This window comes from Miscanthus floridulus, chromosome 5 (assembly GCF_019320115.1).
Source record: "Miscanthus floridulus cultivar M001 chromosome 5, ASM1932011v1, whole genome shotgun sequence".
Taxonomy (NCBI): Eukaryota; Viridiplantae; Streptophyta; class Magnoliopsida; order Poales; family Poaceae; genus Miscanthus; species Miscanthus floridulus.
In genome coordinates this window covers 142234094-142301770 of record NC_089584.1, presented here as the reverse complement: position 1 = coordinate 142301770, position 67677 = coordinate 142234094, and the positions used below count along the sequence as shown (strand labels likewise).

The 67677-nt window shown below is 46.0% G+C and overlaps 5 protein-coding genes and 1 pseudogene across 16 annotated transcripts; 3 read left to right on the top strand and 3 right to left on the bottom strand.

The window, feature by feature from the left end:
* Window positions 1–15472: 15472 nt before the first annotated feature.
* On the top strand, window positions 15473–22118 carry LOC136451020 (CBS domain-containing protein CBSX6-like). The gene is made up of 2 exons (XM_066451748.1): window positions 15473–16212; window positions 20909–22118. Exons 1-2 carry the CDS (start codon window positions 15890–15892, stop codon window positions 21813–21815), a joined length of 1230 nt encoding a protein of 409 aa, XP_066307845.1. The 5' UTR covers window positions 15473–15889; the 3' UTR covers window positions 21816–22118.
* A 5440-nt stretch (window positions 22119–27558) lies between these two features.
* LOC136451019 (stearoyl-[acyl-carrier-protein] 9-desaturase 2, chloroplastic) lies at window positions 27559–33036 on the top strand. The gene is made up of 3 exons (XM_066451747.1): window positions 27559–27835; window positions 31319–31817; window positions 32112–33036. Exons 1-3 carry the CDS (start codon window positions 27708–27710, stop codon window positions 32670–32672), a joined length of 1188 nt encoding a protein of 395 aa, XP_066307844.1. The 5' UTR covers window positions 27559–27707; the 3' UTR covers window positions 32673–33036.
* A 6500-nt stretch (window positions 33037–39536) lies between these two features.
* LOC136451018 (probable auxin efflux carrier component 5a) lies at window positions 39537–44872 on the top strand. 2 transcript variants are annotated; one of them, XM_066451745.1, is made up of 5 exons: window positions 39537–40531; window positions 41149–41234; window positions 42231–42388; window positions 44421–44497; window positions 44591–44872. In XM_066451745.1, exons 1-5 carry the CDS (start codon window positions 39807–39809, stop codon window positions 44661–44663), a joined length of 1119 nt encoding a protein of 372 aa, XP_066307842.1. In that variant the 5' UTR covers window positions 39537–39806; the 3' UTR covers window positions 44664–44872. The 2 variants fall into 2 exon arrangements, with proteins under 2 accessions (XP_066307842.1, XP_066307843.1); XM_066451746.1 differs by lacking the exon at window positions 41149–41234 and having other exon boundaries at window positions 39538–40531.
* On the bottom strand, window positions 41092–48355 carry LOC136451016 (uncharacterized). Of its 9 annotated transcripts, none has more exons than XM_066451742.1 (15): window positions 48141–48355; window positions 47975–48032; window positions 47815–47870; window positions 47462–47562; window positions 47242–47311; window positions 46934–47003; window positions 46311–46367; window positions 46156–46223; window positions 46002–46082; window positions 45807–45884; window positions 45561–45716; window positions 45334–45486; window positions 45066–45130; window positions 43464–43557; window positions 41092–41258 (listed from the first exon to the last, which is right to left on the bottom strand). In XM_066451742.1, the coding sequence occupies exons 1-15, from the start codon at window positions 48264–48266 to the stop codon at window positions 41226–41228; spliced, it is 1266 nt and encodes a 421-aa protein (XP_066307839.1). In that variant the 5' UTR covers window positions 48267–48355; the 3' UTR covers window positions 41092–41225. The 9 variants fall into 9 exon arrangements, 6 of the variants coding, with proteins under 6 accessions (XP_066307839.1, XP_066307840.1, XP_066307838.1 ...); XR_010758507.1 differs by having other exon boundaries at window positions 41232–41250; window positions 43464–43523; window positions 48141–48353; XM_066451743.1 differs by lacking the exon at window positions 41092–41258 and adding an exon at window positions 41266–41301.
* A 779-nt stretch (window positions 48356–49134) lies between these two features.
* LOC136455516 (polyubiquitin-like) lies at window positions 49135–56514 on the bottom strand (annotated as a pseudogene).
* A 6358-nt stretch (window positions 56515–62872) lies between these two features.
* On the bottom strand, window positions 62873–66765 carry LOC136451015 (uncharacterized). 3 transcript variants are annotated; one of them, XM_066451737.1, is made up of 6 exons: window positions 66683–66765; window positions 66522–66603; window positions 64583–64705; window positions 64342–64479; window positions 64041–64232; window positions 62873–63882 (listed from the first exon to the last, which is right to left on the bottom strand). In XM_066451737.1, exons 2-6 carry the CDS (start codon window positions 66522–66524, stop codon window positions 63118–63120), a joined length of 1221 nt encoding a protein of 406 aa, XP_066307834.1. In that variant the 5' UTR covers window positions 66525–66603; window positions 66683–66765; the 3' UTR covers window positions 62873–63117. The 3 variants fall into 3 exon arrangements, with proteins under 3 accessions (XP_066307834.1, XP_066307835.1, XP_066307833.1); XM_066451738.1 differs by having other exon boundaries at window positions 64583–64678; XM_066451736.1 differs by lacking the exons at window positions 66522–66603; window positions 66683–66765 and having other exon boundaries at window positions 64583–64967.
* Window positions 66766–67677: the final 912 nt, after the last annotated feature.

Here is a 67677-nt window from a genome sequence, read left to right as displayed (position 1 = left end):
CCTAGAGCTGGAGGTGCGTACATCGCATGTATTTACGTACACCACTCATTTCGTTTATAGATTAAATTAAATATAAATATTTAATTATTTTAATTTAGTCCACAGGCTATATATATCCCATAGATAGATAAAGCTTCATATATCGCTCTCATGCGTGTCGTGCCCTCATGGGGGGTGCTGACTGCTGATTTGCTGAAGGATACAAGGGCGGGATTGTGACCACGTTGAAACAGTCATTGCAATTTATAGCTAGCGATTTGAATTTTTTTTAATTTTAACACTTTTTTGTAAAAAAAATAAATCTAACGTTGTTTTTTTTAACTAACACTCTTGGCCGCGTTTATTTTCACGGCGTGGTAAAATACCTGTGCCGCGCGCATGCATGGTGGCGCGGCAGGAGGGTAACGTGGCGAAGATCAGGGCCGCTGACCGGTGACGGGGCAGGGTCTGTCGCGTCATCGATCTTGGTCCGGCAGTGCCGCGCCATAGCGCATGTGAAAGCTCTAGTTTGGTTTTGGTGAATTGATGAAACCCTAAGTGTTAACCTAGTTTATCAAGTGATCATGACATAGGTAGCACATTCCAAGTGGTGAAGCAAATGAAGATCATGACATTATGATGGTGATCATCAAGTGCTTGGACTTGAAAAGAAGAAAGAGAAAAACAAAAGGCTCAAGGCAAAGGTATAAATGGTAGAAGCTATTTTGTTTTGGTGATCAAGACACTTAGAGAGTGTAGTCATATTTAGGTTTGATAGCCGTACTATTAAAAGGGATGAAACTCGTATCGAAATACGGTTATCAAAGTGTCCACTAGATGCTCTAACTCATTGCATATGCATTTAGCATCTAGTAGAGTGCTAACATTTTTGAAAATGTTTGTGAAAATATGCTAACACATGTGCATAAGATGATACACTTGGTGGTTGGCATATTTGAGCAAAGGTTAGGAACTTCACCGATGGAGTGTCTGCCTGTAGAGTGTGGACAGTCCGACGGTGCCACCGACGCCCTAGACAGAAAAGACAGAGGTCACTGTAAATGACCGAACACTGGTCTCAGTTGAACCGACGTGTCTGGTCAGTGGCAGTAGAGGGCGTGCGTTTCGATCTCATGACCGGACACTGGGTCGCTCAGCGACCGGACGCTGGAAGGCTATGTCCGGTCATGCTGACGTGGCAGTACAAAGGAAAACACCATGTGACCAGGACGCGTCCGGTCAGGAAAAATCGTTTCTAGAAGCTTACTAGAAACGACCGGACGTTGGGGGTTCAGCGTCCGGTCACTGTTAGCTGCTACGTTCGGTCGTCTTCTGACCGTTGAGATCAGGCGCACAGCATTTGAAGAGAGGGACACGTGGCACGCATCACGTGACCGGATGTTGAGGTCTAGCATCCGATCAATATGACCGGAGCGTCCGGTCACCCCATATTGTGCCCAATGAAGGGGTACAACGGCTTTATTTCGTGGGGGCTTCTATTTAAGCCCCATGGCTGGCTCAAGCTCACCCTCTTGGCCATTTACATTGACATAGCAACCTTGTGAGCTTAGCTAAAACCCTCCCACTCATCTCCATCATTGATTCATCATCTTTGTGAGATTGGAAGAGAATCCAAGTGCATTGCTTGAGTGTTTGCATCTAGAGGCATTTGGTGTTCGTGTTTCGCTGTGGGATTCGCTTGTTACTCTTGATGGTTGTCGCCACCTAGATGGCTTGGAGCAGTGAGGATCGTCGAGCGGAGGGTGGTGATTGTCTCTGGCTCTGATCATGGTGATTGTGAGGGGTTCTTGACCTTTCCCCGGCAGAGAGCCAAAAGGTACTCTAGTAGATTGCTCGTGGCTTGTGTGATCCTCATCTTGTGTTGGTTGTGCGGCGCCCTATCGAGGGTTTGATGTGTGATGTCAATTAGCGCATGAACCTCCAAGTGAGTGAATCGCCACAACAAGGAGTAGCTTGTCGGCAAACAAGTGAACCTCGATAAAAAAATCATTGTGTTCATCATTTGATTTCGAGGTGATTGGTCTTCATTGTTATTCATTTGTGTGATTGATTGGCTTCCTTTCTCGACACGGCGGTATAACCTTCTTGCTCGCTCTCTTTATATTACCTGTAAACTAGTTGTCAAGCTCTTTAGTGTAGCTAGTTGTGAGTGTTTCTTAGTTTGGTTAGCGTGGCTCTTTAGTTAGCCTTTGAGAGCACATTAACTTAGTGTAGTGATATAGCTATTGTGTGGATAGAAACTATATCAACTAGAATTGTGGTAGGTGGCTTACATTTTTAGTAGGCTAACGCAACACTTGCTTCGTCTCATAATTGTCTAACCGGTTTGCTAAGTGTTGTTGTAGAAATTTTTATTAGGCTATTCACCCCATCTAGCCATTAGGACCTTTCAGCATGGCGCGACAGGATCAGATAAATATTGCCTGCTAGCCGCCCCTACCCCGAGCCGCCCGCCCTGCCTCTGCTTGCTGCCCTGCCCGAAGTGCTACCGCCGTGCCTGCACGCCGACCACCAGTGCCTACCATGCCCCATCGGCCGCCCGCACGCCGCGCACAGCCCCGCCGCCCTCCCGCCCGCGCCGCACACGTTCAGCCACGCCCGCCCACTCCGGCCTGCGCCACGAACGCCGGCCGCCCACCCGTCCACTCATATCAAGGTAGGCTCTCTTGATTTTATGTTATTATGATTGTTATTTTAGTTATGGTTGGTAATTTAGGATAGTTAGGTTAGTGAATTTGTTAGGATTTGTTAGTGATTTAGGATAGTGATTTAGAATTTGTTAGTGATTTAGGATAGTTAAGGTTTGGTTAGGTAGTTAGGGTTTAGGGATTGATTTTGGGTTTAGGTTAGGTAGTTTTGGTTAGGTAGTTAGGGTTTAGGTTACTGTTAGTTAGGATTTTGGGTTTAGGGATTGATTATCGGTACTTAGTAGTGCGTGATACGGCGATTTAGATGACTTGATGAAGTTTCGTCAAATGCTTATTTTTCTAGTGAAGTTGTTTAATATGTCTGTTAATATTACTTTGAATATATACATGTGCTTCCATATTGTGTTCGTATTGCATAACAAGCAGTTCAAATTTTGCAATGCTACATAATGTTAATTTGAATACTCTAACCCTTTGTTTATCAATTTGTAACAGGATGGCCCCTCCCACACAACACCTGTTGTATTCCCATTCTTGAGATGGAGTACGACGATCAGCACAGAGCACACATCTTGAGTGACACCGACTGCACAGGTGGCCTTGCCTACATTGAGGCCCTGCATGCACACCAGGGTATCAATAGCTCTGCGTTGCCTGCCATCGCACCTCAGGGTATATGAACCTTGGGGATTGCTCCTACCTACTTCAGGTTTGGTGTTGGGAACGATGGCCCATTGGGAGACTCCTTAATACTGGTTTACCGATAAGTACTATGGTTCACTATATTCTTTAAGGCAGTTACATATAATTAAATTATTAATGGCTATTTTATTATCGTGTCCAATGCAGTAATGGAACGGGCATGATACACTCCCTATAACTCTGTATATCTGGACAGAAGCAGAGTTAAGTTAGAGGGAATACGAGGCGCAAGTATAGGGAATACACGGATGGTCTCAACGTCTTGACACAGCACCAGGTTACGCTCTCTTTACTATCATACGTGTGTCTTGTTCGATGTACACTATATCACAACCTAACTCAATTACGAAATGTTCAGGTGCATTGGTATCCTTAGGATACTCCAGAGCTCGAGTACTATCTGAGTACTGTCATTAGGGACGAGTCAGACGAGTATCGTTGTAATGTCCCTCTTATTTTTTTCCACGTGGTCGAGATTCACTTGCCCATCAGGGTCTGTAGACAGTTTAAAAGAATGACAGGCTGCCCACCACCGCTTTACTTCACCAACCAAGGATTACACGGGTGCGTTATCGATTAATAACAAAGCTACAATTCAGAGGTGTACGTGGTACAACTAACATCGTTTTGTTGCAAGTATGACCACAGGATGAGGTACAAGACCAAGGATTGGCACATGACACACAATGCGCACATCCTTTTGTGGGAGACCAAGGAACGACATCCGGTCCACGTGGGTCCTACACATGACCAGCACACCTTTGATAAGTACCTGTGGTGGCTTCACAAGTCTACGAGGACACATATCAAGCCCCCGTACACTGAGGAGGCGATTGACGAGGACTCAGATGAAGATGTGATCGAAGATGTGTACGATGTTGCCACTAGGGAGGATACACAGCTATAGAGAGCTCCGCTTCAAAGATACGTGGTAAGATACTTGAATGGTACAATTTGTTATTTGTTTGGTATTAAGTATGTGTACTAAAACTATCCAACCGCGTCTCTGTACCCAGACGATACAACTGTCAAGGATGTCCAACGAAGCAGCGTTTCAGCTTCACGAGTCTAGAGGGTAGGGGCGAGGCATTCTCAAGGCTTTTGTGGAGGTAAACATAAACTTGTCCATTTCCAAAAATGTTTCTTTATTGTATATGCGTTTGGGAAATGCACTAACTTTAACGTCTATTTATGTAGAAGGTGAAGAAGAGTTGCAGAAAGCTAGCACAGAAGCTGAGCTGCATGGACACTCCTTATGTGGAACCGTCACTCCCGGCGCGGTCAGGTGGCACATCTTCAGCCTCTTTGAGGACACCAGATGGCTCTTCTCAGCCAGTGACAGGTGCCACTTCCATAGTGCATACACCACCACATCATAGCGTTGGGAAGGACCCTGCAACTAAGGACGACGACGATGACGACGACGACCCCCCGGGCTTCCGCAGACAGCACGACTGAAGGATCGAGATGGCGACTAGAGGGAGGGTGAATAGTCTTTTCTAAAACTTAATCGCGTCGGCTAACCGATACAAATGCGGAATTTAAATTAACGGTCTAGCCAAGACTACACCCCACTATATATATTCACTAGCACCTTGCAAAGTTAACAATTATGCAACAAAGGTGCCGGGCTAGCTAGAGCTCTCCTAAATAATTCTAGGAGCAAGGTCACACAAACCTATGCCACTAGTACTTTAAACAACAAGGGAGCTCCTACACATGCTAGTAAACAAAAGCACAAAGCTAACTAAGCTCACTAGCAATGCTCAATAATAAGGCAACCAATGCCTAATTAGAGAGCGCAAATACTTAGTTACACAAACTAAGCAATGTGACTAACAAGGTTACTAAAACCAAATTAACCACGCAAGGGAGCTACTTCTATGCTTCACAAGCAAGAAGGTAATTAGCAAGCTACACAAGCTATCTAATTACAAGAGCAACTACACAAGCTTAATATGTATAAAAGTAATTGCAAGCTTGTGTAACGGGGATGCAAACCAACGGGAAGAATAAGGTTGACACGATGATTTTTCTCCTGAGGTTCATGTGTTTGCCAACACGCTAGTCCCCGTTGTGTCGACCGCTCACTTGGTGGTTCGGTGGCTAATTAGCATCACCCGCTAAGCCCGCACGTCGGGCGCCGCAAGAACCTACCCCTTGAGTGAGGGTAGCTCAATAACACGCTTTACTAGAGTTGCTCTTCGCGGCTCCCGCGGGGCGAGCACAATGCCCCTCATAAGCACTTCTCCGGAGCGCCGCATAAGCTTCTTGCGCGCTTCGACGGAGACCACCACCAAGCCGTCTAGGAGGTGGCAACCTCCAAGAGTAACAAGCACCACCGGCTTGCAACTCGATCACCTAGTGCCACTCGATGCAACCTCACGATGCAATCGCACTAGAATCGCTCACTCACACAATCGAATGATCACTATCAAGTATGTGTGTGATGGAGGGCTCCCAAGCACTCACAAGCATGGACACTAAGTCCCTTGAGGTGCTCCTCGCCAGCCATGGCCGAGGGCCACTTCTATTTATAGCCCCAAGGGCTAAACTAGCCGTTACCCCTTCACTGGGCAACGGTCGGGCCGACCGGACGCTCCGGTCGTGTTGACCGGACGCTGGACCTCAGCGTCCGGTCGCCCACAGATGACCACGTGTCCCGGTTCCAACGGTCACTTGACCTGACCGGATGCAGCAGCACTCAACTGACCGGACGCTGGACCCTCAGCGTCCGGTCGTTTCCAGTAAGCTCCCGAGCATGACCGGACGCGTCCGGTCGAACGCGATCGGACGCAGCCAGCGTCCGGTCACTCTCCAGCTACTGCGTCACCGTACGTCAGCCTGACCGGACGCAACCTTCCAGCGTCCGGTGCATTCAGATCCAGCGTCCGGTCAGTTGACCGACGCCGGCATCTTCGCGATCAACTCGTTTTCACTTCTAACTTCTTCACCCTTGCTCCAATGTGCTAACCACCAAGAACTTGCATCCGGCGCAATAGAAAATAGGCATTCCATTTTCCCGAAAGCGCCGAATCCCGCCTCGCAAGCTCGGCGGGAGGGAGAGAGGGACCCAAAACCCATCTCACCCCTGCAAACACCACCTCCTTTGTAAATGTGCCAACACCACCAAGTGTACACCACAATGTGTATGTGTGTTAGCATTTTCACAATCATTTCCCAAAGGATGTTAGCCACTCAACTTGCCACGCCACTCGATCCTAACGACAATGCAAAGTTAGATCACTCGAGTGGCACTAGATGACCGATATGCAAACAAGTTTGCCCCTCTTGATAGTACGGCCATCTATCCTAAACCCGGTCATAAACTTCTCTACACACCTATGACCGGTGAAATGAAATGCCCTAGGTTATACCTTTGCCTTGCGCATTCCATTCCATCTCCTCCAATGTTGATGCAACACATGCACCAACACGATCAACAATGATATGATCCACTTCATATCATCACATGATCATATTGGTTTATCGATCTTGACTCTACTTGCTCTTCACCGTTGCCATCGTCCATCGGCGCCAAGTCTTGTTCAAGCTTCACCGCCACGCGGTCCATCACTCCAAAACCTTCGACTTGCCCTTCACGCTTGCAACCGGTCCATCAAGCCAAGTCTTATCTTGATCTTCTCCACTTTGATCACATGACTCAATGTCATGTCTCATGTGCATTTAAGCTCCTTCATCATCACATGTGTGAGCTTTGCAACATCTCTAAGCCATTTTCACCTTCATGACATATGTTGCTCACACACATGTACATGTGGACTAATCACCTGTGTATCTCACATAAACACAATTAGTCCACCTAAGTTGTCACTCAATTACCAAAACCAAACAAGGACCTTTCAACGACCAGTGGGACGATTGGCCGTAGGACGAGATTGGCATGTCTCAGCTAGGTGGTGCCCCGCTTGGTATCCAAGGAGCTTCACAGGTACTAACAAAGGTAGTTTCTTTAAATACGTAGGCTCTATGAACTAACGATCATAAAGATTATAAGTTGTCGTGCATATCATATACTTGCAGGGTATGAGCCGTACGCAACGGCGACGTGACCACACCGATGTTGGCTACACTCCCAATGTGTTGCCAATAAATTCGAAGAGATAGAGACGTCCGAGGGATCCTTACACCCCTGAGTCTTAGTTTGTTAGGTCGAACGAATATTGGCGTCCAAAACTTGCAGTCTTAGTTGGTTATGTTATGTCGAACTTATGTCAAATCAATGAAAATTTTATGTGGCAGCTTGTCAACTTGCGCACGGACTGCATTTATTTTCTTCATATTCGTTTCAATGCGTTGCGGCAGCACTACCGACGAGATTAAGTAGCAACTAGTTCGGGAACCGGCAGTCCCGGCGTATCTCGCCACCGGTGGCCAGCGTCTTGACCCCGATCCTCCCGAGCTTGGTCATCGCCGCCACGAAATTGCCGAAGAAGGCACCCTGGTTAGACGCGCAGTAGTCGACCGTGCTGCGTGACCCCATGTCGGACTAGAGCACCTGGTCGGAGCCCACCAGGAAGGGGGCAAGGAAGCCGGGGTCCACAGTCCATGATCTCGTCGCTGCGGATCCTCAACCAAAAGCAGTCGATCTTCTGTCTGCGTCCAGGTGCTGCCGCGCTAAGATTGGTGGCGCGGCAGACCCTGCCACGTCACCGGTCAGCGCCCCCGGTCTTTGCCACGTCACCCTCCTGCCGCGCCACCATGCACACAGGTATTTCGCCGTGCCATGAAAATAGGCGCGGCCAAAAGTGTTAGTTAAAAAAACAGTGTTAGATTTAAATTTATTTTACAAAAAGTGTTAAAATTAAAAAAAAATCAGCGATTTATAGAAGACGTTCTGAAAGTCAACTTTTTTACTTTGACCAATTATATATAAAAGAATATAAATATTTATAATACATAATAATAATTATTAGATAAATCGTTGAATATACTTTTATAATAAACTTATTTGGAGATATAAATATTGCACGTATTTTTTACGAATCTAATCAAAGTTGAGAAAGTTTGACCTACACATATCCCATAACATCTTCCTTTCTAGGACAAAAAGGAGTAGTAGTACATAAAAGGCCAGCGGTTCAGAGTTGCCAAGGAGTAAAAAACATTGAACTTTCTGTGGGATTTCTAGAGGTTTAAGGCCAGTCTTAGTGAGAGTTTTATATGAACTTTATTTGCATTTAATAGGCGGCCACCGCTACCACAAAAGTGGTGATCCATGGTGAACTTGAGATGACGTTATGTGGAATTGTTATAGAGAGTAGAAATCTACGACGGTGCTGTGACCATCTATGACAATTTGTATACGAGATGATGTTATAAGAAACCATCATATAAAACCCTAATATATGACGATGCATAGGTGTTTTTATGACATGGCCATGTTTTAAGAAGTGATGAAACTCTTTTGACATGATTACCAACTTTATATGAATCATGAAATTAAATGTCTATGAAACTATAGAATGAAACTATACATTGAGAATAGATGCTTTATTCAAGTTTTATTTCATTTTACATGGTGTGACAGTTTTGTAAACCATGCCATAAAACTCTGTAAGTTTATTTCATTTTACATGACCTAGCAACATGCATGGTGGATGGAAGAAAGAAAAATCAATAATGTCAACTCACCGTCCTACAACGGTGCAGAGTTAAGGTTACCGATAAAGTACGCCCTGCGCGGCATGTAAATGATGGGAGGCCAATCTAAAATTCGGGGACATTGATGCAACGTCTGTGTACAAAAAGTTAGAAAAAACGAAATTTTCCTGGGTGCGTGTGGAGTGGTGTGGAGCTAACAAAAACAGTGTTTAGCACCGAAAAATGCCTCAATCTCAATCATAGAGCGAGCTGTCGATACGTCGAACAGTATTAGCGCCAATAAAATTCAGAAGAGTAGTCAACAATATCCTCTTATGTGTAACCTTGTAAAGTGTTTAGAGGCCCGACACTCGCTATTGGCCGGTGACACGACACTGGCTGCTGATGAGCACCTTTTGTCTCCATCTCCCACACTTGGAATGTGAAGGACAACGCAAAATAATGGAACCAACGTGGAGGAGGAAATTCAAGGGTGACACGGAAAAGGGTCCTCCAGCTGCAATTATTTTTTTCTTTGACATATGCGAATTCCTCCCTGTTTAAGTGTTTAGGGAAAAAAACGGAAAGGAATAATAGAAACTCGTTCCGGACGGATGCTAACAAACACTAGACGACGTGCCATTTCTCTCTCTCTCTCTATATATATAAAGAACAGTAACTGAATCAAAAGGACCGGGAATTATTAGTCATGACACGTACAGTCTCCATTATTACTGAAGCCAGCAAATATTACTGGAATTAATTCTAATGTTATACATGATGAATCGCATGCATGTAATTGTGTCTTCACGCAGCTAGCTCAACATGAAGATGATAGCCAACCGTGTTTTTTCCACACAGAAACAATTATAGAGGGCAGAGGACAGAGCTGAAGCAGGCATTCAGATGGATCAACAGGTCGGCAGCGAGAAAGACATTGACGTGCTGACGGCGTAAACATATCAATCAGAGATGGCAATGAATTGGCGATGCATGCATGCTGCGACATTAGCCCCATTCGCGTGTCCTTAAACCTAACTTGGATTCATTTCTTTTTTCATCCGGAATATTATTTTTCTCTCATAATTCCTCCAAATTCATTTAGATTCTTCCAAAATTTCTACGAGCGAACAGACCATTATCTGCGTCGTCCACGGCGAACAAAGCAACAAGGGTTGGCATATAGCCATACCGTATGCCTGCCAGCCACTTGCATGGTCTGGTTTAGGCCGGATATGATGCGACGGGGCAGGTGGGTTAATTAGAACCATGGAAAAGGACCTCTTTCGTTTCGTTCGTCCATATCTTCTGCTGTATATTCTGCGTCAGGCATGGATGCACCATGCACACACATGCGTAGCCCTGCATCTGCATGAGTGATGGTGAATAACAACCTCCGCGTCAGGGAAGCTAGAGAACGAGCTGCCGAGGGACCCCTTCAGCCAAGAAAAATCTCCGACTCCTACGCTCACGTCCCCAGGAGTTGACGGCATGCAGTGACCAGCTGAGTTTTTCTTTAATAAGAGCAAAATGTACAAGTTGCTACCTGAGTTTAGAGCCTGGAGGGGAGAACAGAGAAGCAAGAAGCTAAGCGGGGACGCACATGTATAGGCAGCTGTAGCAAGAGCTCTAATTAACATGCGCTTTGTTATGTTCGAGGATAATATAACGAAGAGTACCAATATTTATACCACCAAATTAGTATCAGCACTGGATATATCATAAAATGTAAATTATTAGAATGTTATTACTATTCTTTATAAAATCAGTCAAACTTAACATAGTTTAGCTTAGAGTGACCCACTGACACTAGTAGTTGATTTGTTTGGAGAAGGAGAGAGTATAAGCCTTATGTTATTCTAGGCTAATTTAAGAACATAGTTGATTATTTTTTGCCCATGCATGCAAGAGAAAGTAGGCAGGGTAGACAAATACAGGTGTGCGAAAATAGAGAGAAAGGGAAGAGGATATAAATAATCTTCTACAACTAAAAAGAACAAAGTGTGGACACCGTTTTGGTGCGACAATTGCCTTGGTTCGTCCGTCTGCCACCCCATACGATCGATCCCACCTCCCACGCTGTCCAACGGGCGAGCGAGAAAAGAAAAGGCGCGATAGAAAAAGAAACTGCCATCCCTGCGATCTCCGTCTGCTTTAAAGGAAATAAATTGATTACCTGAGGACACATGCATGGAAGGAAATAATAATCATGCATAGAAGAAAACAATAATCATGCATGGAAGGAAACAATAATCATGCATGGAAGAAAACAATAATCATGCATGGAAGGAAGCATCAGTGGTGCCAAATAAAAGATGTGCATGTTATACATGGTAAGACTGGTGAACCTTCTGCAATTTCCTAAACGAATATTTTCACCATTAGTATATAGGTCCATTCCTCTGCGTTTCTTCGTGCTCCCATTAGCATATAATATGAAAGTATTGTTGTGTTCATCACCACTTCCAGTTGACTACTCCCATTAGCATATACTTTCTCTACCCCAAAATATAAGTCGTTATGGGATGCGTGCAGGTCAAACTTTCTCAACTTTGACTAGGTTTATAAAAAATACGTGCAACATTTATATCTCCAAATAAGTTTATTATAAAAATATATCCAATGTTCTATGTAATGATACTAATTATGTATTATAAATATTAATATTCTTTTATATATAATTGGTCGAAGTTAAAAAAAAAGTTAACTTCGCGGGAAGCGAGAATGAATTCTATTTTGAGACAGAGGGAGTATATGAAAGCAGTGTTGAAAATATTTTAACAATCAAGTTCGTCTCTGTTTAATTGGTAAGTTTAGACATCATAATGGCATCAAAAAATTCGACTCTCATGGATCAGTGCAAAGCATCCCAATCCTACAACATACACAAATAGCAACCTTAAAGTTATGATATTTTCAAATGGTGGATAATAAAGACCATCTTAGACGTTCTGGCATTAGAGTATATACGTGCAGACACATAGACATGGTGGTGCAAGTGAGCAGCCAGCAGGAGTCGAGAGTCAGGGGTGTTTGGATCCTAGGACTAAACTTTAGTCCCTGTCACATTAAATTTTTAGATATCAATTAGGATGACTAAACATGAGCTAATTATAAAACTAATTATATAAGTTGTGCCTAATTCGCTTGCCAGCGCCGTGTATAGGATGGTATGGAGATATGGTGGAACTTATTCATGGATTTGTTGGCGCACGAAGGAAATGGATATCGGAAATCTCTTTCTGCCGGTATAAAAAATGATCTTAGCCGCATCACGAAAAGATCTACACAGTAGAGTTTGTGAGCCGCGACGCCACGCTCTCTGTGACTGTGTAAATTTCACGAACTTAGCTTTTTGGATTAAATGCCACTTTAGCGTCGGTCATATACTTTTACAGTATTGTTATCTTATCATGCGATACGTGTGTTTTTAGTACAAAAGTTTAGCTATCCCATAGCAACGTACGAGCACGAACCTATTTGCATATATACTCGACCCTATGTGTACATGATTATATGGAGATGCATCGGAACTTATTTATGGATTTATTGGCGTACGAAAGAAATGGATATCGTAGAATTCTTTTTGCCGATATAAAATATTATCTTAGCCGTATCACGAAAAAGTTTATACAGTAGAGTTTGTGAGCCTGCGACGTTGCGCTCTCCGTAACTGTGTTAATTTTACGAACTTTGCTTTTTGAATTAAATATCACTTTGACGTTAGTATTTAATTTAACAGTATTGTTATCTTATCGTGCGATCCGTGTATTTTTAGTATAAAAAATTTAATTGTCCTGTAGCAACGTACGGACGCACTACCTAGTATAATAAGAAAGAAAGAAAGAAAAAGAAAGATGAAGGGATGGTTAGTTTGGATTCCTGATCATAGAAGAGCTTTACTAGTTGACTGTTATAATTGGCCGCGTAACTGCAGCCTGCAGAGCAGCGGGGTGTATATCCGGTCCATAAGCGGAGCCCAGCCCAATGAAGCGTCTGTGTGAGGTCCTCATGGGCTTTCGGTTTCGCGTTACGGTCATATTGACTGCACGAGGCCCACAGAGCTCCGTGGTTAGAGCATGGGCCCTCGAACCACAAGCCCGTTCCCCGTCAACCACGGAGGAACGGAACGGCGGGGCCATTCTAGCGCTGCCGCGGCCCGCCGGGCGGCAGGCACACACGACACACCCGTGCCGGCTCGGCGCTGCTGGTGCTGGAGCTGGACTGGTGCCGGCAGCGGCTCGTCTGCGTGCCCGCTGCGCCGCGGTTCGCGCGCCGTTGCCCCGCCACGTACGCTTTTGGTTGTGTGCTGGCCGTCGCCGCTCGCGTCCCGGAAGAATCCGATTGACCGCGAATCCCAAGCGCCATGCTGCGACCGTCCGTCCACAGCCACTACCTCTACCTGCCAATTTTTAGAGCACGTTCGTTTGATCGTATTTGGCTTATAAGTCATGACTTATCAGCCAACGAATAATATTTTTCTCTCATATCAAATCAACAGTACTTTTATAAGCCAACCAGCTCAAAGAGCCCGATCTCTGGATGCTCCGGGCACAGCGACCTGGATTCGATTGACGGCGATCATCCGTCCCAGGTACACCACCACGGAAGCACATATATACAGGTCACACGACTCGCACTCCATTCCGCGTCCATCGCTGCTCCCTGCCTGCTCTTGTGCCTGCCGTCTCAGACCCATTCGTGGCCTCCATCTATCCAGATCACAGACCCATGCATTCAGATTCAGGTGAGGTGAGGTTAGACAGGTAGCACGTACAGTACAATACACCATAAGAAAACAAACGCCATGGCCTTCCTGTTCCTGTCTGGCGAACAAGGCCATAAGCCCATAATGCCACGATGGTTGCCGGAGTTCCGGTTGGTCCCCTATATCCTCCGGATGTCCATGACAATTGACAAGTCAGCACCGCCGGCCGAAAAGGGCCCTTTCGGTGCGCCGCGAGGCAGCTCCCGCACGAAACCCGCCCCCCGGCCCCGGCTCGTGCATGATTGCGCGAATCCATCCATGGCCCCCTCAATCCGGTCCGTTTATTTTTTTGGACGAAACCAAAGCAGACCGAGGCGTTTGTTCTCACCTGTGACCGTGATCGGCCAAAGGGTAAGGTTTGGAGTTTGGACCGTGCGGCCGGGTTGCGATCGTATGGGAAGGCGACCGGAATATTCAGTATGTTCGTGCTGTGGCTTATCGTAAATGATCGTAAATTTTTAGTTAAAATAGTATTTTTCTTTTACACAAACCAACCAACAGTACTTTTTCATAAACCAGCAACGATACGAACCAACCAACCAAACAAACTGATTATTAGCTGCGATTTTCCCTGGATCATAATTACGTTTTGTTTTATTTTCTGGCCGCGGAGAGAAGACGACGAGAATGTATGAAACGCATGTTCCCTTTGCAGGCCGTCGTTGTGCAAACTAGAGGTCGTTTTCCCCGGATCAGTTGGATCTTCTGGTTGGGGAATTGTATTCGTTCCTGACGAGTCGGATATATAGGATATACGGAATTATGTGTACGGCCTAGTCGGCTTTCACACATAGGGAGCTCTAAACTGGAGGTTCTGAATCATTTGCCGGCGACTAGTTCGCAGCTCTGGCGTGCCCTTTTCGCTTGTCTTGAGCAGAACATTTTCAGTGAAGAACCGTATTTTCCTCTCATAATATATATGGTTTGGCAAGTAAATTCATCCACCTGAAGTGAAAATGTACTCCCTTCTTGGTGAAATGGAGGTAGGTTTTAGAATAGTGTTATCTCAAACGGATTAAAAACATTTGCCATGTATATTTTTTTCTTATAAATTTAAGATAGTTTAACTTTAATCAAAACATGAATTGTATCTCTTGGCGGTGGTCGAGGTACATGAGTGGCCAGATCAGATGTTAGGCGCAGGCCGGTAAGCGGTAAGGACATACGGAGAGAGTCGGAGAGCTGTGTATCGTGCATTTTGCCGCACACAAACCAGATCCGATCAATCACTTCGATTCCCCTTACGAATTATACGATTCTTTTTTTTTAAAAAAAAGTGACCGTCATTTTCGATATCCGAAGCATTATTCGACGTCATTAAAAAAAGAGTTAGATAAAGAAGCCTAGACGACAGCAGTCACAAAGAGCGAGTATCAGATCAACGTAACGACGAAACTGAAATGTTGTAATTATCGGCCTGTTCGCTTGTTGCAGCCGGAGCTTATTAGTCAATCAACAGTATTTTTCTCTCGCAATAAATCAGCACCAATCAAACTTATCAGCCCAGAAACAAAAACGAACATGCTGAATGATCGGAGTTTAGTGAAAACGTACAACAAATTCGCGATACAGGGATAGCGAAAGCTCTAGAACCGTGATGTCTGTAGTATGAAATTTGTAGCCAATCATCGTCGTTAAATTCGTTAATTAAGAAAGTAAAAAATGCCTCCATCACCGACTGGATCGCCAGAAACAGTATCAGCACGGATCTTAAAGCGCAGGAGGCCCAATTTAAGCTTAAGCACCCCCGCATTAGCTGCCCATCCGCTCTCTGCCAGCTTCATCCCCGCGGGGCCACACCACACCTCCGCGACGCTCGCGGCCGTGTTTCTCTCGCCTCGCCTCGCCTCGTCTCGCTCCCTCGGATCGGCCCGTTCGGCCCCGCCCGTCGCTCGCTCATCAGAAGGAGAGCCTAGCCTTCCGCAGCAGCGCTCGTCAGACTCAGCCGCCCGCAATTCCCCCCTGCTCCGGCTTTTAATGGGCTTTCCCTCCCACCGAAATGGCCGGCGATCCCCGCACCCGCGCCGCCGGTGACCGCCCCACCCCCGCCGCCTCCTTCTTCTTCGCCGGGGGCGGGCTCGGCCTCGGCCCCTCCAGCCTGCTGCTCCACCTGCTCCTCCTCCACTCGCTCTTATAGCCTCCAGCCTCCCCCCGTCCCCGCCCCACTATGGCCGCCGTCTTCTTCCACCACGTTGTCGGCGACCTCACCGTCGGCAAGCCCGAGGTCGCCGAGCTGCACGACACCGACACGCTCGACGACGCCGCGCGCGCCATCGCCGCTAGCCCCGAGGGCGCCGTGCCCGTCTGGCGCCCCAGGGCCGCGCCCGACGACCCGCCCTCCGGGGCCAGGTTCATCGGCATGATCTCCGCGCTCGACATCGCCGCCTTCGTCGCCGCCGCGGGGGTCGGGGACCGCGCCATGCGCGCCGTCGTCGGCGAGGTCGTGCAGCCCAATCCCGCGCTGCTCAGGGAGATCGATCCGGGTACCAGGTGAGACCGTCTCTGCTTGATCCCGTCGTGCGTTGGTTGATGCACGATCCCGTCTGCCTGCTGTCCTGTAGCGTTACCGACTCGCTTGGTTTCTAGTGCCTGCTTCCACTGATGACTCACTCATCCATCCGTTACCAAAGATGGGATCGAATCGTACGTGTGTCAAGCGTTGAAAGGACCTTATCTTACCTAACGTGTGTGCGATTCCATTACTTATGGTTGATCCGCAACAACCGAACAAGTTCACGTTGTATGTGACGGCGATACACTCTTCTAGTTTATTTACAACGTCTCCTGCTGCGTTAGCCTATTTTTAACGTGGTCTGGTGGTTGATCTTTGTCTTTTCTGAATCATACTATTAGTTTGACCTCTGGAGAAAGATGCGGGCAAAAGGTTATTCCTACACCCGTCTGAATTTTTTAGAGATGAAATGGATTTATGGTTAAATTACTCCAGCGATTGGGTTGTCAGGTTGCTCTTGTACAATGCAAATGCTAATTGTCTACCAAACCTGCCTAACTTCTTGTTGTTGTCATGGTACGATGGGAATGAAGTTTCCCCCATGATATTTATCATGCAGTCTGTGTCGCATACATAACTGATCATGTTTGATTTTGTGGCAGCATTCAAGAATGCTGATTCAGCATTGTTTGGACAGAGAGTTGAATAGCCCTTTCATTTTGCTTTAGATTTGATCTTATGAGTTTATGGTTGATATCTACGAATTAATATGGATTTAGAGGTTCCTTAGCCATTCTTCATTTTTGTTTTGCATGTAGATTTAATAAATTGTCATTGTAATAAAGAACAACCTGAAATAGAAAAGATTTAAATCATCATCAAATTTTGTTACTAGCACTATTTATGAGAAGAGTTGGATGGAACTTTTGTATGGAGTAGACGTAGCAAACTAGAATTTCTTTTGGTGTAGCCCTGCCTACACATATGACTGTAGCTTTCCTTGAAAGGTAAGTGGCTACCTTAGTACGGTTATGAATGTAATGTAGAAGTGTTCGTTCACCAAAAGGATTATTCAGTCCATCATGAAAATATATTGTTCATAGATAGACCATATAAAGATGCCTGGTTTGTTAGGTCATCTTCTTTGTTTCTTCAGATTTGAAAGCTTTCCAGGATTATACATGGGAAAATCCGATATAGTTTGTTAGTTCCATTCTCTTCCAGGACGGTGATGCTATCTCTACCATTTCTAATGAATATTTATGATCCACTCCCTCTGCCCAGAAAACTTGATGTTTTGGATTAAAAAATGGTCCCAGTCCCAGAAACTTTATGTTTTAGCTCTTGGACACTAGGTTGGCCCATATCATCTTGAGATTGCGGCCTGCATGCCTCCCCACATTCCTTTTAATTTGCGTGGATCACCTTCAATAAATAGGGGTACATTGGTAATTTCCAGTTATTTGGCATTTTCATGGCACAGAACTTGTCTTTCTGATTTTGTTCCCTAGAAAGAAACAAAGTGGGGACATGATTCCATTTCACAATGCAATGTCAGAAACAGGAAGGTAAGAATCATGAGCAGGCTGTACATTCTGTTACAGGATTAGGATTGTATAGGATGGCTACTTGAATTCACTAGTATATTGCCCGTGCTAACGTTACGGTGGTGTCTAGAAAAAAATAACAAAACTAAAACAAACCAAACTTGCCACCACTAACAAAAAAAAAGTTCTTTGTTTTCTTTGAGAAGGCAAAAGAACCAACAACTCTCGGATGGCCTTTGCCAATGCCAATATAGCTTCTTCTTTCGGCATCCCATAAGCTCACTTGTGTACAAAATATCACTCAAAAAATGAGAAACAAATGCTATGGCCGTGCTAACTCTACGACAACATTCGGGCAAATGCAAAATAGAACTTAAATATCATTATCGAAAAACTCTTGACAATACTGCAAAATGCCATTGTTGGCTTGAAATTTTGGAGACCAACAAATCAAAAGTGTAATAACAGATTAGGCTGAATGAACTCTATTCTTTCCATCTTGATGATACAATTCTTATTTTCACACAAGCAATTTGATGCTAAACACGCTGTTGGTTCATTAAATTGTGGTAAGGAGTTAATCAATCCAACCGGGGAACAATTAGAAGTATCTACAGGTGTTCTCCGGGTCCTTGAACCTTAGTGTCAGCTTCTTCATGAATCCGTTTTTGTCCTCCCCGTTGTACAGCACGGCAGCCGCCTTCTTCTTGGCCTCCTTGAGATCAGGCGTGATGGCATCCCGTGCATCCTTGAGCGGCCTGATGTCGATGAGCTGCACGTTACCCGCCCTGGCGGACACAACGACGTAGGGCTTGGAGCCGCCGCCGCCGAGAAGCAACAAAACAATCTTGACAATATCAAAAACATAATCTGAATGAGTTTCGGTGACCCAATAATTAATTGATATCATTATCGAAAAAATAATTAAATGATAAACCATAAAACATCAATGTACCAACAAGTAAAGAGTCACATCCACAATACAACATACTAACTAAATTAACAGCAAACATTTTAAATAGAATAATGGAGAAAAGCGAATATTGTGTGGGAATACCCAGATTGAGATATTAACAAAGAAAATTTTGAAAAAATTGATTTCCTTTGGTATATGGTCACAGTAACAAGCACTTAGAACTGAGGGAGCATATCTGGTGCATGTTGTTTCAAGTTTCTTTTCAACTATGTTTATGAATTTATACCTATTTTATTTTATTAAACAAATTCCTACCATTTATAATAAACAGGTTACCTTTAAAACAAATTTAGTAAATACAAAATACCATTCCAAAGCATAGAAGCTAATTCATTGACTCACAAGAATGGAAACGGTCTTCTTAACATTATTACTCTAGTGTACAAAATTGATATTTCTAGCCATCAGAATATAGTATTCAATGACGCGGAATGACGGAATAAAAAGGACATCCAAGTGTTTTTTCTACACAAATGTAAGCAATCAACACCAGAATTAAATGACCGAATGTAATATTTAGAATTCCGTCTGAGGTCCCTTTACGTATAGCATTTATTCTTATTTTTCTCCATTCTCCACCTACAAAAGATGTACAGAACAGCCAGGCATAAAATTTTCAGTCAAGAATTGCAAATGCTGCTAACATCGCTCTCCAAGAAACGGAATGATACATACAATACAACCGGAGGCTTGCGGATTAATGTGGGATAATTTTTGTAGCTAGCATTGCAAGTAGCCAAGTACAGTGATGGATGGAGGTGCGAGAATTGGTGTACCTTGGAAGTTGGAACCCCTTGCCGATGGAGTTGCCGGAGACATCGATGAGGTCGTCCTCCTTGAAGAGGTCAGTGAAGTCGATCGGCTGGCCGGGTTCGAAGCCGTCGACAGCGGTGAGCCTAAACTCCTGCAGGTGCTGCAGCGAAATTGTAGACAAGCAGAAATATTACTACTGCAAAAAGACAAGCAGAGTTCCAATTATCATGATAACTATTCAGCGTAATTCAGACTGCATCCCTGCACAACAAAATTGTAGAACCGCCACCATAGTGCCACATCAAAAGGAGAAAACTGAAAAAAGTTCCTAGAAATTTAGACCACATCCCTACAAACTGCATGGCATAATCGCACGGAGTATATCCTTCATTGGATCCTTCACCAATCTGATGCAGAAATAACGGCTCCTGTAGTCGCCAAGTAGATCCTTCACCGGATCCGTGGTGCTGCCTCCTGAACCTGCCGACCGCCGCATCGAGGGAGGCTCGGGCGGTGGATGGGTGGGCGGCGTGAGAGAGGCTGGCGGCCGGCCGAGTTGAAGCACGATGGAGGCAGCGTGTGTGGCTCGAAAGAAGTCCATCAATGGAGGCTCAGATCCCACGCTCGCCGACCACAGCCCCGACCAAAACCGCCACGGACCCGGGGCAGTGACAGCGAACGCGCGATGTCCGTGTCGGCGGGGGCCTCATGACGGTACGGCTTGCGGCCACGGCGCCCAGCCGGAACGAGGGAGGCCGCCGGAGCCGGAAAGGAGGAGGAGCGGTTGGGGGAGGACGGGGACGCCTTGGCCTTGTGCCCCCGGAGCGGGCTAGGGTTTTGCGGCGCGGAGGAACGGCTTGCGGATATTTTTTTTCTTTTTACCGGAGAAATCGCGTGGGATTCAATCCCTGGCCGCGCGGGGGGTGCGGGGTGCGGTTGCGTGAGGGGTGAGAAGCCGGAGTGAGAAGCCTGGCATCACACATGGAATCGTGTCCATCGGATTTGGTTTAGGTATTTTATTAGCTCTTGATTTTAATGGAGACGAATTCTTGTGTACATTTTCCTAGGTGCACAATGGTTGGAGGCTCTCAGCGGGGGACGTTTTCCTAGGGGACATAGTATAATTTTGATTGGTCCATTATAGTAGAGATGAGCTCACTAATGAGTCCATGCCAAATGCAAGGCAGTCCAAAGATTGCCTGCTCCACCTCGTTAAATAAAAAGGATTGCCTGCTCCACAGCTCATGTTCCCCAAGTAACCGAATTCATATACAAAAAAAAAAAAGAAAATGAGCCAGGGACTGCATTTCCTGTGATGTTTTATCTGTTGCAGAGAAGATTACATCTTATGAATCTGCATCGTTGGTCTTTTACCTTCCTAGGAAGCACATCCTTTTCGAATGTACAATGGCATATATAGTACCTATTACTCAAGTAAGTTTCCTTCTGTTTTCCTAGGTTGATCGATGCTCTGGAGCTGATGAGGCATGGAGTGAAGCGCTTCCTTGTTCGCAAGAGTGGGAGCTGGAAAGGCATTACCAAGAGATTTTCAGTGCTTTATAATGGCAAATGGCTGAAGAACATGGAATCAACATCTCCAAATGCAGCCAGCAGCAGCAGCATGCCGCTATCCCCGCCTTCTGGTTCTGCTGACAAGTTTTGCTGCCTATCAAGGGAAGATGTTCTCCGGTTTCTCATTGGATGCCTTGGTGCTCTTGCTCCCATCCCGCTGACTCAGATATCTTCCCTTGGAGCCATCAATCCGCAGTACAGTTACGTGGAAGCATCTGCGCCTGCCATGGAAGCAATTCAGAAGATCCCTCAAGACCCATGCGCCGTTGCTGTTGTGGAGACTACGCCAGATGGAACTCGTAAGATACTAGGAGACATGTCTACTTACAAGCTGTGGAAATGCGACTATGTTTCAGCTGCATGGGCACTGGCAAACCTGTCAGCTGGGCAGTTCGTCATCGGTGCTGACGAGAATGGGTCGATGCCCATCTCAGTCTTCCCAGAGCCTCCCATCAGCCCATCGTCACCGGTGGAGGAGATCAGTCCTGGGCGCTCGCCAAGGGCGAAGAAGTTCAGCAGCAGGAGCATCGGGTTTCTGAACACCCAGGCTAGCCAGATGTCAGCGTGGCGGACACGCAGCGCGTACCACCGGGGCAGGAGCACGCCGCTGATGTGCAAGACCACGAGCACCCTCGCGGCGGTCATGGCGCAGATGCTGTCTCACCGGGCCACGCACGTCTGGGTGACGGACGCAGAGTCGGAGGAGGACGGCGTCCTCGTCGGCGTGGTGGGCTACACCGAGATCTTCAATGCCGCCACCAGGAGCACCTGCGCGAGTCCGACAACATCTTGATGCACCACACCGTGCTGTACAGTAGACTGTACTTGGTTGATCCGTTGGTGATTGGCCCCGCCGGTGCATGCCGTTGCACTGAACTGTACAATGTACTTGGCTCATTTGTTGGTTTGTTTGGAGAGTTTTAGCCCTTTAGATATTCTTGGTTTGCATGGAGCAAGACTTGGTGGTATATTGTTGCATTCGTTGTGGACAGTACAAATAAGAATTCGGGATTGCCTGGGAATAGTCCGTTTTGCATGCTCACCTGCAGGCTGCAGCTGTCAATGTACTCTATGTATATGGAATGTTCTCTGTTTCCTTTCACATGTTTGCGGGCCTGTTCGTTTCCTTTCACATGTTTGCGGGCCTGTTCGCTTGAACTTACCAGCCGCAGTATTTTTTTCTTATAATAAATCAATATCAGCCGGCTTATCAGTCGGTTTTAATACCAGCCGAACTGTAGCCGCTGCAGATGCAGGCGTCAAATGGCTCACCTGCCGGACTGTAGCCACATGCAGGAGCAGGCGTCAGAGTCAGCCCTGCTGTGTTATCTTAGTCACTGTTGCGTGGGCAGCTATACTGGGACTAGATGAGTAGAGTTGTATATATAGTTTGCCACTGCAACTCAATAAAGAGAGTTCAGATTTGCCATCTCCTATACAGGGCTCCGGCCAACGCTGGTGTCTCTACTGTGTGTGTATGCTATGTTCTTCCTCTCTTTTTCTACCTCTAGCCATAGCGTGTGGTCGGACAACGCTCGTTCGTGGTCGGTGCAGCTAGTGTGTCTAGTTGATGCTCGGCAAGACCGGTGATCATGTGGGACAACAGGTGATATGCATCCTTGCCTGTGAGTCTAGTTGATTCATGTGCATGTTTTGAGGGGGTGTTCGGTTGGGCTCCAAGCAGCTTTGCCTGGTGCTATGCTAGCTCTGAAGCGTCTGATTTCGGGCCGTCTGGGACTGAAAAGCTATGGCTAAAAGCACTTTCCTTCCTCATTTGCAAAAGGTAGGTTGGAATTCCCAAGTTCGCCCAAGTCACCAGTAACCGGCAAGGCGGCAGCGTACGGCTGAAGACACGGCTGCTCATCAGCCCGGCGCTGCCACGGCTGTTGCGACTGCTGCTGTGAGGAGTCACTGAAGAACAGCTGTTTCACAGCGTTGTAACCAGCCAGCGACCTGCCGGGGCAGCGTATGAGCGTGTGTTACATGCCCCGCGTGCCGGTCGACGAGGGGGGAGGGGACGCGGACGGTGGACGCGCCCCGACCGATCCGCAGCAAGGTTAATAATACAGTAAACTGTTGGCTGATGAATCCTTACAGCTTATTTCTCAGTCCACTCATATAATAGTTACATCTTCATTATTAATATATGGTTCACTGATCTCTTTCACAGAGTTTGTTGATTCTTGTGTCCAAATTAGCTATAAGCTTATAGTCTATTTCTCCTCTCTCTCTCTCCCTCCTTTTATTTCTCTTCCACCTTAGCATAGGTCTTATTTAGTTCCAAAAAGTTTTCCTAAAAAATGCTATAGTAGCCATCACATCGAATCTTACGATACGTGTATGGAGCATTAAATATAGACGAAAAAAAACTAATTGTATAGTTTAGTTAGAAATCGCAAGACGAATGTTTTGAACCTAATTAGTCCATAATTAAATACTAATTGCCAAATAAAAACGTAAGTGTTACCATAGCCAAATTCTCAAATTTCCTCCGGCTAAACACAGCCGTAGCCTGTTTACGGTCCGGGTCCTTTGGTCCTCCCGCCTAGGAGTAGAGTACTAGGAGAGTAGTACTTGTCTCCGATGTCTGATCCGGCGTCGCCAGCCTCGGTATCATCGGCGGCCCCTGACGGACGCGACTCCCGCGGCCCGCGTCAAAACCAATCGTTTTTACCGCGCGGGCATATGCTCTCCCCGCGTGTCAGCCTTCTTGGCCTCCTTGCTGCTGTGGCGCGCAGCGCGCTGGCTTGGTGCCTGCACGGCTGCACCCACCGCACACTTGTCGGCGTCGCGCGGGACTGCGCTCGCCGCCTCGTGTCCATCGATGGCCGCGGCTGGAAGTGTCGCCTCGCCGCCGGTTGTGCCGCTCGCACTCGCACGCGCCTGGAGCCCTGGACTCGCGTGCCGACGTGACGGGACTGCCGTAGCGAGTGACGCCCGCAGGCTTGGCGCCGCGTTGCCCGCCCGCCGCCTTGCCAACTACTACCGCGCGTCACGACGCCCCCGTACAGTCGTACCACTCGACGAAACTGACAAAGCGGAGAAGGCGAGACGTGCCGCGCCGTAGGCCGTGGGACGGGGAGGCTGCAGTGGCCACTGGTAAAACGAAATCTTGGACGGGTCCCGGCCGGCGTCGTGCGAGGACTCTCTGCCGAGACTATCGAGGGGAATTCCCGCTGGTGCCCTCCGGCCCTCGCGGCTTTGCGAGGCGAGTGGCGTTCCAGGACCACGAGACCACGAGTGAGTGTGCGACGAGGTGAGCTCCCGGTTAAGGCTAAACCAAGACAGGACACTTTGCCTTTCGGAAAAATCAGCCAAAAGCTTGTAAGCGACGGTGTGTGCCACAAGGAGCGAGATAATCTCGCCCACCTCGTTTTCACGTTTTTTCTTCCTCCGTTCTCGTTTTCCATACGTTTTTCTTCTCCGCTATATTAGTCACATAGGGATAGCGATTGCCCACAAGACGGTCTGCAGATAGTGTCGCAAGCTGTACCATAGCACTAGCGAATGCCAAAGGAAAATTAGTCCATCAAATCAAATCACTCAAAGATTTGTTTTTGGTCCAGATGTCAAATTCGCATGGGAATACTCCGGTGCTACAGTTGAACCTCGTTTTCACATACGTTTGCCCCGTTCTTTAAACGTTTTTGCCTTTGCTGCTCTCTCCATCATAAATTATAATTCATTTTGTTTTTTAAATGTTTAGTTTTTGTTATGTACTCCCTCCGTTCCAAATTAAAGTTCGTTTGACTTTTTTGACCCCAAATTTGACCGCTCGTCCTATTTAAAAAAATTGTGCAAACATAGTTAAATTTAAGTCATTCTTGAAGAACTTTTGTTAATAAAGCAAGTCACAACAAAAGAAGTGATATTTAGCATAAATTTTTGAATAAGCGGAGTGGTCATACTTAGGGTCAAAAAGTCAAACAAACTGTAATTTGAACGAATTTAGTATTAAACATAGTGTATATATCTCAATACACAGTAAAACTATATATTTTTAAAATAAAATAAATTATAATTTAAAATAGACAGAGTAGCTAATAGTGCTAGAGATAACAATTTTTGACAAGCCTACTTGTAGTTGTAGATAGTCGCAAGTTGCAATTTTTGACAAGCTGACCTGTAGATAGTCGCAAGTTGCTCGTGCACCACACATCGTTGTTCCATGAGAGATTGGGATGTACCACTAGCTAATGCTAAATGGAAATTTAATTAGTCTCCGTTAGAGATGATTCAAAGACTTTTTCCGGCCTAGACATCAAATTTGCAAGGAAATATTCTAGCTAGTACTACAATTAATTTAAACCCCTTTTATTCACATGTGAACGTTTTCTCCCTACGATTTTTACAAGGCATATTAGGATTTTTTTTAAAAAGTCCTTTAATGTATAACTTTGACATATAAAGCATGTTATCAGTTGCTAAAAAATGTTTTGTGTTACTAATTCTTCTCATAAAAAATCCAAATCTAGCATAGTTTTAAGTCAAACTATCCTAAATTTGATTAAATTTGTGAAAGACTATAAATATTTATCATGCTAAATGAATATAATCAGATTTATTATCGAATGTATTTATATAGAATATCTAGTTTTGGATTCATAAATACTGATAATGTTTTTCTGTTCGTGCACCCCACATTGTTGTTCAATGGTAGAATGGAATATATACTTGTTGCTACTAAAGGAAAATTATAGTCGATTATAGATCATTCGAAGATTTTTTTGGTCTAGACATCAAATTGTCATAGAAATATTCTAGGAATGCCCTGTATTCGCATGTAAAAGTTTTCTGCCTCCGTTTGTTTCTACAAATACCAATAAAATCAACTGCCAAAATTATTTTGTATTACTACCTTCGACTATAGAGAAAGTGCAGCTTTTTATAGTTGAAAATCAAACTATCTCAAGTCTAACCAAATGTATATAAAAAATACAAATATTTATCATTGATTTTTTATAGAATATATTTTCCATGGCATATATACTTGGAGTCATAAATTTGATAATGTTATTTTTTTAAAATAAAATTAGCCATTCAAGATATTTACCAAACTAAAATTACATTCTTTTTAGAAGTAGGGTTAATTGCCGATTTGAGTGATCAATAAGGATGCACATCCTAGTCGTTATCGATCATGCATATATTTTGATTAATTAGTGATCAACATCTGAAAAAGGACCAAGCAATATGACACAAAAAGTGCTTATCATTTGGAAAACACTTGTTAGCTCAGAGTTTTCTATGAGGGGCTTGTGGCATATTATCATTGAGCACCCACTGTGTTATCAAAGATTTTTTTTTTTTTTGCGAAACACAACACATATATAGACTCTCATATGCATGTATATACACTCGCAAAAACATAAACACTCATATACATATATGTACACTCACCGGCCTCTATGACACAGAAGCATAGACACCTTGGCTCTATGAGTATTTTCAAAAGACTGAGCCAGTCCGTATCTTTAACATTAACAAAATCATTACAAGCGCTTCGCAATTGACACACACACAGAACCTGTCATAAAAAATAACAAAGTTAAATCTTTGAATAAATTCAGCAAAATACAAGTATATGCGTCATGTCGATGGCTCAAAACCAACGACTTAGCCAGCCAAGCTATGCTCGATTCACAATCAAAGTGTGCCCTCACTAACTATTTTTCAAAACAACCTGCTTTCGAATCCACTATGCTAAAAAAAAAAAAACTCATCGTTCGGAAAAATTCGTCAGCTTACCGTCTTCTATCGACGTATTATGTTCGGTTCGAGGGGCTTGTGTGGCCATGCCATTAAGCCCTCGCCGTACGCTACCAAAGAAAACGACACATCATTTTGTGGCTACGCATGTTTCCATCAAAGGTGTAGATTTAAAATCAAAGAAGGGGGCGAATATCGACTAGGATCTCGATACTCCTAATGCCATGATGGCTTGTCTTAAGAAGCGAAAAGACGCGCGCCCTCATTTCTTAATCCCCACTCAAAGTACGCTAATGACACGAGGAAGATTACAGAGAGACTCCACGAGCCAAAGAAAAGAACAACTTGACTAGCGAGAGCCGAGACGGGACGGAAAGTGAGGACGAGAGGGCGAGTCCGGTAAGGCCTGGTTTAGTTACCAAAAATTTTCATCTAAACTATCATATCAAATCTTACGGTACATGTATGGAGTATTAAATATAGATAAAAAAATTAATTATATAGTTTAGTTGAAAATTGCGAGACGAATGTTTTAAGACTAACTAGTCTATGATTAGCCATAAGTGCTACAGTAACTAACATAGGATTAATTAGGCTTAATAAATTCGTCTCGCAGTTTTCAGACGAACTATGTAATTATTTTTTTATTAGTATAAAAAAAATCTTTCGATATTTCCAAAACATCCAAGATGACGTCAAAAATTTTCGTTCCCCCCCCCCCCCCCCCCCCCCCCCCCCCACCCCACAACTAAACACAGCCGAGTGCGCGTCCAGCAGTGTCCGCTGCAGCGGTGGCGAGGCCGCTAAAACCCAAGCGCCCGAACCAAACCTGAGGTGGAGAATCGCACGCGCGCTCTGCCGTTTGTTCGTGTTCCTCTCGCTCGCCACCAGGCACCACCACCCACATCCCAATCTCGCGACGGCCAGCAGCAGGGGCGGCGGCGGTTCCGGCTTCCGCTTCCCATTGGCCTCCAGGATGGCGCTCCGCCTCAACGACGTCGCGCTCTGCCTCTCCCCGCCGCTCGCCGCCCGCCGCCGCCGCTGCCGCAGCGGCGGCAGCAGGTTCGTCGCCGTCGCCTCCATGACGTCCGCCGTCTCCACCAAGTAAGTCGCATGGCCTGGGGCCTCGCTCGTCATGGCCCTCTCTCCTCTCCCAGTTTGCGTTCCTCTTCCCTTCCTCCATTGATGTATAAAAATAAGAAAGATAGATTGGTTCCTCGGATTGGATGGATGGATGAACCGGTTCCTACGTCTGGCGGCGACGCCTACGCCGAACGGTTCGTGATGGATTGACAGTTCGGCTTGGGTGTTCCGCCGCCTCCGTTCGCAATGTTGGATCAGGGTTTGGTGCTCGTCGCGCCTTGTCCTTCTCTTCCTTCCGTGGGGACTGGGGTCTGGGGACCGGGTGCCCGTGTCGGGGTTGTCAGATTCGTCCTGCCGAGCTCGGCCCTGGTCTTCGAGGCGGCAACGGCCGCACATGCGCGAGGGCGACGCCCCTCGCTGCCTCCGTAGATCAGAGGCGCCAAGGTCACAGTTCCGCCATTAAAAATTCTGCATGGGTGGGTCGTTTACTCTGCGCGGCGCGGGCCGGGACCGGGGCCTGGCCGCTCGGTTGAATGGCCTTGCCGTCGACACCAAGCGAGCGAAGCGAAGCGAGGCCGTTTCTGTTGCGCCAGTCCCTTTCTGATTTCCTTCGATGCAGTATTTCCTCCCGGTCATTAAATTTTCCTGGGACCTAACTTGATCGGGGACCCTGGACCCTGGCTGTTCGTCCTCCCCGCGTATCCTCTTAATGACCTGCATTCTTTGAATTGTTCCCGGCGTGGTTCCATGTAAAGATGGCAACGGGTTCCCAATACCCGATGGGTATTTAATCCATTAAGGAACGGGGATGGGATCATATCTTTACCCGCGGGCATCTAAATGGGCAAGAATCCATCCCCGATGGGTATAGCGGGTACGGGAACGTTCCCTGTTTACCCGTCCCTGTTACCCATTGGGGAACCCGACTATTTGAGCTGTCATGCGAGTATTAGGCCCAAAGAAGCTCAACATAAGTATTTTGGCCCAAATCTGGACAATCATATATATAGTTTGTGTGTTCTAGGAACCCTAGTTCAATTTTTCCTCATCATCTCCGCCAGCAGCACAAGCACGCCTGCCTCACGAGCGCTCGTGCCCCTCGCTTCCTTAGTTCGGTCTCTCTGCCACCTTTGCTCGTCCTCCTCGCAACCTCGCTCCTTCTCCTCGGAAGCTCCGAGACTCCGACACTTATACCCGGGTGAAGAAGAAACGTCTCCGATTGCAAAGCTACGATCCCAAATGTCCTTGTTTATCGGGTATGCAGTACCTGTCGGGTATCTGTTACCCGACCGATGCCCGACGGGTACGGGAATGGGCAAGAATCTATACCCGAGACAGTTAACGAGGATGGGGACGGAATGAATTCTCCGTAGCGGGGAAGAGAACGTTCCGGCGATACCCGACGGGTACATCCCCATTGTCATCCTCAGTTCCATGTACCCTTTTAAATACACTGCACTGCACTGCACAGGGTAGCTGGTGTACTTTTTTTTTAGCTTGGGTAGCTGGTGTACTGGCTATACCAGTCTACGGTTGAAGTGCCTACTCCTTCCATCAAAAAAGAGTGAAGTTTTTTAGTTTGAGACATCATGTTTGACCGTTTTTCTTATTCAAAAATTTTGTGTAAATTATAAAATAAATAAATTATTATTAAAGTACCTCTAATAATAAAATAATTCATAACAAAATCGATGATATTTATATAAAAAAATTGAATAAAACAGATGGTCAAACAAAATGTCTGCAAGTAAAAACAGACATTTTTTTGGAGGGAGGGAGTAACTGCCTGTAGTCATGGGGGTGATTCATCGTAGTACTGTCTGCATCGGAGGTGGAGACTGAACACGCGTGTTTGCTGTCGAGGTTGGTCGATTTGGTAGCCCTGTGGCCTGTACCATGTTCTTGGTGGCCGAGTTTGTTGGAATTTAATTTGATGGTGCCCCGCAGGACCATTTTGAACTCTTCGGTTGCCGGTTCATGAAAGCTCTTTGTTGCTCACCAAGTGGGATTTATGAAATCAATAAAAAAAGTCTTATGTTGGAATGAAATTAACTGCTTGTCCCATATCATAGTCGTAGGCATATCAATTCGGGAATAGAAGCCCATCCAGAGTTCCATTGTGGCACATATTCATTTATTTTTCTCACCAAGTAGCTGTCCAAAACCATGATTCCATAGGTACTGTCCTATTTGAAGTGTATCTAAGTGGGTTTTCCAGCTAGTTCTAAGTTCTAACTTAAGGAAGCCTACTTTGAGCCGAGCGTAGATTTGGCTAAAATGTTAGAGAAACATAGCCGGGGTACTCAGGTTACTCTTACTCCTAGTTGCACTTGCACCCCGTCTCATTACTACTGCTCTTTTCTGTTTGGCTTCTTTGATATTTTTGTCAATGATAGTTATGTGATGAAGTATTCCGGGACTAAAACGTTGATGAAGTTCTGATAATTGGGATACAATCCTTCCATTAATATGTACATGGTGGGGGTCACATCATAATTTGTATGTGACACATGTGACTGTAGCCATGTAGTATGGAAAAGGTCAGTGACATTAGGTACTATGGCATTTATTTGCCAACCTGATAAGCTCTGCAGGTTAGAAGCCTAGGTACATTCTGGTTATTTGCGCATACTGTACTTCTTAAACCCTAAGCCCCCCCCCCCCCCCCCCCCCCCCCCCCCCCTCAAAAAAAAAAAAGAAAGAAAGAAAAGAAAAAATGTAAAAAAAAACGAAAAGGGAAAAGTCACTAGGTGGTTACGTATTTTTTGCTTAGTATCATATGCTAAGTAATAGGCTGTGGCACTCTCAGTATGTTGGAAAGGTCTCCTATATACTCCCTCAGTTCCAAGTTATAAGATATTTTGGCTTTTCTAACATGTAATTCCATGCATCTAAAGCAATGCATAGTTAAAGTTATGTATCTGGAAAAGCTAAAACGTCTTGTAATTTAGAACGGAGGGAGTAGTATGTAAAGATTGTCATCTCATTTCCTTCTAGATTTCAGTTTTCTTGCCATGACTTTTGCCCTTCCATACCTTCCTTTCAAGGTGATCTTGCTTATTCACTGCTTTTTATTTTAAAACAAATGAGAACAAGTGTGGATTTTAATACATTATCGCGGTTAAGATATATGAACCATGTGTGTGTGCCCCTCTGTTTACCCCCATTCTCCCATGCTGTACACTGGCATAACTTGCACATACTTTATACCTAACATAAGACAGGAAAATGGTCTTAATATCTGAGTGCCTATAAATATGTTCAATGCAAATAGACTGGAGAGTAGTGAGGATCATCATTGCGGGCCTTCTGGGGTTAGATGTTCCTCATGGCCATGTCCATTAGTGGCTTCTACTATGCTTATAATCTGACTGCATATTACAGCCACAATCCCAATTGTACCAGAACTGACAATGTCCAAATTTGTCTTCTTCTAAAGTTTAGATTTGTTTCATAATATGTAACTGGTAACTAATCATACTTTTTGCCTGAAAATTGTTCCAGGGTCGAGAATAAGAAGCCATTTGCTCCTCCAAGGGAGGTGCATGTCCAGGTTACACATTCAATGCCACCTCAGAAGATTGAAATTTTCAAGTCGCTTGATGATTGGGCTAGAGATAATATCTTGACGCATCTCAAGCCAGTTGAGAAGTGTTGGCAGCCACAGGATTTCCTCCCTGACCCATCATCTGAAGAATTTCATGACGAAGTTAAGGAGCTGAGAGAGCGTGCCAAGGAAATCCCTGATGATTATTTTGTTTGTTTGGTTGGAGACATGATTACTGAGGAAGCTCTTCCAACATACCAGACTATGCTTAACACCCTTGATGGTGTCAGAGATGAGACAGGTGCAAGCCCCACTGCCTGGGCTGTTTGGACGAGGGCATGGACTGCTGAGGAGAACAGGCATGGTGATCTGCTCAACAAGTATATGTACCTCACTGGGAGGGTGGATATGAGGCAAATTGAGAAGACAATTCAGTATCTTATTGGCTCTGGAATGGTAACACATTCTGTCTTTTTCTTACCGAGTCTTGACACGTACATTCAGCTGTTCATGCTTCTGAAGTGTTTATTTTGGCTTGTTGGGAGTGTGGTTCTTTGGTGAAATTATTTTAATAGTAACTTACTATGCTGCCTGGGCAACTATTGTTCTGAAATTTTCAACCGTGGTTCCATTTCAGTTGGGTCATTGGTTAATTATCTTTTGTTCACTTTGTTTTTTTTCTTTAAATCTAGGCTACTGATTATAACTATGTAGGACTAATATGTACTTTCTTTACTGTGTCCTTTTCAGGATCCTAGGACTGAGAATAATCCTTATCTTGGTTTCATCTACACCTCCTTCCAAGAGCGGGCGACCTTCATCTCACACGGGAACACTGCTCGTCACGCCAAGGACTTTGGTGACTTAAAGCTTGCACAGATCTGTGGCATCATCGCCTCAGATGAGAAGCGACATGAGACTGCGTACACCAAGATCGTGGAGAAGCTGTTTGAGATCGACCCTGATGGTACTGTGGTTGCTCTGGCTGACATGATGAAGAAGAAGATCTCAATGCCTGCTCACCTGATGTTTGACGGGCAGGACGACAAGCTGTTTGAGCACTTCTCCATGGTCGCGCAGAGGCTTGGCGTCTACACTGCCAGGGACTACGCCGACATCCTTGAGTTCCTTGTCGACAGGTGGAAGGTGGCGGATCTGACTGGTCTGTCAGGTGAAGGGAACAAGGCACAGGACTACCTTTGCACCCTTGCTTCAAGGATCAGGAAGCTGGACGAGAGGGCCCAGAGCAGAGCCAAGAAAGCAGGCACGCTGCCTTTCAGCTGGGTATATGGTAGGGAAGTCCAACTGTGAAATCGAAAACCCATTGCGACTGTTGAGTTCCAGCGAAATCTATCATGCATCCTAAGACGGATCGCGAAGACAAGACCTGGTGTGTCGCGTTACATAGTTGTTCAGGTTTTGACCAAATGGTCTGGGAGCATTCTGTTTGCTTGTGTTGTCTCATAGAGTGATAGGAGAATGTTCGGCTGTGTTCTAGCTTCGTTTTTTCTGCTTTTTTGTACAACCTGTGGCCGCATGAACTGGGCGTGGACATGGAGTGAACATGCTGTACGTTGTCTGTCGCTGGCGTTGTGTTTCGGTATGTTATTCTGTTGTTCAGATCTGTTAAAAAAATCGTGAGCTATGAAGTTCAGTTCTGTTGCTGTTTTGTTCATCAGATGCTCAATGTTTCTTCGTGGCTTGAATTCTGCAGTGTCAAAAATAACGTAGAGCTCCAATTGAAGGGTACTAGAGTACTGATGCAGCCAGCATATACCTTTCAAAAAAGATTGACAAATCTTGCAAACAATGAGCTCCAACCGACGAAAGAGCAACTATCTTTCTACCTGCAGATAAGCGGCATACGATTCATCACTCAGTTCATTGAGTCGCATTTTTGTACTGCATAAACCAGTCGTTGCTATCTCGCTGCATCGGGAGATGTGGCTTAACGGACACCATTGTTAGTGCAGTTTAGAGAGACTGACAAGTACTGGCCTGTGGGGAAGAGAATATCCGATCGAAGCGGTGCCCTGCAGCATGCAATACGTCTCCAAAAATAAAAATAAACCCAGCATCAGCATGCAATCTCTCCCTGTCGCTCATGTGCTTGTGTGCAGAATACAGGCGGTTAATATACGAAATGCTGTACCAAGAGAAGATAATATGCTCTCTCTCTGCAGCTGATATTCGCTTCCCTTGTATGGCAGCCATATATACACTGTACAAGTTGGGCAGAGCCCGAAACGGCTTCTGACCATTCAATCTTTGGCTCTTTGCGCTTCTAACCATTCCAATCTTTGGCTCTTCTTCATTTGCAGGTTGAGCTCTGCTTGCTTGACACCCGTTTACATTCTGTTTTCAGGGCCCTGAGTGAGTGATGTATGCCTTTGTTCCAATTCCAAACTAAGTGCTGCGAGCATTTGCTAAGATATGCGGGATCTGGATTCTTTTCGCGATGGAAGTTTCAAATGATGGTAAAATTACAAGAAATCCACTGAAATGCAGTCAACCTGAATTTGTATACCATGGACCTTCCAAATCTCTGCTAACCTGAATGTCTGAATGTGCTCGAGACAGCCTCTTTATTGTTATTTCATTTAAGAAAAAGCCTCTTTGTTGTTATATGAGCAGCCACTGACAGGTGGGCTCCACCAGAAGGCTATCTTTCGGCCCCACCTGAGAGAAGGAACAGGAGGAACAATTCGTTCGCGCCATCCTGAATGCTCTGGAAACAAATGGGAGGAGAGATGCCTCTCTGTTCGAGCCGAGTGCTGACGAGCAAGCAAAATCCCCTCTGCCACCGGAAAGGAGGAAGAGAGAATTCCCAGTGTGTCATTATAAAAGACCGCGATTCTCTGTGTGTCCCTAGAAAAGTTCAGCGGTCTTCAGCGCCACTGCTCCAACTTTTTCGTGCCCTCTATGGCACTTCCGTCAGTTTGACCTCTAACGCCGTCAAACTGTAGATGTGAAAAGACGAAAATACCCTTAAGTCTAAATATGTCATTAATTTTTTTGAGCATCTTAACGACTTCAAATGAAAAACTTAAAACTAGAAAGTTGTAGATCTCGTCGAGATCTATAATTTTCATATAAAAATTATTTTCATTTAATTCCGTAAAAAAAATAATTTGATATGATTAATATATCTTAGAAAAATTATATTTTTTTGCGGAATTAAATAAAAATAATTTTTATATGAAAATTATAGATCTCGACGAGATCTACAACTTTCTAGTTTTGAGTTTTTCCATTTGAAGTCATTAAAATGCTCAAAAAAATTAATGGCATATTTAGACTTAAGGGTATTTTCATCTTTTCACATCTGCAGTTTGACGGCGTTAGAGGCCAAACTGACGGAAGTGGCATGGAGGGCATGAAAAAGTTGGAGCAGTGGCGCTGAAGACCGCTGAACTTTTTCCAAAGACACACAGGACATTGCGATCTTTTATAATGGCATATAGTAAATTCCCCCGAGGAAAGCCATTCCCCTCGTTTGCAAATTGCAAATATCGCATGCGACTATGCGAGGATGGGATGCGGATGAAAGTAGCAGCTATACAGCCTGTTCGGGAGGCCGTATCGTATCGTGGATTATTTACTGCTGACTGGTTTGGTGTGAGAGAAAAACACTGTTTTCAGCTGGAAATTTACGATCGTTTACGAGCAAACGAACAGGCTGATAGCTGATCTCCCCTTTACATGCATGTATGCGGTGAGAAGGAATGGAGCGTACAGTACGCCTCCTGCTGGTTGCTGCATGCCCAGATGGTTCGTTCAACTTGATGTCCACTGGAGGGTGGCCTACGGGCGTCAGCAATTGGTCCCATGCACCGATATATCCATCAAATCAAATAAAGCACGCACACATGCATGATGCATGTATATATCAGTAGATGGGGATTAATTCCCCTAATCCTCAAGGATGACGAGAGAGTGGGAATATATACTGTACACATCGTTGCAGGTAGCAAGTAGCAGCTCTTTAGTCTTTACTGCATTTGCAAAAGTAATCCAAAAGGGGGAAAAAGGCTAGGGAGAATATCGTTACGTTTGGTTTCTGAATTGGTTAGGACGCATGGTTATTTGACGGTGGTTGTTAGTTAGCGTGGATGTTTGCGCGTGCATGCTTGGAGATAGATGCTAATCCGCTTATGCACTGCCGTAATCTGTGTTCAGGATGCAGGTGGACTTCTAATTTAAGTTGACATCCTATTTGGGTTGTGACACAAATTGACTTGTTTAAGTGTTTGCCTGATTAGAAAAAAAAACACCACTTCATTAATTTTTTGTCGGATATACCTAAAATAAATCAACTTCTAAAGTTATCCTAAGTCAAACTATTTTAAGCTTAACACATTTTATAGGAAAATGCATCGGTATTTATACCATCACTGGTTACACCATAAAATATATTTTCATGGTCTTTTTATTTGATGTCATAAGCAAGAGGATGTGTGTTAGCGCAACGGCTTTCATGCTAGTTGCTCAATCCGTTGCTATTATTCTTAATTATAAAGTTGGTCAAACTAAAAATAGTTTGGAGGGAGAGGGAGTATATATAGACAACTTGTGATGTTATGAAAGATTCTTAGTGTGATCCTAGTATTACTCCGGCGCTGTTTTCAAACCCATTTTCAGTCCGATCTAGACCAGTTCAATTTCTTTAAGATCATTGACTTGAAAGTTGAAATCATTTCAATGGGGGCCACTTACCACCATATTCTTGAATGAGAGTAGTCTCTTGCACATCCCAATGTTCTCGCTCAAACTCCCTCAAGATGAACGCCTTGGACACCATTAATAATAAGACCAAAGGAAAATCAAAGCCTTAATACACACTTTTTTCGCTTAAGTAGCTTAGCATGTGTTTCATTAAAGAGGAAGAGAATTACATGACACGGCTACAAGAGAGCCCTACAACTCAATTACAAACCACCAAATTAGCGGTAAGCGACCTGGAACAAAGCAAAGCAACAAGAGAAAAAAGAAGCAATGATGGCCCTCAACACCAAAAACCTTACCAAACTGACTACAACGAATATCTCCGAGCACCGAGCTTACATTTGCTCTATTGTGTTCTTAGTCTTCACGAATATCCTTTGCGCCACATCCCAAACATCAATACAAATCTTCAGAGCCAAGACACTTGTAGCCAATCAACTTATGACTAACTCAAATGTGAATACCATTGTAAAACATATGTTACTCACGTACTTACGGCACTTGTGTTCATCTACCACTAAACCCTAAGTCATAAAATTGAGATCTAGATGTGTTCACCACGTCAATCAGGGCCTAAATTACCGACAAATTAATTATAATGTGTGCTAACAAGAAGACTAGAGAAAAAGACAAAATAAAAAATTTATAATGTGCATAATATCTAAAGCCAACAAATGACAACACTAATACTTGTCCTTATATATGCACTATATCATGAGTTTAATGCACTATTGAGTTTATGCAAGGGATAACGACAGCACTATATCATGAATAAATAAACTCAATAATTTGGACAACATGCAAGGGATTATGCATTATGCGTACAAGAACCATTGTACCGCATTAATTCCTTGCGGCGATATATATGTGCTCATCGATGAGTTGAACCTCCACGATAGGAGTACGTCTCTGCCGAGCGCTCTGCTCCAATACGCGCGAATATATGTGAGGTGAGAATATGGTAGCAGGCGTTTGCTTTGGCCACCTGCAAGAGATGCTACTCGTAGAGCGCTTTTGCAGCGATACTGACACCGCCTGATGTTGAAGGCTTGAAGAGTTGTAAGAACTATTAATAAAAGGTGTACCCGGTGCAGAGAGTTTGTGCATATTATTAATTATCATAAGCTTGCTATAGATGACTAGCATATTTCTTTTGTGCGAACGTAAGCATGTATTTCACTAGAGAGAAAAAGACAACAATACAAAACTTGTGTTGGAATAAATGGGCTTGGTCTCGTTGAGAAATTCTGATGATTCTAAATAAATTCAAAGGCCCATTCATGAGTGATGGAACTTTAGACCCAACTAGTTGAAGTGGAGGATGACATGTTTTAATATGAAAACCCTCTCCACAAAGTCTTGGGTGGAGAGAGAGAGAAAGGTACTCCACACACGTGCTCGCTCGCCTCGTCTCACTAGGCTTGGGCCGGGGAGGAGCGCACAGGTGCTTGTGTCATTAGTTTGCGAAATTCAGCATGTGAACTTGCAAGAGTGCATCATCCTTTTGCGGTTTTACTTTTTGTTTGCTTGGCGTTCAAGTTTGTGAATTGGAAACCTAATCGATTTAGATCGTGATTGTGACACGCGATCTATTCTTAGCCTATTTCTGCTGTTTGCGTTGCTATTGTAGTCTCTCCATCCCAAACACATGTCGGCATGTGTACTGGCAATCGGGAGAGCAGGTCTCCAAAACTGCTTGCCCTTGTAATCCTAGACCGAGAGAGAGGGCGAAGCAGGTTTTTGGGAAGTGTCTTCGCACTACTGCTCGCGACCTTCACGATGGCTCGTCTTCCTTCCAAGCCAGGCGTTGTCGATGAAAGTTTAGACAGCTAGCACATTTCTCAACAGTTATGAATTATGATACCATTATGTATGTGTGTTGCATCTAGCATTCTAGCTAGTGTAGGAGTACGTATAGCAACTGTTTTTGCAAGTGAAAAAGGAGTGCTCAATATTTTGTAGAGTCGTTTGTGTTTAAACTTGTATGAGGGAGTTTCCAGTACGTTAATAGGGAATGCGATGTCACAATTTAACAATGTAAAATGAAATCATGCAACGTGTGCACGTTAGCACGTGCACCGCCCGGGCGGTCCGGCATTCTTGTGTGTGTGAGATAGACCGTGCCGAAAGCTAGCTAGCGGCCGCTGTCACGCGCGCACTCCTGAATTTGCGCGTGCACGAATGCTCATTTCGGTCTCCGATCCCTAGCTCTGCTTCAACCTCCCATTAACGAACTGGACTGATCGGCATGACATGCCATATCGCATCGCGCCATGCTATCCGAATCAAAGCGAACCAAGACTTTTTCTTGCTAGCACTCTCACACATCTCTAATTAACCTTCCTGTTTTTTGTGCTTATCATATCTCTGACAACATACTCCATACATCCCTTCCAAATTATATATAGGTCATTATAATATTCCCTCTGTTCCGAATGATAATCATATTTCAAACAAGAAAAAAAGTTATACAAACTTTGACAAAAAAAATATTTAAATTTTTAATATTATATATAAGTTTAGAATATAAAACATGTACCAGTGGATTTGTATTTAAAGTGTCTCTGAGATTATATTGATTCTTTAGTAAATGACTATATAGTAAGAGAAATTAACGGTCAAAATCTATTTGACTTTTTCGTGATCAGAATATGTTTATCATTCGGAGATGAAGTATATAGCTCTTCTATCTTAATGACACAACGATGCGCAAAACGTTTGCATACTAGAAAAAGAATATACCAATGTCTACAAAACCAAATTTGTTTCATTAAGTCCACCACGGATCCTTGACAGCGTGTTTATTTAGTATAATTTCTAGAGAAATAGATAAACTTAAATAAGTTTGAGTTGGTACAAAAGCTAAAGAGCGAGGTGCAATTTGGAATTAAAAGAGAGTATATTTTATTATTCCTCCCATTCCGGCTTGTTCGGTTAGTTAGAAATCTACCCAGGAATTGATCCAGCTCATGAAAGGTGATTTAAAAAAACTAATGAAAGGTTATATAAATTAGCCAAACATTTCTAATAGGAATTGTTCCCGGGCATAATTCCTGAATAACCGAAGGATGCCTTCAACGGCCACGATCCACCCGGCTGCCTAGCTGCTCCCGTTGACGCCATGGTTTCCAATATCGGCCGAAATCTCCTGATATTTTCGATATATCCTCTTTATCCGTAGGTGCCGATAACGAAATATCTAATTTTTTTGTACAAATTTTGTTTAAATTTATTTAAATTTACTTAAATTCAAATTAGCTTTTATTTGAATTTGGTCCGATATTTCCGATATATCCTGTTCCTTTTTATCTGTGGCCCACGATAAATTTTAATTTTCGAAAATGAAAACCTTGCCTGACGCTAGCTGCATGCACCAGACGTGGGAGTGCTCGTCTCCAACCTCGATCGCCCATAGGCTACCGCTCTATAAAGCTCGCCACCCCCACACACTCTGTCTCTCACACTGCACATCCATATCGACGACGACGATCTAGCTCGCTCGAGATCGCAATTTTTAATTTACGCACGCGATCGCACTGTTCTTCTTCCTCCCACACGATCGAGTAGCTGCATATATTGCTGCCAACCGTGCAGGGATAGTAGCTGCGCGCGAGTTCATTTATCACCTAGCTAAGCTAGCTACCTCTTGGTGAACGAAAGCTGCTAGCTAGAGAGATCGATCGATCGAGACAGAGATTTAGCTATCAGAAGGCGAGGAGGATGATCGGGTGGGGCGAGGTGTACAAGGTGGTGGCGGCGACGGTGCCGCTCTACTTCGCGCTGTTCCTGGGCTACGGCTCCGTGCGGTGGTGGCGCATCTTCACGCGGGAGCAGTGCGACGCCGTGAACCGGCTGGTGGCCTTCTTCGCGCTGCCCTTCTTCACCTTCGAGTTCACGCTGCACACGGACCCGTTCCAGGTGAACTACCGCGCCGTCGCCGCGGACGTCATCTCCAAGGCCGTCATCGTCGGTGTCATCGCCTGTTGGGCCGCCAGGGTCACCTCCGCGGGCAAGGGCGCCGGTGGCGGCGGCTGGGCCGGCTGCGCCGTCGGCTGGTCCATCACCGGCTTCTCGCTGTCAACGCTCACCAACTCCCTCGTCGTCGGCGTGCCCATGGCCAGGGCCATGTACGGCGAGTGGGCGCAGCAGCTCGTCGTCCAGCTCTCCGTCTTCCAGGCCATCGTCTGGCTCACGCTCCTCCTCTTCGTGCTCGAGATCAGGAAGGCCGCCATCGGCATGTACGTCGACGTGCCGGACTCGCCGGTTAAGGACGTCGAGGCCGCCGACCCCGCCGCCTCTGCTGCCACCGTCGTCGTGGTCCCTATCGTCGCCAGCGACAAGCCCTCGCTCTGGGCGCTCGTCAAGGTGGTGGCGCACAAGCTGTCGCGCAACCCCAACACGTACGCCAGCTTCGTCGGCATCACCTGGGCCTGCGTTGCCAACAGGTACGTACGTATTGCATGCTTATACGCCACGTACATACGCAGTGCATGTAGCTTCGGTCGGTGATTAGTTAGAAATTAATATGAAACTTTAGCAAACTGAATGCATAGTAAATTAGTAATTCGGCATCTATCGACGACTATACGCATCTACCTGTGCACATAAATATATTCAGTACAGTAAAAAGTTAGTAGGTGCATGCTGCACAACAGGCCCCTACAAACTGTTCTGTAGATGATTCTCTGCTAATTAACTTACATGCATGCATGCTGATTCCATGGCACTCTTGTTGCTATGTGTGGCTCGGGTTTGCCGGTTTAGCTAGTGCGAAATGTGTGGTAGGCAGGTAGCTGGCTACCAGAATTGTGGTCTGACGTGTGTAGCACACCTGAAGTGACATTAGATACATATTACATGGTGATGGTGTTCTCTGATGCTCAAGCCAAATAACCAATGGCCCTGGCCCCAGAGATGATCTCAAATGGCCTAATCCATGCCAACCATGAGTTTATTTAATTCTTGCCTCCGGTCAATATGCTTGCCTGATGTGGGATTACGCCAAGCTCAGACATGTCTGACGATGGAATACTACTGCCTCTGCTGTCCTGAAACTGAACAGGCTGCACATCGAGTTGCCCAGCGCCTTCGAGGGATCGGTGCTCATCATGTCAAAGTCGGGCACAGGAATGGCCATGTTCAGCATGGGTGAGTAATTTGTCTCCTGAGAAGCTAGCCCAAAATATTTGTAAATCTACATGTGTGCATACGAACACTGTACATAGCAAAAAAAAAAGTGAACACGCACGATTTAATTTTACTAGATTAATTAATTTGTCAATCTTTTCAGCAAGTACATTTAACATGTTCTGCCTGTCTCCGAAGATCTTACTACATATTGAAAAATAGCACTGAGTGAAAATTAATTTACGTTGCAAGCATTAGCAGCAAGCTAGTCTAGCTAGCGGTGTGTACTGTAGGATAGGACTGAATATTGATATTCCTGTGAGGGGCCGTTTGGGTCTTTTCATTTTGAGTAATTAAAATCTACTTAATAAATTAGACTATTTGACCTGGAATTTAATATTCCACCACTTTTCAAAGTTCATATATAAGCCTATCTCAAATTTATAGGATGGGAGATGAAAATTGATTCTATAAATTATCATCCTATGTTTCTACTTTGTAACTTATAACACGCTCTTCAACCCACTCCCCTACGGTAGAAATGCAACGCATAAATATCTCTTATATAGCCAACAATAATATAAAAATATAATTCATATACAACCATATTAGCTTAATTAATTTATGTGTAAATTATGATTATTAAATTAAATTAAATTCTAAGGATCCAAACGGATCAGGCATGCAACAAACTATATCTATGCTAGCTAATAATGCTAAAATGCATGGTTAATCTCCACCACACGTGCATGTACCCTAGTTCTCTTGAGTGACTTGTTATTCCCACTCATTTCGATTAATTCTCGTATCCAGTACTCTAGCCAACAATACATATATTCTATTCGATAATCGCCGCCATAATACAAGGAATATAATAATCCCCTAAATAAACAGGATCCGAACAAACGAAAGGCATAAATTCTATCTGCCGCATGGATGCCGTTACGTATATATAGGAGTAAAAGAAAGACAACTTTCTGATGAGGTTGTTTTCGTTTGCATCGCATGACGCTGCAGGGTTGTTCATGGCGCAGCAGGAGAAGGTGCTGGCGTGCGGGCCCAGCTTCGCGGCGCTGGGCCTCGTGCTCAAGTTCGCGCTCGGCCCGGCCGCCATGGCCATCGGCTCCATCGCCGTCGGCCTCCGCGGCGACGTCCTCCGCGTTGCCATCATACAGGTATCGTACCTTTCACGTATGTGATAAAGGAGTGTTCGGCTGGTCATTTCAGCCAGCTTATTTGATGGCTTATAAGCCATGGTTCAATATTTTTCTCTCTAAAAAAATCAGCCATACAAATCAGCACCCGCGGCTTTACCACGAGCCGAACACTTCATTAGCTTTTACCACCACTTTTGACCTTTTACCTTTTACAAAACGTACGTCGCTTGGCGACGATTCCAATAGAACGTCGTCGCACTTTCACGAGCACGTACGAGTGATCGATACATGCACATAGCAAGCACGGCCATACCTTTTTGCATGGATATATTTCATTCTACTTTAGTTTAGGACAAAAACGATTTCGCAAGGTCATCAATCATATTGATTGCATCTAACCAGCATTAGATCTCATCCACAGAAACAACATTATCACACCAGCCGCCCTATGGATCCAATCATCCAAAGTTCCAAACAGAGCCTAAAGAGTGCCTCGTAAGCATATAGGGTGGTGACAGTGTCATGGGAGGGACAACAGGAACAAATGGAGGATCTCTATGTGAAAACCACACACGAATTCACTACGCGAGATTTGAGTCCACATATGCCAGCACCAGGACAGCACGGCGCCACTAACTGTACCCACTTTGAGCTTTATTACGACCGGTATTGGTTGCTTGCACGGCCACAAACATGAACCTGCTAAATATAGCTTAAAAACTAAGCATGACCAAAGGCGCAGTAGGAGATTAATTAGTCCCAACGCTCATGCAAGTGCGCAATCCAGACAATACTTGTTATCACCACCATTGTAGTTTGATCAAGGTTATCCTGACCTTCAGCATTCATGATTTCATATCATTCAGAAACTGGGGTCAAACAATAAACCATGCATGGATACTATTCCAGGAACATAGAACACACAGACCGGTACTGCTGTTGTTTGAAAATGTTCAGCGTCGCTTTTAGGGTATGATTTTCTTGACAAACTTATGACAAGAGAGAACGTCATTGAAATCCGTCTCAAATTTTAAAATGTGTGCACAAAGCAAACAGAGCTTTGTTCAAACAAAGTGCAGCATGCGCGTCATACCTCGTAAAGCACCTGTTTTTGGCATGTTCTAGAGCCTGACCCCACATAATTCGCAGTCATCTGCCAAGCAAAATGCCATGTCAAAAGCATCAACCTGGGAAGTCATCACCAACCACTCATCTGATGCATAATGCATAATGATGAATCAAGCTATATAATGCTAGTTATTAAACACCATCACCAGTATTATAAGAGAAACATGTAAAGTCCGATGACATAATTCTGCTGAAGGATTTAAAAGCCAGTAGTTGCTGTTGTGGACCTTGCACTTGTAGGGTGCACCAGGGCAGGCCTACTCATCATGTCAGCTAATGCGCATTTCGCTGGAGATGAACTAACCTTGATCAAAATATTTGGTTTGCTTTCTGGGGGAAGCAATTTTTTTTATGAACACGATTATATAACAGAAGAGTTCTGTTTTCTGTCTGACTGATGTCTCTGTCATAACTTCATAATACCCCATTTAGACACTTCTAGCCCTATAAACATATGATAGAAGGATGTAAAAGTGGCTCAGGGAGATAGGAGCTTCTGGATGTTCGAAGATAAACATTATTTCCACTTGTCATACTGGAGGTAACTAGGGGAGCCTTACGCCAGAAATGGCCTCAAAAAATGTATGAACTCAAATCTAGACACCAAGGACTGGATGCCTTAAACGAGGTGTGAATTGTTCTTCCATCCAGATAGTGGGGTTCAAGATGGCAAGTTTATCAGCTAGCACCTGACGCTAGGCGGCTAGGGTTGCATAGGCCTGATTTCAGGCATATCGAGATTGCGGCCCCTTCCAGGGTCATTGTTTGCCTAGTCTAGGCCTTCTTAATTAATATATATATTCGTAGCCCTTCTACATGGTTCGTTAAAAAATGCATATCAAGATCATATGTGTACTATGTTAATCTCTTCAGATTTTATGGAACTTGTGCATAGCCTAACATTTGTACAAACATTTTGCAGGCTGCACTACCTCAATCCATCACATCATTTATATTTGCAAAAGAATATGGGTTGCATGCTGATGTTCTTAGTACTGCGTAAGTATTTTGATCTGGCTACAGATTGGTAGGAGTTCAAGGTGTGCTCCTGCAATTTCTCGGTGTTAACCATATTGTTGCTCAATTTTGCAGGGTTATTTTTGGGATGCTTGTCTCCTTGCCGTTGCTAGTTGGATTTTATATCATTTTAGAGCTAATTAGGTAGATGACGGGGCATAACCGTTGATATGTGACTTCCCTTGAAGCTGCTCAAACAATCATACTAACAAGTGCTAAGAAATGCCTCATGTTTTTGTTCCTCATTGCACAAAAATGCAAGGGGATTTATTGAGTACTATCCAATATGTTTTAACATGTATTATGTAAGAAGGATGCTTATTTCATTCTCTTATTCAAATGAATGTGTGACGCGCAGACTTGATTCTGAATTTGTTACAATGAGCCAGCCTAGGCACTAAAAACTGATATGTATTTTTTAGAATCGTATGAATATATTTGAAGTCGCCTCACCCTCACTATATACAAGCCAACCAAAGTTTGCTCATATGGAAATGTATAAAAGGACAAAACTAAGAGACAAAATTAGAAAAGACTCCAACAGCATTACCTCAGTATACTTTTGATCATATTGCCTAATTCTTCACCACGGTCCTCCTGCACATGGTGCCCCGCCTGCATAAGTCATTGCACAAAATAATATGAAAATATAATATGAAATGAAGAAAAAGGAAGAAATAAATCCAGAAAATGCGTTAGTCGCTCATGCACAACCATGTGTCATTATGCATGCAACACAAACCACACTACACACTACCCCATGCACAAACAGTCATGAAAATGATTAAACTTGAAAATAGCTAGTTTTCATGACAAACCATTGGCAGCTCTACAATCTTCTGGTTTAGGCCTCCAAAAAAATCCTCCACCCCATCATAGCTGAGCCAACGATCTCTCATGCCCCAGCATACTGTTGTCTTTGTTTTCCACGAATTACTTCTTAATATGCTTCTCATGGATTCAATGTAAGCCTTAAAAGCATCCAATTTAGAACATATATGAATTAAACAAAGCAAACACACAGATATGGATGAGGGAAAAACACCATAAGGTCCTTTTTCATAGCTTTGCTTATTGCATTAAGTGCAAACCCAGAGGAACCAGAGACAAGGTATGGCCTTCTATACACCATAGCATCTTCTTCCTTCATCATGTATGGACCACAACTAGTCAATACCTTATCACTAGCTCTGAGAGGATCCTGAAAGAATTCAAGTGAAGGAGTTACATCTGGACGCAAAACCGAAACAGCTATAGGGTTAAAATTCAGTTGACATTGATGCCTGCTGACCTGAGAAAATATCTCGCCCAACAAGAAGTTGCTGAATGAAGCCAAGGTGGATGGAAGGTTCACATGTTTATCAGTTATCTGGAATATAGAAATACTCTCAGATCAGTGTACAATGATGAAGTTTTGAAGGCGGAGATGTATTTATAACCATAATGTCCCTGCAAAAGCTATACACTAATTCAAAAAGGACCTAACCGGTGGATTCACTAATATAAGATGATTCAATTTGTCTTGATGTTCACTAGCATATTTGACTGCAACCGGAGCAAAGTAGCCCTGCAAAATTAACATTCTCATGCAACAAAGATCAAAGAGATGGATTCATAAAGACTTCAATAACGAGAAGAACCTGAACAACAATAGAGAGCTTATCAGGAGCAACAGCATTGACTAGAGATTCCAAGGATGAGGCATACTCTGGAACATAGGAGTTCACATTATTAGGTCGTTCAGAATGCATTGTTTGGTTGAAACAGAATAATCAGTATGTGTCGACCATTTTACCATCAAGAGTATAGTCAAAACCATATTTTGGTTGAGGCTTATCAGAAAATCCAAAACCTGCAGACACAAACTTCTTTGCTTTGAAATTAGATAAATATCATTCTGCCCCCAATCCCAATACCGGGAAAAGAGTAGCAAAATTACACAAAATGGGTATTTAGAAGGTTATAGTGCTGTTGCATGATTTTACAGTAGACTTTGAAAATGAAGAAGTACAATCAAATGTTGGCTAGTGTTTTTTAGTTTTGGTGCCAAAAGATGACATTTGGTAGACCGGAAGGTCCCGGGTTCGAGTCGCGGTCTCCTAGCATTGCACAGGCGAGGGTAAGGCTTGCCACTGACACCCTTCCCCACAGAGCGGGAGCTCTCTGCACTGGGTACAATCAAATGTTGGCTAGTGTTTTTTAGTTTTGGTGCCAAAAGATGACATTTGGTACAAGTGACGACTTTCTGTGTTTGTATATATACTCATCAAGCATAACTGTCAAAATACTCCAAAACATTTGTGCCAACGGCAACACCGATATATGCAGGACTTTAGTTTTCCATGCCAACTCAATAGACTACTTTGCATCAGAACCTTTTAAATTAATGAAACAGCAGAGATGTGTGTAAGTGCTCACCGAGCCAATCGAAAGCAATGGCATGATATTTGTTTGACAGTACAGGCATCACATTGCGGTAAGAGTATGCCTGTAATGAAGTGTGGTAGCAACAGTCATCGTGTCATGAAACTATACATATCACGACATTGTCAGTGTAACTTAAAAGTGCTACTTTGATTGTTGACACATCAATTTGTTTGTTCTGACATTAGCCAATCTTCAGTAGGGCACATGAAACTGAGGTAAAGACATATCTCGTCCTTTCAGTCTACCAGTTTGCTAGTCATGCAAGAAAACTGGAAGCAATAAGCCAGATAAAAGCCCACCTGTGACGGCAAGCCGTGAATTAAAAGCACTTTAGGATTAGAAGAGCTCCCAGCCTCCACACAGAAGCATCTGCATCACAATGAGAACACAAATGAGAGCTGTCTCCTGTAATGTATCAACACACTTCTCAAGGAAGTAGACACCTGGCATGAAAGCAAAAGATCGAATGCAATACACATTTTTGTACTTGACACCCTGCTAACCACTTACTCAATTCACCTGAAAACGTCACCTGAAGATTGAGACCCTGATCCCATCGTCAGGCCAAAGAATGGATCTTTCGCCTTCCCTTTGTCCCCATATACTGGGTAAGCGTTTACCTGCATTGCAGTTCAGCGCCGTCAGATCAGAATTGAACGTTCCTACTGCACCTAATGCATTCGTAGCTAATTACACCACACCAGCACATGCGCAAACACACGTGTCCACACTACAAAGGCAAAGGTGCTAATATGCGCCCATTTTTCAGAGCATTCGCCAATTGCAAAACTAGGAAAAGCAGAAAGTTTCACTCAAAAAAGGAAAAGCAGAAAGTTTCACTCAAAAAGGAAAAGCAGAAAGTAGTAGCACACCATTTTCCCTTGAGCAAACCACTCGTCTGACTTACTTGGTCCGTCCCCGTACTTCCCTGCAACAATCAACACAAAATACAAGAAAAAAAAATAACAATAGCAATCAATTCGAATCGAACCCGGCTGATAAAGCCCAGAATTCCCCAAATCCCAGACTCACCTCCACTGAAAGAGAAGCCATCCCCAATGGACTCCTCCGCATCGATCAAGTAATAATCCTACACAAAACAAAATGCACAAACAAAATAAATCACATACACAAATGCAGCAATGAAATATTATGGCCCGTATCAGCGTCGCCGGTACGGTTGTGGACAGCACGAGACCTCGTCCTTGGGGAGCGCGGCGCGGCGCCAAGAGGTGAGCCTCCTTGGTCGGGTGCGGCAGGGAAGGGTGGTGCGGAAGCGCGGCGCGGTTATGGCGGGGCCAACTGCGGCGAGCTGCGGCCCCATTGGAGGTGCGTGATGCTGCCATGGGGGACCCGATTCCAGCGGTGTTTTGGAGGGAGGAGCCGAGGAGGCGAACCGTAGATAGGGTTTGGTTGGTTCGCGCGCCTCCCGCCACAGTTTTCTTCGTGGGCTGTCTGTTAGTGGCTCATTGGCTCCAGCCCAGTTTTCTTTGTGGGCCGTCTGCTTGTGGCGATCAGGACAGGCTTACAAAGTGCAGACCAACAAGTAAAGCTACTGTATACTCTCTCTAAACAAGTCATTTTACATAAAATATTTTATTATATTATAAATCCTTCATAAGTGAATTTATCTTTTTTCTGAAACCTTCGTTGAAGTTAATAATTTGTGAATCACAACTTGAACCTTAGTACAATTTTGTGAACTATAATTTGGGATGGAAATAACTTATGGAACATTCGAACCTGAAAACTATTGCAAGCATAAAGTCAAAAACTTCAACGATATACAATATCATCATAAGAAAACTCTTGATAGCATTAAAGCATTCAATACTGATAAACCTGAAAAGTCTTACATGCATTCAATCAGAACTTGAAATATATTGCCAGAACCTGTGGTGAACCTTTAATGAAAAATCTCAGGCAACATTCACATAATAGAAAACCAGAAGAAATGCAAACCAAACCGAGCACACAGATTTATGTTTAAACATCACTTTTTTATGATTAAGCATGTTGCTGCACCAACAACTGTCCTTGGTAAAACACTTTTGCGACACAACCCATCCATGAAACTGAACTCGATTACAAGACACAAACCACATATACTTCAAAGGGGACACCCTCCATGGCAGAGACAAGAGGCACAAAGACAACGCAGGTACACAGCAGCAGCTTCGACGACCAATGGCTTACTGACCGTCGTGGAGACGAAGCACCAGGTGGAGGGTGCTCTCTTTCTAGATATTGTAGTCAGCGAGGGTGCGGCCATCCTCCAGCTGTTTGCCAGCAAAGATCAGACGCTGCTGGTCTGAGGGAATGCCCTCCTTGTCCTGGATTTTGGCCTTAACATTGTCGATGGTGTCCGAGGACTCCACCTCAAGGGTGATGGTCTTGCCGGTGAGGGTCTTCATGAAAATCTACATGCCTCCCCTGAGGCGGATGACAAGGTGAAGGGTGGATTCCTTCTGAATGTTGTAGTCAGTGAGGGTCCTGCCATCCTCCAGCTACTTGCCAGCAAAGATCAAACGCTGTTGGTCTAGGGGAATGCCCTCCTTGTCCTAGATCTTGGCCTTAACATTGTCGATGGTGTCTGAGGACTCCACCTCAAGGGTAATGGTCTTATCGATCAAAGTCTACACAAAAATCTGCATGCCTCCCCTCAGGCGGAGCACCAGATGGAGGGTGCTCTCCTTTTGGATGTTGTAGTCAGCAAGCATGCGGCCACCCTCAAGCTGCTTACCAGTGAAGATAAGCCTCTGCTAGTCTAGGGGGATGCCTTCCTTGTCCTAGATCTTGGCCTTGACATTGTCGATGGTGTCAGATGACTCAACCTCAAGGGTGATGGTCTTGCCAGTCAAGATCTTGACGAAGATTTGCATGCCTCCCCTAAGGCGGAGCACCAGGTGGAGGGTGCTCTCCTTCTGGATGTTGTAGTCATCAAGCTGTAGGGTCGAGATGGCGACTAGAGGGGGGGTGAATAGTTGTTTCTAAATTCTAATCGTGTTGGCTAACCGAAACAACTGCGGAATTAAAATAATCGGTCTAGCCAAGACTACACCCCTCTATCTATGTTCTCTAGCACCTTGCAAATATTCTAATTAAGGAACTAAGATGCCGGGCTAGCTAGAGCTTACCTAACCAATTCTGGAAGCAAGAACACACAAACCTATGCCACTAGTACTTCAAGCAACGAGGGAGCTCGTACACATGCTAGTAAGCAAAAGCACAAAGCCACCTAAGCTCACTAGCAATGGTCAATAACAAGGCAACCAATGCCAAATTAGAGAGCGCAAATACTTAGCTACACAAACTAAGCAATATGACTATCAAGGTTACATAAACCAAAATAGTCATGCAAGGGAGCTACTTCTATGCTACACAAGTTAGAAGGTAACTAGCAAGCTACACAAGCTAACTAATTACAAGAGTAACTACACAAGCATAATGTATATCAAAGTAATTATAAACTTGTGTAACGAGGATGCAAACCAACAGGAATACAAGGATGACACGATGATTTTTTCGAGGTTCATGTGCTTGCCAACACGCTAGTCCTCGTTGAGATAAGCTCCAAGGTTGCCGCTGGTCCTCTTGCTAGTGGTGACCCATAAGTCACACTCCCCCACATGGAGTGCTTACCACAAGCTCTAGCGCTTGACCAGGCCAGACCACTTGTTGTCCTCCGCATCTCACTTTACTAGAGTTGCTCTTCGTGGCTCTCGCAGAGCGAACACAATGCCCCTCACAAAGCTCTTATTCGGAGCACCGCACAAGTTTCTTGTGGGCTTCAACAGAGACCACCACCAAGCCATCTAGAAGGTGGCAACCTCCAAGAGTAATAAGAACCACTAGCTTGCAACTCGATCATCTAGTGTCACTTGATGCAACCTCACGATGCAATCGCACTTGAATCGCTCTCTCACACAATCGAATGATCACTATTAAGCATATATGAGATGGAGGGCTCCTAAGTACTCTCAAGCATGGACACAAAGTCCCCTGAGGTGCTCATGCCAGGCCATGGCCGAGACCACCTTCTATTTATAGCCCCATGGGCTAAACTAGTTGTTACCCCTTCACTGGGCAAATTTTGGGGCGACCGGACGCGCATGCCGTTTGCACTGGACGCGTTCGGTGGCACCTGCGTCTAGTCATAGCTGACCTGCCATGTGTACCATTCAAACTAGTCATTACCGCTAATGGCTCTCTCTGACATGTCACATCGGACGCGCTGTTAGGAAATGACCGAACACTGAGCCATAGCGTCTAGTCGAGTCCAGAGAGTTCCTAGGGCCGACCGGACGCGTCCAGTCACTCTGAACCAGACGCTCCCAGCGTTCAATCAATTATAGCGTTGAAACCCAAGACTGCTGAGTCCGGTATGGTGACTGGACGTGTTCAGTCGCAACATCTAGTCGCTGTCTATGATCTTGTCTCAGGCTATGTCTCTTTGACCAGATGCTGAACAGTAACTCCTCAGCGTCCAGTCACTCCTCTGAGCTAGAGTCTGGTCACTTTCACTTAGTCGCTCACCTCAGGTCCACATATCGGACATGTTCGGTTACCATACCAGACGCGTTCGGTCACTTCCGCCTGACAACCCAAAGTCTAGATAGAATACCGAACACGTCCAGTAGACACACCGGACATATCCGGTCACTCTATGACCAGCGCGACTAACTCCTTTTCTTCACCAACCTTTTCTCCTTTGCAAATGTGCCAACACCACCAAGTGTACACCACCATGTGTATGTGTGTTAGCATTTTTATAAACATTTCCTAAAGGATTAGCCACTCAACTTGCCACGCCACTCAATCCTAGCGACGATGCAAAGTTAGATCACTCAAGTTGCACTAGATAATCGATATGCAAACAAGTTTGTCCATCTTGATAGTATGGCTATCTATCCTAAATCTGGTCATCAACTTCTCTATACACCTATGACTGGTGTCGAGGGATGGGTAGGGAGCAGCAGGATGTCCCACGCGGGTTATGCCGACCCCGTTATGAACAACAGACCTGAATTCCACTTGAACATATCTGGAAAGAGGTCCCTAAATCCGTCACTCGTGCCATCGAGGTTAGTCCTGTGCCAGCGGGTCACCCAAGTCGATCAAACAATTCGGGCCACTGCCGAGAGACGGGTCACCCTTACTTTACGCGCATTAATTTCACTATCGAGCCCCCAACCCCAACAATGGCACGGGGTTAGGTCTCACTCGGGGGGCTAGCAAGAATGTCTGTTCCATAGACATTCTCGATGCTTGACCCCTTTCTCTCGCTAAAACCTAAATGCAAGGTGTGTGGAAACAAACGCTGTGTCAAATTGGTCGAACTGCAAGAAACCTATGCCCCGGTGGCTATGGCATTTTTTGCTCACTAATATGATCAAAGTTTGTTGCCCGCACTCCAAGTTTTAGCCTCTGCCTTTCCAGCAAGGATTTGGAGGTGCCCACCAGCGGAATCTCCATCGAGGAGAGGCCAACAGATCGCCCAAAGTCGACCGGATGGCTCGGGTCACGACCGAGAGATGGGTAAGGAGTAGTGGGGTACCCCATGTAGGTTATGCCAACTCCATCGCGATTGACAGATCTGGACCCCACACAAACATATCCAGTAAGAGCTCCTCGAACCCGTCACTCGAGCCATCAAGGTAACTTTACCAACCCCCACCTTTCTTTTTCAGTGCATGATCATTCATTCATCCATGCTCATGCATGCATTCATGCATTCGTCCATACATTCATCCATACATTCATCCCATACATCCAAGCATTGCATACGCAATTGCTACATCACAACGCTTCACGTCGCGTCATGAAGCGGTAGTCATCTCATTCGACATGAGCAGCGACCGATTGAGGTTTAAATGCCGGCTCACAAAGGGCTCAAGGCCACCTCATGTCAACTAGAGCCAAAGGAGAAAGACGTAGAGAGCCCCAGCAGCCTTGCCTGACCCCGCTCAGAAGTGAACAGAGACATCTAGACCTTTCTCGTTTGATCCTAACCTCGAGCCAAGCCCATAGAATCTCCATCAAGAAGAGGCCAACAGGCCACCTAAGTCACTCTTCGGAGTGACACGGTTATCTGCCCAGAGGCAGGTTAAGGAGCAGTGGAATACCACATGAGAGCTATGCTGACCCCATCAGCGAATGACGGACCCGAATTCCACTCGGACATGCTCGTTAGCGAGCTAGCTGAGTGCAACACTCGAGCCATCAAGGCAAGTGTCATTACCTCTACCCCTCTGGTTGCGAAAACTGTAGACGGGTGATGCATGAAACACGGCTGACCCCCACCAAGCCCCATGGAGCTCGGGGGCTCTAGCCGCCTGACCCAAACTCAGGAATCCACCTGACCAAGGTTCAAAGGCTGACCCGCAAAGGGCTCGAGGCCATCTCCATAGAATAGAGCCAGGGCAAAAAAAGCAGATGAGCCCCAACAGCCTTTGCTTGACCCACTCAGAAGCGGACAAGGTCATCTCGACCTTCTTGTTCGATCCTAACCTCGAGCTGAGCCTACAGAATCTCCATAGAGGAGAGGTCAGCGGGCCACCTGAGTCGCTCTCTGGAGCAACACGAGCATCTACCGAGAGGTGAGTTAAGGAGTAGTGGAATGGCAGATGAGGGCTATGCTGACCCCATCATGAATAATGGACCTGGATTCCACTCAAACATGCCCGATAGCGAGCTCACCGAGTGCGTCACTCGAGCCATCGAGGCAAGTGACGTTAGCTCAGCCCCTCCGATTGCGGAAACCATGAACGGGGCAACGATCACAAAGACAAGCCGACCATCAACTAGACCCCTACTACGTGTGGGGGCTCGAGGAAAGTTGGAATCACAAGGAGACCGAATGTGCGGTTGCATAACGATTACTCAGATCCTAGGGAGGGGTACACACGAAAATATGAGACGCTTCCTCCTACTAGTTTTGCTATCCTCTCCTCGATCTTTAGTGACACCCGACCCCAGCAATGACAAGAGGTTGGGTCTTACTTGAGGGCTGATAAGGGTATACATACACCCTTTCTAAAATAGTCGCCGCGCCCGACACCTTTCCTCACGTTAAACCTAGTAGCAAGGTCTGTGAAACGAACGACTGAGCAAGGTTGGTTGGACTGAGAAATCTACACCCTAGTGGCTACGATACTCCTGCTTACCAACTAAAATGTCCTAATATGGCTAGAGGGGAGGTGAATAGCCTATTTAATAATCTACAAACCAACTAGAGCAATTTGATTAGTATAACAAATAGCGAAATACAAACTTGCTCTAGCTCTACAAGGGTTGCAAGCCACCTATACAACAATTCTAGTTGCTATGATCACTAAACACACAATTTGCTATGTCACTACTCACTAAGAGCTCTCACACTTGCTACACTAAAGAGCTTCACTAGATGAACTTAAACTACAAAGCAAGCTCTCAATTCTAGCTACACTAAAGAGCTTGCTACAACTAGTTCGCAAGAATATAAATGAGTGAGTAGGGTGATTATACCGCCGTATAGAGGAGTGAACCAATCACAAGATGAATACTAAATCAATCACTAGGAGAATACCAAAGGGCAAGAGACAACCAATTTTTCTCCTGAGGTTCACGTGCTTGCCGGCACGCTAGTCCCCATTGTGTCGACCAACACTTGGTGGTTCTGCGGCTAAGAGGTGTTGCACGAACCTCATCCACACAATTGGACACTACAAGAACCTACCCATAAGTGAGGTAACTCAATGACACGAGCAATCCACTAGAGTTACCTTTCGGTGCTCCACCAGGGAAGGCACAAGACCCCTCACAATAACCATGATCGGAGCCGGAGATAATCATCAACCTCCGCTCGATGATCCTCACTGCTCTAAGCCATCTAGGTGGCGGCAACCACCAAGAGAAACAAGTGAATCCTATAGTGAAACACGAATATCAAGTGCCTCTAGATGCAACCACTCAAGCAATGCACTTAGATTCTCTCCTAATCTCACAATGATGATGGATCAATGATGGAGATGAGTGGGAGGACTTTGGCTAAGCTCACAAGGTTGCTATATCAATGCAAATGGACAAGGGAGTGAGCTTAAGCCGACCATGGGGCTTAAATAGAAGCCCCTATGAAATAGAGTCATTGGCTCCTCAGTCCACTAAAAAACGAGGCGACCGGATGCGCTGGTCAGATTGACCGGACGCTGGACCCCAGCATCCGGTCGCGTGATGGATGCCACATGGCCCTTGCTTCAAACACTGATCGCCCGATCTCAATAGTCATCGGTACATTTAAGTTGTGACCGGACGCGCTGCTTTGAAGTGACCGGATGTAGGACCCCAGCGTTCGGTCATTTCCAGTAAGGTTCTATTCACGACCGGACGCGTCCGGTCATGCCCGATCGGACTCACTGAGCGTTCGATCACTCACCGTCTCCTCTATGCACTGCCATGTCAGCGTACATCAGCACTAATCAGACATAGGCCCTAAGCGTTTGGAACACTTCGCGCCAGCATCCAGTCAAAAGATCGAGACAGCGCCTTCACTGCTGCTACTGACCGAACGTAGGACCCCAGCGTCCGATGCACTCAATGAAACCCTATCTTTTCTGTACAGGGCGTCAGTGGAGTTTCAAACCCTTGGGCCCAAGTGCTAAACACAATCTGTATCACCTTTGTGCATGTGTGTTAGCATATTTTCACAAACATTTTCAAGGGTGTTAGCACTCCAATAGATCCTAAATGCATATGCAATGAGTTAGAGCATCTAGTGGCACTTTGATAACCGTATTTTGATACAAGTTTCACCCCTCTTAATAGTATGGCTATTAAGCCTAAATATGATCACACTCGCTAAGTGTCTTGATCACCAAAATGAAAAAGCTCCTACCACTTATACCTTTGCCTTGAGCCTTTTGTTTTCCTTTCTCCTTTTCCAAGTTCAATCGTTTGATCATCACCATGGAATCACCATCATCATATCATAATCTTCATTTGCTTCACCACTTGGAATAGTGCTACCTATCTCATAATCACTTTGTTAAACTAGGTTAGCACTTAGGGTTTTATTAATTAACCAAAACTAAACTAGAGCTTTCACCAACATGATCAAAGTTTCCCTCCTACACCTTGAGCTCTATGGTCTTAACAAATGGAAGGGTCAGAGTGCATGAACCCCTTTTCACACATAAAAAGGGAGGAAAAACAAATCCATTCACACCAAAACAAAAGAACAGACTTGGTCAAATGAAATAAAATAACAAGCTTGTTTAAATGATACACAAGGGTTGGCAATTGTCCGCTGATTACAGGAATGATCGATCGACCTATTGAACTAACTAACCCCTCCGGGGGAGAACTATGCCTTCGATCTTGTCTGCCAGGTCCTGTGAAAGGGGAGCCATCACCGCTTCCATCTCCTCTAGCTCGTGGACTTCATAGCCAGGCATGAAGCTATGGCTCGTCATCTCTAGGTCAATGTTGTCCCTATAGTGAGAACGAGCAATCATGAAGGATTGATTAACCTTGGCACCAAGGGCATTCCTCTTGAGCTGGCGCACCCACGCCATGATCTCGATGGCATAGGCCATGAGCGAACTGGTCCCCTCTGACCGCACCACCTCAAGGTTGTCATAGACCACTCCGAGGGCGGCGCTTAGGATACCGAGCTAGTCGCTCTTCGCCTAAAGATTCCTCCTCACCTCGACGAGGTCCATAGCTAGCCTAGCAGAAACACTTTTGGCCTACAGCTTATGGGCCATCGTGTTTCTAAGCTCGGCCTAGAGGGAGCCGACCTTCTACTGCGTGTCGTCTAGCTCTTGGCAGGCCTGGTCATGCTCATGGAAGGCCTGGTCATGCTCCTCATGAGCCACGCCACGCTCTGAGCAAAGCCTCTCTAGGGTTTGGGGTAGCTCATCCTGCTCCTTGCGCAGCCAGGTGACTGCCACAACATCTAGGCTCACCCTCTTCTCTAGGGCCATGAGCTTCTCCTCGTCCCCCAGCTTTAGCTCCCTTTTCTTCTCAACTTTGGCTAGAAGGTCGAGGATCCGCTGGTGGGTCTCAGTGTCCTTCTAGAGCTGTTGGTCCTGCTTCTTCCTGACCTAGGTGGCCTGCTCATTGTCCCTCCACGACCTCACCGATAGGGCCTTGAACACATTCTCAGCCTCGTTAGCATCCCGACAGGCCTCAACCACCCGTGACCGAAGATTGTCTGCTTCCTCGGTGAGGGGAGTCAGCTCGGCCACCCTCTATTGGGCGACAACAAGCTGAGCGGTCACCTCCTCAAGTAGCCATGCCTCCTCGATAAGGCGGTCCCAGGTTTCCTTCTATTCATGAAGGAACCGAGACTTCCCCCGACTACGAGCGATGAGGGACTGAAGGGAGACAATAGTCAAGATACAAAAATATATAGAGAAAGAAAAGGGCGAGAGGCAGGATCAAGCAAATACCTAGCCGGAGGGAATGACAACGTCGCGTAAGGCACCCCTAGCATGGTCTAGGGCTTCTAGCACGGACGTGATCCCCATGTCGAGGCTCTCCTACTCCATGCTCTCAGCGGCATCATCGAGGGTGAAGAGCGTCGACGCTAGATCCTACAGATTCGTCCACTGAAGTAGGGGCTCACCCCGTACGGGCGATTCACTGCCTACCAACGTCAGCGCCAGGGATGACTCCCCATCGATCCCAAGCACCATTGACCTCTCTGCCACCACCATGACTCCTAGGGACCCCTCGGCCACGTCCCTCTCCGTCCAGCCCACGCTAGGCGCCGTCGCTTGGGCCACCGATGGCGAGGGTCGTGCCAGTGCCTCAGGCGCCGCTGTGGTTGTGCCCGGTTGTGACCCATCGATCATAGCCACTGCCACCTCCACCTGCGTTGGTGAGGTCATGATCAGCTGCGTCGCGCCCACCATGGTTGGCGCCACGAGCACCGTCGATAGCCACGTCTGCTCCATCATCGGTAGCAGAATCATGGCCATCGCTGGCTACTCTGTGACATCTAAAGGCACCCTTTGAGCCCCCACATCCACCCATCCTACCGAGGGCACGAGCGCTACCATGGGTGGCATCTGACCGACCGACGATGTGGTCACACTAGTGCCGCTCTGACCTAAAATGGGTGACACCAGCTGATGGTTGCTGCCTCAATTCAAGGGTGATGCTCTTCTTCGGCACCAGCGCCAAAGGATTGCGCTGTCTACCGACACTACAAGGGATGAAAAGCATAAGTCACGACAAAATCTAACTAAAATAGGAAAAAATAGAGGAACTGGCAACTCACCTCAGTGTCGTCAGGCAGTAGATGTGTTTGGAGGGTGAACCCCCCGACCTTTGCTCTGCCTCATCGGAATGAGGCCGTTTTGAGCCCACCGCCTACTCCTAGGCAGAGGGGCTCGCTCCCCTTAGCTCTTGGGGCACGATGGTGAAGCCACCCATCTCTGCTGGCATCTCAGGCATGACAGCAGAGCCACCCACCCTCATTGGCTCCTGAGGGAGGCCAACGGTATGCCCCGCCTCCATCGGCTCCCTAGACGCACCCTCCCCTCCGTGGAACGGGAAGGGTCCTGACTCCTGCAAGGACGAACCAATACAAGTATATGCATCCTTATTCTCTAGGATGTCCCACTCAACATCGTCATCTACCTCATCATCGTCACCATCATTATCATCATCGTCGTTGTCGATGTCCTCCCCGCATTCCCACGCCAACAGCTCCTGCTGCCTCTTTCTCTTCTTGTCCTCCTTCGCCTTCCTCAGCCGCTCGCCCTCGGTGTGATTTGCCGCCCTCATGGATGAATCCATTGGCAATGGTGTCGGGTGATCCATGAAGATGAGGTCCCTCGGTTGGTCCTACCCCTCTCAAAGTTAGTATCAAGAGGATGGGAAATCTATTGAAGAGAAGGCATAAGAAGGGTAAACTTATGAAGACGACGTGGCTTGGTTCCAGCCGCATCGGAGGATGTCCCAACACCATGTAGATGAAATTGAGGGGGGCACCCGCGTTGTCCCACGAGAGCTTCATTGCCTCCTTGATGCGTTGCATGATCTCAGAGTTGGGGAGTGCCCCCACAGCGAGTGTCGTTCCATCGAACGATGCCTCGGGCGCCATCACTTATAGCAGGAGCGCACACATCATCAATGGCGCCACCCTCCTTATGTGGTAGGCCCTGATGATGCCTGACCCCTTCAAGCCGTTCTCCTTGGGGATGTGGATGGTGGTGATGTGGTCCTAGATCTTCTTCTTGTCCTTCTTCGGGACGCCCCCTTCCTCCATGACTCTAGGCCCTCTTTGATCAGGCGCCCGATGAACTCCGATAGAGGGGTAACGACGTCATTCTTGAGGTAGAACCACTATGAGTGCCACCTCTTATTGGACATTGATAGCCGCATCGATGGGTACTCACCGACCCGATTGTTTTAGAGCTAGATGCCGGCGTACCCCATCGATATGTGTAGCTCCTACCTGCCGCTCTTCTCCCTCTTCTTCTAGAGGGTGACGGCGAAGGAGTACCTCCACAAATTGAAGTGGGGGCTCATCCCTAGGAAGCCCTCACATAGGGCAATGAATGCCGCCATGTGCTGGATCCTGTTGGTATTGAGATGCTGCACTTCGATCTTGTAGTAGTGTAGTAGCCCCCAAATAAATCTGTGGGTAGGGGTCACAAACCTGCGCTCGTGGAAGTGGTCGGGCGGCGATGGCATGTCCTCCTCACTAGGCAGCAGCCACTCCTCAGCTGCGGTCCATGCGTGGAGAAGACCACGATGGACAAGGCCCTCCATGCACTGGAAGGTGATATCAGAGTGGCACCACGGATCCATTAGAGGCGGGGATGGGTGGATGTGAGCTCGATGGCGGTGGGGATGTGGAGACAGGAAACATGAGCGATTGGTGGCGACGATCGTGGCTGCGGAGGTAAGGATGCAAGGTATGGAATCCAGGGGGCGAACCCTTTGGTTTTATAGGGGCAATGGATGTGAGGAAACCAACCGCCCGCCTTAATCCCCGCGCCTACCACAATCTGCCACAACATCCCGCCATTGGATGTGCACACATAATCTCTGTCTGTTGCCTTGGAAAACTCATTAGGCATTCTACCTCTTCGGACGGGCCATGACTCATCATGAGTAAGAGGAATACAGATCTAAAAGCACCCCTACGGCTCGATTAGGCCTAGGAGTTCACAGGCTGGCCCATCGACGTGTTCAATAACCACTCTAGGCACCTTTAGGGTGAGACATGGAAAGGGATGGGCCCACTAGCGGCTAGTACCCAGGCGCTCAAGCACCGTAGGCATCTTGGCCCACGTTCGAGTCTTGGCCAGTTACGATCCATGGTTTCTTATTTGAAAAAAAGGTACTTAGCCCTCGGGACCGGTCAAACGGACCCGAGAACTATATGGATTGACCTCTGAGAATCTAGAGTCAGTCACCAAGCTGACCCAAGCCATATCCCTATGAATGGGATGTCGAGGGCCCCACTCAGTCTAGCCCATTAATAGCTCACCAGGTGCCATGATTCGTCCTTAGAGGAAAATCATGGCATGGCTCGGCCCCTCCATTTTTATTGGAAAAACGCTTGGGAAAAGACAATTGCAAAGACGAACCAATCCTCAACCGAGCCCCTGCTATGAGAGGGGGCTCGAGGAAAGGGAATCACCACCCCCAGGTCACGCTGTGGGCAACAAAAGAAGGTTGAGGCCTTCAGAGTCCTCCCGTTCATAAAAGCCTCCGAAGGAGTATTCTACTCCTCCGTAGGCTTGGGGCTACTGTTGGAGACCAATACTAGGGTACCCGAAGAGGAGGACCTAATAACCATCAATATTGATTCATCTGAGTAGTCAAGAGCACAACTACAGCTCCAACCAAGCCCAAGGTGCGCAAGCTCTGCCTCACCCGACCTCTAGCGGTGGGCTCCTACTCGCCTGACACCGAGGCCACAGGCTCTGCCTTGCTCGACCTCTGAGGGATGGCTCTACCTCACCCAACACCAAGGCTGTGGGATCCGCCTCGCCCAGCCTCTAAGGGTGGGCTATGCCTCATCCAACCTTTGAGGATGGGCTCTGCCTCGTTCGACCTGTAAGGGCTGGCTCTGCCTCGCCTGGCCTCTAAGGGCGGCTCCACCTCGCCTGACCTCTAGGGACGAGCTTCGCCTCACCTGATCTCTGAGGACGGGCTCCGCCTCACCTGACCCTTAGGGACAGGCTCCATCTTGCCCGACCTTTGAGGGTGGGCTCTGCCTCGCCCAACACTAAGGCCACAGGCTTTGCCTTGCTTAACCCTTGGGGATGGGCTTCGCCTTGCCTGACACTGAGGTCGGCTCTGCCTTGCCTAACCCTTGGGGATGGGCTCCGTCTTGCCCGACCTCTGAGGGTGGGCTCCACCTCGTCGGACACCGAGGCCGCAGGATCTACCTCGTCCGACCTTTGAGGGCTGGCTCTGTCTCGCTCAACTTCTAAGGGTGGGCTCTGCCTCACTTGGCCTCTAAGGGTGGGCTCCGCCACGCCCAACCTCTGGGGTGGGCTCCACCTCGCACGACCCTTGGGTTTGCGCTCCGCCTCGCCCGTCCACTGGGGGGACTCCGCCTCGATTGACCCCGAGGCTAGGGGATCTGTCTTGCCCGACGGAGACCCATACCACTACCAACCACTCCAAGTCCAAGCGAATGGACCTGTGACAAAGCTCTGACACCAGGGAGGTGATCAGGATACCCCGATATAACCCATGGCCATGATGGGCCATACCTAGGGATTCACATCAGGAATAGTATCGGGCGTACCAGTGCTGTTCTGCCTAACCCTCGTACGAGCACTGACAGGCACGTCAGTCCACCACGACCGGGAGATGACGCCTGCACATGGCGCCAGTGACGGAAAGGGCCATGACGTGGAGCTGTCCTTGTTGACGGCTATAGGGTCGACAGGACCCGCATGAAGAAAAAGAAGGACCCGACGATCCTGTAGGACTTCTTCTCTTTCTCATTCTCCTCTTTTCCCTCCACTGTAACCCGTGCGTTCCCTTGGCCTATAAAAGGGAAAGCAGGGCGTCCTATAAGGGGCATCGCAACACATCGCATCAATTCAGACTCGAACCCATCGAACCCCAAACCGATCAGAACACACAAGCACATAGCCGGGAAGCGAGCGAGCTCTCAGCACCTATTCGCTCCTCTCACCAGAGACTTGGGACATGTCTCTCTCTCGACTGTTTGTAACCTCTACTATGAACTTTTAGTGCTAATAATACGAGCAACAACAACAAACTAGACGTAGGGACATTCTGCCCGAATCAGTATAAACCTCGTGTCCTCTTAGCACACCATCCGAGCCAGACGCACAATATTAGAAATTTACTAGTCGGTGGCAACTCAAAACACCGACAGTCGGGTTGGAACCTCCCATCACTGTCGAAATTGCATCCAACAGAGGATAATCGGTTTTCCAACCCTGCAGTGATAATACAATATCACTTATGGTTCAAAATGTCAACCGACATGGTAAGAGACTAAGGTCGGAACTCCCCCTTTGATTATGCGCAATGAGTGTAGGCAGCATCGGAGTTCAAGGTTAAGAAGCAAGACAGTCTCAACTATGGCCGCATCTTCTACAAGTATTTAGATCGCAAGGTTAGGTTTTATGGCCTTGTTTTTGTTTGATTTCTGACCGTTTCTTGTGATTTTCATTAGATGATCATGTTTTGATGGTCTTTCAGGGATGGTAGTGGATGCTCATTCTGATACTAGGAGGAAGAATATGTTGTTGTGCTGAAAAGGGTTGTCCGAAGAGGCCGAGAGTGCACCTATGCATGAAGAGGTGAACCGGACGAAGCTCATGGATGAAGAACTAGCAAAGAATTTCTCTTTTTAGTTGGAATTGGAGGAGGAATCATTGTTCCATTGAAGTGCATTGTAGTTCTATGCATGTATTGTGTATGGTGAAACTGTATTCATCATCTCACCACAAAAACTTTTGTTTTTAAAAAAAGGTTACATCAAATTTCTTTATCCATGCATCTTATTCCCTTGTATAGACCACAGGCAAGAGACGGGGGAAAACAATCTGTACATCATATATAGAGCTCTCTGAACCTGTAAACTAATGCGGTGTATGATCTACTACCATCTTTGATCTAGGCAAGGTCAACCTGACAGCTACCAACTACTGCACTTCCCTGCACCGCCTCGTCCCGTCCAACGGTCAGCCGGTGGTCGCCGCCGAGTTCAGGTAAGGGTCGGTCCAGCACCCGTCCTCCGCCACGGCCTTCTTCCACCTCCTGTTGAACACCTGCAGCTCGGTGTAGGACCGCTGCCTCACCGCTAACCGATCGGTCCCCAACGCCGACGCCGATACCGTCGCCTTGCCGCCGTCGCCGAGCGTGGGGATGCCCCTGTGGAGCACGTATTGGCTGTCGACGACGCCAACGTTGCGGCTCCGGTCGCCCTGCGCGCAGTAGCCGAGCTTGTAGTCCATCCCCCACGCGTAGACGAGGTCGTTCTGGATCATGTGCCACGCGCACCGCCACGCCGCGCGCGAGAACACGGGCACCATCATCTCCACCCACCCCGTGCACGGCGGGCCCGTGCTGTTGCCGTAGCACCTGCCGTGCCCGTTCGTCTTGTAGTACCGCCGGTGGACGTCGCCGCTCCGCGCGCGCGCCGTGAGCCGGTGGTGGATCTGCGAGCGGCGGTCCAGCGCTGGCTGCGAGATCTCGAGCCCTTCCTTCCTCACGATCCGCAGGTACCTGAGCGGGTCGAAGCTGTCCACCTCGATGTCCTCGTCCCAGAGGAAGATGTAGTCGTACTCCGCCACCAAGTCCGGGTGCAGGAACCTCTTGGCGAACCACCACTTGGTCTGGTCGCGCACGGCGACGTGGATCGCGCGGCCCGACCACTCGAGGTCTCGCCACCCGTCCACCTTGCCGTCGTAGTGGAACAGCATCACGGTGAACTTGGCCTCCGGGAACTGACGACACGAGAGCAACATACATACAGCACGGTGATCACTGATCAGTCAGGTCGTCTGTGCGTCACGATGGCATGCAGGCACGCTGCTAACCTTTCTACTATATCTGACGAGCATGCATAAACTGGACAATGGAAGGCCCTGGCCCTGGTACCTACCTTGGAGACGAGCTTGTCGACGACCGCCTTCTGCTTGATGCCGACGGGGATGGCGAGGAGGCTTTTCGACTGCCTGCCGCTGCCGTTCTCCTTCCGTTCAGGGTTGCCACCCAGCGACTCCATCTCGAAGTTGGACTTGTCTTGAACGATGCCCCTCGGCAAGGGCTCGCTGCCTGGAGGTCTACATTTATTCTGAAGAAGAGTTTTCAACACAAGGATTTTTCAGTAACTGCTGTTGTAAAACTCTCATCAGCTGTCAATTTCTCATGGACAACATGGCAACAAAGAGACCATCTTTGACCTCACAGATGTCGGGTTCCTCTGCTGGCTCAGCGCGCAGCTCGCTCGTCGCTGAAGGCCTCAGCTCGCTAGTCGCCGGAGGCCTCATTTCCACTGCTGCAATCACTCCTTTTGGTTGCAACTGCAATATGGACACACTCTGCAGAAACAAGTTGCGCAGGAATTTAAGAATTCAGAGACCACACCAGCTGAAGACATCCATTCCAAGAAAACATGCCTATTTGTCAAAAGTCACAACGCACCTCCTTATGATCGAGCGTGACAATTGCACCGGCGACGAATATCAGCACGAAGAAGAAGACCAGCGCCGCCGGGGGCGCGACGCTGAAGAACCGCTTCTGCCACGCATCATGGGAGATGGGACCCTGCGGCGGGCCGTCAGAAGGAACAATGAGCGAGGACATCATACGTGTGGTTGCATTGGCATGGCGTCAAGATTCAACATGTCTGAATTCGCAACTGCTGAAACTAGACTTGACCAGAACGCAAGTACTTGTGGACTCTGGTGGAGGAAAAGTCTGTCTATCCAACAACCACGTGTTTTATGCAGTTTCAACACATGAATTTTTTTACACCATAGAATTAAGATCCAACAGCCTCTATCCTCCTTCTACCTCCAGCTTTCTTCTACCTCCAGACAATCACAAATTATAAGATCACAGATTTACAAATCACAGGAAACAATTTTTTTCTATGAAAAGACAAATCACAAATCGTAGAGCAAGCCTGGAGCCGGACACACAAGGCGTCAGGCGTCTCCACACACGAACATCCGAGCGATCAATCCGAGCGAACAGCCTGGAGCCCACACACGAACAGCCTGGAGCCCACACACGAGGCACAGCAAGCGATCGGACAGGAGGAAACGACACGCACGAGGTGAAAAAAAAGAGAGAGAAAATCTATATGTTTTTTTCTCCTAAAACACACGTGTGTTGTATAGCATTTTTGATGCTAAAACTCGCCTTGAAATCTACTGCAACTGTAAGTGTGACCTCTACGCAAAGAAACTCGCTATGGTTAAAAGATCAGCAACCCCAGCATTCAGCACGAGCTGTATTCAGAGCTCAGAGGGGCAAAGCATCCAAAAAACACTGCGCGCCTGACTCAATTTTCAAAGAGAATTAGGGGTGTTCAAATCGGTTTTACATAGGTCTCATCTGCTAAAAAACATTTTCTTTTCAATGTGTAGAAACAAACTGTGTCAGGTTGTGACAGACTGACAGGAAAACTTTTTTTCAGACCTTTGCAACAATAGGGAAGTCACTTGTAAAGGAAGGCAATTAGTTCTCCAACTGGACTCGAACTAACTGATAAAGCACGTGTCACTGTCAACGATTGTTTCGTGGCAAAAAAAAAAAAAAAAACAGAGAGAGAGAGAGAGAGTAGGATTATGAAATGGAAGTGGTAAAATTTCAAGGGATCACCCGCGCGGTGAAAAACGGCGATTGCAAATACGAGGAAGCAACCACAAAATTCAAACCTGAACATGAGGCACCCCCATATGCAGGAATATCAGGGCTAACTGAATTCCCAGTTACTAGTCGAATTAAAGAAGGAAACTGGTTTCTGTTTCATTGAACTTCCACCTCCAAAAGGCAGCAAGTACCAGAACATTTATATGGGGACTGTTGAAAAACTTCTCGTAGTACCTACCAAATTTGTCAACGAAGAAGAACAAACGGAGAATTCTAGGGACGAGTTATATACATCAAAAGGCGATAGAAGCACGATTTAGTTTTCTCCTGGGGATCGCAAAAAAATATTCTTTGAACGGAAAGTGAACTCCTTTACCGAATCAGTGATATAACAGTATCGGAACAAACATGCTGAAGAAGCGAATCGAATAAATTTCAGACGACTAATCACTTTTAAAACGCAATCGGACAGTGGATTCTAGCAAGAAATTCTTACAAGAAAATTCAACACGTGCTCAGAAACCTTGCAGAATTCCGATTCTGGAGCTCCAGAACTGAACAAACTGAAAGAAGCGAGAAACCAGCAGCGGAAACAGCAGAGCCGAGAAAACTGAGGGGAGGCCGTTAAGCCTTCTTCGTCCTCAGAAAAAACCATCCCTCAATCAAAATCCTATCGATTAGTCTATCAGAGAAAGCTGGAACGCTGGAGAAATGGTATGGAAGATTTGGCGAGGAAAAGAAGAACAGACGAGAATCGCCGTACCATCGCGGGAGGATCACGAATCCGTTGGGAAGTTGCTGCCGCTGATGATGATCATTTGCGGCCTGGAGCAAACAATCCAAGACTGCGCCGCAATTGGAATTTTGTGATGCGAAAAAGAAGCTAATTTATTTTTCTCTTACAATAAAATAGCTTTAGCTTACTTATTCATCGGCTTTAATGGCAGCCGGACAGACCCCGAAAATGAAAAGGCAGAGGAAGAGGAGTTGGAGTTGGAGAGTTAATGGAGGGATATTTTTAATGCTGTAGCCCCTCGTCGGCTTTCAGTTTCATTCATACTAGTGCCTTTTCTCATTAGACCCCTGATACTTCGTCTATTTCCTAGAATGGCCATTTCTTGGCTCCAAGTCTTTTTACAATAGAGAAGAGACTAAAGATATGGATTGAGCTGCCAAAATGAAATAGATATATTAGTGATAGCTTGAGATTGTGCCAATTTCAATTAATAGAGATGAGCGCATGTTTAATAATTCGATACTAATGATTGTAGAAACATGCTTGTCATCTTTTTTGTCTTTTTATTATACCATTTGAACGGAACCTTCGTTACTACAATATCAAATCAAATAGTTTGTAGTCTATTTGCTCTCTTTTAATCTCTTCTCAACCAAGAAATGTGCTCTACAAATTCGGTGTAGTCTTCAATTTTTTTCTTCTTCATTTATGTCTTTGTACTTCATCCAGTGGAATTGTGGAAGAAGCTAATTTTAACGAGCTATGTATTTACGGATTTCCCAGCGTTTGGTTCTGTTTGGATTAACCAAATAAGTTGCTAGCTACTGGCCCTGTCGTTTCGTAGAAGTTTGGCTTATGCTGATGCTTATGTTGAAATGTTGTGAGAGAAAAACAATGTTTGTTCGCTGAAAAGTACTGCTGAAGTAGTGCTGCAAAACAGGGCGACTAAAAAATGCTAGCTAATCTAAACAGCTCAGAACCCTAGTTCAGTTTATAGCTCATTATCCGACCTCATAAAAAGTTATTAGCTGGCTCCCTCTAGCTATTATAACTTATAAAAATTTTTACCCAATCCACACAGGGCCTTTATCCGACGCTAATATGAAATATCTAAGAAAGTTGTTTGGCAACGTATCAGGTGCAAACCAATCAACCTGTGTAAACTTGGAAACTACCAATCAGG

Coding starts and splice junctions, on each gene's coding strand:
- LOC136451019 (XM_066451747.1), top strand. CDS start 27,708: ATGGCGCTCCGCCTCAACGACGTCGCGCTCTGCCTCTCCCCGCCGCTC. Junction 27,836..31,318: donor ACGTCCGCCGTCTCCACCAA/GTAAGTCGCATG, acceptor AAATTGTTCCAG/GGTCGAGAATAAGAAGCCAT. Junction 31,818..32,111: donor ATCTTATTGGCTCTGGAATG/GTAACACATTCT, acceptor TGTCCTTTTCAG/GATCCTAGGACTGAGAATAA.
- LOC136451020 (XM_066451748.1), top strand. CDS start 15,890: ATGGCCGCCGTCTTCTTCCACCACGTTGTCGGCGACCTCACCGTCGGC. Junction 16,213..20,908: donor GAGATCGATCCGGGTACCAG/GTGAGACCGTCT, acceptor CTGTTTTCCTAG/GTTGATCGATGCTCTGGAGC.
- LOC136451016 (XM_066451739.1), bottom strand. CDS start 48,266: ATGGGGCCGCAGCTCGCCGCAGTTGGCCCCGCCATAACCGCGCCGCGC. Junction 47,871..47,974: donor TGGCTTCTCTTTCAGTGGAG/GTGAGTCTGGGA, acceptor TGATTGTTGCAG/GGAAGTACGGGGACGGACCA. Junction 45,885..46,001: donor TTATATTAGTGAATCCACCG/GTTAGGTCCTTT, acceptor TCTATATTCCAG/ATAACTGATAAACATGTGAA.
- LOC136451018 (XM_066451745.1), top strand. CDS start 39,807: ATGATCGGGTGGGGCGAGGTGTACAAGGTGGTGGCGGCGACGGTGCCG. Junction 40,532..41,148: donor TGGGCCTGCGTTGCCAACAG/GTACGTACGTAT, acceptor GAAACTGAACAG/GCTGCACATCGAGTTGCCCA. Junction 44,498..44,590: donor GCTGATGTTCTTAGTACTGC/GTAAGTATTTTG, acceptor TCAATTTTGCAG/GGTTATTTTTGGGATGCTTG.
- LOC136451015 (XM_066451736.1), bottom strand. CDS start 64,747: ATGATGTCCTCGCTCATTGTTCCTTCTGACGGCCCGCCGCAGGGTCCC. Junction 64,480..64,582: donor TCACGCTCGATCATAAGGAG/GTGCGTTGTGAC, acceptor TTGTTTCTGCAG/AGTGTGTCCATATTGCAGTT. Junction 64,233..64,341: donor AGGAACCCGACATCTGTGAG/GTCAAAGATGGT, acceptor ACTCTTCTTCAG/AATAAATGTAGACCTCCAGG.